This window comes from Cornus florida, unplaced genomic scaffold (genome assembly GCF_030987335.1).
Source record: "Cornus florida cultivar Cherokee Brave unplaced genomic scaffold, ASM3098733v1 CherokeeBrave_3.0.0_Hap2_Chr11, whole genome shotgun sequence".
Taxonomy (NCBI): Eukaryota; Viridiplantae; Streptophyta; class Magnoliopsida; order Cornales; family Cornaceae; genus Cornus; species Cornus florida.
The window spans coordinates 115,107,695-115,167,241 of NW_026775581.1; the positions used below are offsets into that span (position 1 = coordinate 115,107,695).

At 36.4% G+C, this 59,547-nt stretch overlaps 2 protein-coding genes across 4 annotated transcripts; one reads left to right on the plus strand and one right to left on the minus strand.

Moving 5' to 3' along the window:
* Nucleotides 1-6,743: 6,743 nt before the first annotated feature.
* On the plus strand, nucleotides 6,744-25,051 carry LOC132282829 (PX domain-containing protein EREL1). 3 transcript variants are annotated; one of them, XM_059784634.1, is made up of 10 exons: nucleotides 6,744-7,363; nucleotides 10,187-10,297; nucleotides 12,307-12,405; nucleotides 12,741-12,827; nucleotides 16,150-16,258; nucleotides 16,470-17,275; nucleotides 21,422-21,586; nucleotides 21,665-21,907; nucleotides 22,352-22,570; nucleotides 24,601-25,051. In XM_059784634.1, the coding sequence occupies exons 1-10, from the start codon at nucleotides 7,112-7,114 to the stop codon at nucleotides 24,871-24,873; spliced, it is 2,364 nt and encodes a 787-aa protein (XP_059640617.1). In that variant the 5' UTR covers nucleotides 6,744-7,111; the 3' UTR covers nucleotides 24,874-25,051. The 3 variants fall into 3 exon arrangements, with proteins under 3 accessions (XP_059640617.1, XP_059640619.1, XP_059640618.1); XM_059784636.1 differs by lacking the exons at nucleotides 6,744-7,363; nucleotides 10,187-10,297; nucleotides 12,307-12,405 and adding an exon at nucleotides 12,468-12,490; XM_059784635.1 differs by lacking the exons at nucleotides 6,744-7,363; nucleotides 10,187-10,297; nucleotides 12,307-12,405; nucleotides 12,741-12,827 and adding an exon at nucleotides 14,946-15,038.
* A 589-nt stretch (nucleotides 25,052-25,640) lies between these two features.
* LOC132282831 (signal recognition particle subunit SRP54 2) lies at nucleotides 25,641-36,400 on the minus strand. Its single transcript, XM_059784637.1, has 9 exons — nucleotides 35,923-36,400; nucleotides 34,864-34,963; nucleotides 34,075-34,228; nucleotides 31,735-31,885; nucleotides 31,507-31,655; nucleotides 29,867-29,967; nucleotides 29,579-29,736; nucleotides 26,460-26,574; nucleotides 25,641-26,281 (listed from the first exon to the last, which is right to left on the minus strand). Exons 1-9 carry the CDS (start codon nucleotides 36,151-36,153, stop codon nucleotides 25,953-25,955), a joined length of 1,488 nt encoding a protein of 495 aa, XP_059640620.1. The 5' UTR covers nucleotides 36,154-36,400; the 3' UTR covers nucleotides 25,641-25,952.
* Between the last annotated feature and the right edge of the window lie 23,147 nt (nucleotides 36,401-59,547).

Consider the following 59,547-nt stretch of genomic DNA (forward strand, 5'->3'; position numbering starts at 1 on the left):
AAGAAAGTGATTATCATTCCAAAACTACCCTTATGAATCAAAATAATAAATTATTAAATTCAAATATATAATTGTTTATATTTATTTTTATTATTTATATTTAGAATAAGGCTTCATAATATTTTCTAGGTAAAACTAATTATTAGTTTAAGATAAACAAATAAAAAAAAAATTAGAGACTACTGTTTGGGAGAAAAATTAAATATTTCACCATATAAAAGAGAGATATATATATATATATATATATATATATATATATATATATATATCATACCGGTCTATGAGTAGCTAGAATTGCAACATAGAATAGAGGATTAAAAAAAATAAAAAATTCTATTTAGAAGCAAGATCTATTTTACCATGAATTTGGTTAGTATTAAAGTCTCTCGAGAAAGTTATAATAAAATATTTACTTATCAAAAAAAAAAGTTATGATAAAATATGATTTTATTAATTTGGGTAGGATGAAAGTGAAAAAAAATAATTCTACTTACCAAAATTACTTTAATATCAGTTAGAATTTAAAAAAAAAATATTGTTCAATAGATGATAAAAAAAATATTACAATAAAATAAGGCAAACTAATTTTTAAAGGTTGGATTATACATAATTAGAGAGCAGAGGAGGCTCAACTAAATATTAATATTTTTTTCTTTTATTTTTTAACCCTCCCATTAGATACGTGGATTATACTAAAAAAGATGCACTTATCCTATTTTATTGAAAGAAAAAAAAAAAAAAAAATTATTGCTTCATAAGAATAGTTGTTGAAAACTCACAAAGTCACAAAAGAGAGAATTATCCAACAACAAATATAAACAAATTAGTTGGATAAAATAGGAAAGTCAAATAAAAGAGACTTGTGATACCCCTCGGATCCGAGACACGGGTTGATCAGGCCCAGGCCCAAATCCAAGGGATATAAAACAATTAATATTTTAAAACGAACACGGAATACAAAAGTGATTAAAGAGATAAAATTTAAGCTGAAAGAAACTAAAATAAATCCTCAAATATAAGTATTTAAACCTTGACAATCCAAACTCCATAAGTTTAACAACTCGGGAATCCATCTCTAGTGGACCCCTAATAAAATCCCAAACTGCATGGAAGAAAACTGAAGATAAAATCCAAATCTAACATCTGGAAAGAAGTCCTACGTTGTCGGTAGAATAGAAGTCTGTATTTGCTCTGCACGATCAAACTCTAACCCTGGAACTGACGAGTACCTGAAAAATATAAGGGTGGGTCAGGCCCATATGCAAGTCCTGATCTACTACAATCCAAATAGGAATCCGATACGCAGATACATACTAGAAAGACTCAACAATATCTAGAGTAGTCCATATATGTATAAGTACACACTATAGGACGCTCACTAGTCCAAAGAGGTCTGTCTTAGCCTGAATAGAGATACTATGCAAATCGCACATACTGTGGTCATGTGTATCTAGACCTACCAGGAAACAACACCTCTGTCCAGCAATCCATCCTAGGCAATATACGCACCCTAACCATGGTCCTGAGACTCAAGCTCATACCATGGCACATATAATAAATATATAAAGTCCGTATCCTCATATTACAAAATATCAACCATCTGAAAAGTGGTTTGATAAATGTAAAGCAAATCCATCCTGAAACCATATTAAGTCATTCAATTATTTGATTGATATGACACAAGTAGGTGATGGACTTAACTCATAGGGTTAATCCATACCTTAATCCAAATTTGGTAGGATCTAGTGTTTGACTAATCCATACCTAGTATGTCACCGTCCCATACCGGTACATACAAATTCTCCATATAGCATAGTTATTAAAACAACACTATATAATCAACAACCATCCTCCAATATATGCATTGGTATAAATTCATACATATATCAATATTAGGTATTCACTACAGAACCTAAATATCATGCTCCAATCATTTAAACAGCTAGAATAAGACATAGCATTTGAATCCTCCAAAACAGCCAATAAATTGATACATATTAAACAAGTTAAATGTCAATTTAAATCCAACTAAGTATAGATAAATATAATTAATTTACCATACTTATAACACAGTAACAATATAGGGTTATATATAATTGAATTATATATAAAAATTTTGCCAAGTTCCAGTTATATAAACCTAGCAAAAATAGTGCAACGTATAGCCATTATTTGATCTGTTCATTGCTCCTACCCTTAAACCATTATGGTATTAAATGTTTTAAACATTTATTTAAGTCCCTAACATTTAATTACATCTCACGGTAGCTTTTAAACGGCTTCAGAAAACACTGCACAGCCAAATAACCCCTTAAAACCAAATATGTGCGCAATAAAGAGAGCAGGCTCAAATTAAACATTGAGCCTGCTCAATTTTCCACTTGGAGCCGGCTCCATTAGCATTGAGCCGGCTCCAAACAAAGATAGAGCCGGCTCCTTTGCCTTTGAGCCGACTCTAAGGCTTTTTAGAGCCTGCTCAATCCCCTTCAGTAGCCTTTTGCCCGTTCTAACTTCATCTTCTCCAGCTCCGGTGATTACAGAGCCTCTGAGGTGTTTCTAAAACTTTGTTCTAAGTTCAAGCTCAGTCCTAGGCACATATTAAACCACTTATATTCAACTAAAACATGCATGGAACACAAGCTTTAAAGCTACGATTACAAAACCTCTGTTGTCCAATTTTAAGCAAGTTCCAACAGAAATTTATTTCAGTTTAATTTAGTGCAACTAAATCATGTTCTAAGAATTTGTTCTAGAGTTCAAACTCAGTCCCAGATTAGTTACAAGGCATCAAGTCGCATCCCTAATCTCAACCATAAAAGCTTAATCGTAACCCATAAAAGGAAACAAAAACAGAATAGTAAGATCATGCAAAACAATTAATTCACGAGATTAAACATAAATTCCTATATGCACAAAACATATTATTATGTTTATTTACAACCGTTTTAGCATTTATTAAATCCCTGGAGTCCAACTAGTCATGCACAGAACACGAATTAACGAGAGGGAGAAGAACAGAACTTGCCTTTGAATTTCAGATTTGAAATTCTAATTCACCGTCTCTGTAAGCTATGTTCGTGTCCTATACTGCAAGTCTGCTCCTCCAATGCCTTGGTTCAACCCCAAAAACACCTCTCCTTCCTCCTTCTTGGTCCAACCTTGATCTAAACCTCCTCTCTTTTCTCTCTCTGTATCTCACTATTCTTTGTAGAACTCTGTTACGTAAATAGGTTTTATTGAATTTTCTAAAACCCTAAACCCACATGCGATTATATTTATAGACTTAAACATTAACCCTAATCCATAAATAACTTGACCCATTGAATATTCTAGGTTTAAAACAGTGTTGGCTAAACTAGAAACATAAAACCCTAAATTTAGATAAATACAATAAAATAATTAAATTAAAGCAAATAAATAATTAAATGCCCTAAAACAATTTAAAACAATTAAACCACACCAAAGAAATAAACAAATGCAATTTAACCAATTGATTACATAAAATACAATTTAAACAATTAATTAAATAAAAATACTATTTAAACAATTTATTAAATTTCAGGACTGTCCCTTTTAAAATTAGGGGTATTACAGGACTCATTTCACGGGAAAAAACTATTTTCACGTGTTTTGTGCGTGAAATTTTTTTGGGACAAATAGACCGATGCGGAAACTAGATTTTCTCTTTCTTTTCTTTTTCCTTCTATCCAAACTCCAAAAAAATTTAAAATTTTTCTCTTTTCTTTCTTTTCTAGTTGATTCCACCTAACCAAACGAAGCCTATAAAGTCATTAGAGACATTGCCGAACAACAATTATATATTCCTCCAAATAAAAAAAACTTAGAGAATTTATGCACTCAGGAAATATGTGCACGTGTGTATGTATGTGTATGTGTATGTGTTTGTGCTCGGGGTTGCTTTTGGAAAGCGATGTTTTGTTTTGGAAAAAAAAAACCACTAAAGGGAGGAAGTAGAAGATTTTTCAGTGTGTCTACTTAGTGGGATTTGAACCATCAAAAGGAAAATGATTCATAGGCCTAGTAGTTTTAAATGGTCTTCCTTAATTGCTTATAGCTGTAATTAGTTGACATAAATATTATGATTTATTTAAAAATGAAACTTTTTGTGCTTGAAATTTATAAGATTTAAAATAGAATTGGAAATCATATAATTTGAAATTCCAAAATATGATGTCCTGACATCCCATTAAAATTGGTCAAATTTAATGATATTTATAAACTACTTATCCCGTAAGTTATTAACTTACCTAACTTGTTTTTTTATATAATGAAATATAATATTACAATTTCAGTTAATAAGGATACAGTGTTAAAACAAATATTTCCTTTATAATTAAATTTCAGTTTATTACAAACTCCTATATGGAATTTTATTTTTAAAAGCAAATATTTTTTTATAATCGAATTTCAATTTATTACCACAAGAAAAAAAAAAAAAAAAAAAACAGATGGACTTTAATTTCAATATCTATCAAATTTCTTTTCATTTTTTTTTTTTCTCTGGTGCAAAATAAAACAACGAATTCATTTTATTAAAATGAGTGACTATTTAAGATTTGAACTTATATGTAGTTGTACTCATAACAATAAATTTTATTTTATTTTATTAATACTGTTCTTTAATTAAAAGTGTGGTGCTCCATGTAACAACAAGAAATATAAATTCAAATATTGTTATTCAATTAAAAAAAATACAAAAATCTTCCAGCTAAATTCACACAAATAAGTGAATTGCACAAAACTTCCATTCACTTTATGTGGGTATTTTTGGTAATAAGTCAAAAATAACTATTCCATTTGTTGAGATATTTGTTTGGCAAAATTTTTTAAAGGAGTGTTTTACTGCAAAATGTTACAAGTTTATTTTAAAAAAAAAACACAATCTAAAGCTCATACTACATATACATTTTTTAAATAACATTTTCACTTATTAGTCAATCAACCATGAGAAGAAGTTAACATTATTCTCCTCTTCTTTATTTTTTTAAACCCTAGTTCTATTTAGTTAGATAGAAATAGCAAGAAAATATAATAAATGAAAAATGAAAAGAAAAATGAAGTGAATGAAAATTAAATTAAATTTCTAGATGTATTTGGTTAGGATGAAAGTTTATTCAAGAAAATTGTAAAAAATATCATATTATATAGTTTAGATACCTAAATTATTCTTATTTTATAAAAATAATAAAATAAATAAATATGTCGCCCCAATTAAAATGTAATCTCTCCCACCCATCATTGTAACTAAATAAAGAAATATGTCACCCCGATTATTATTTCTACATTATCAATTACTCCGTATAAAAATTTATGATTGAAATTATTGAACTGGTTTAAATAAAATAAAATAAAAAACAAAATAGAAGAGATAAAAGAATAAAAAAGCGAGGAATAATAATAAAAAATAAAATAAAGTCTCTCCCTCCTATCTTTCTAACCGAATAAAGAAATTTGTCATCCCAATAATACAAAGGGATTATTACATATAAATAATGCTATTGGGCATATTTATTATTTGATTGAGTAAAAGTCTAATAGTTTCGAAAAAATAAAGTTGACAAAAATGTAGGCCTGGACATGAACAAACAATGTTCATTTGGTGCCACTTTTGGCACATCGATTGTGCACAAAAAATGGTATCTCTGTGCTCAAAACAAAAGTGGTACTTGCATACAAAAAAATTGTACATCATCAACCTTTTGGCCAAAAAACAACACTTTTTCACAGCTACATTAGCATTTTGGGCAACTTTATTTTTTCGAAACTACGAGACTTTGACTCTATAAAATAGTAAATGTGGGTGTTTAACATCTTTCCACCAAATTTTGGGTTGGTTAGGTTAAACAAAATTTTTTATGAAAAGTGAAAGTGAAGTGAAAGAAAGGAAAATCAAGAATATGCTTGGTTTGTAACTATAAAAACAATTTACTTTTTCAAAAAATTGAAAACAGAAAATTGTACAAAAAAAATTATGCTTAGTTCACATTACTGAAAACTATTTTATGAAAATTTAGTTATAAAAGGCATATTTTTAGAGAACAATCTTTTTATTGTTATCTGAAAACTATTTTCTGTTTTTGGAATTCGTCAGAATTGTTTTCAAAACCCTAAGTTTCCATCACACAGGAATTTTTTTTGAAGAAAGTTGTGAGAAAATTTTATTTTGTTAGTTTGGATAGTATGAAAAGGAAAAGAAAATGATTCTACTTACCAAAAATACCATCTAAACCTCTAAATTACACTATTTTTATTTTTATCAAATTATATATGGAATGGAGAAGAAAATAAGATACCAACGGGCCAGTGCCCTAGCGGTATCACCTCTTACCTCCTAAAGAGAGGCACGAAGACGAGAAAAAATTGATCGGGAATGATGATTCTTATTCTATTCCACTTTCTTTTATTCCATTCCATCATACCAAACTAGCCCTTACCATCATCAACCCTTAATCATTATCAATTATGAAAAAAATATTTTACTAATCTCTTGCTCCCAACCAATAGTTATCTATATATATTATATCAACTCTTAATCATTATCAATTATGAAAAGAAATATTTTACTAATTTTAGATCTCACGGAGGAAAAAAAGTGAAAAAAATAATTTAACAATAAACAAATTAAATTTTGAATGCACACATAAAAATACAAATAATTAAATTAGTAATACATGTATAAACTTTCTTTTCGTTTCTGGCTACTTGAAGGAATTTGGGATAGAATTGGTTAAATTAATAGAATGAAATGTACAGGCTCCATTTAGAAAAAGAAAAAAAAAAAGGTCAAAAAACTTATTTGGTACAGTACTATATCTATGATTAATCATAAACAATTCCCATTTACAAAGCGGTCTCAAATCCATCTATCCATCCATTCCACTTGTTCCACCAAACGGAGAATAATTGTTTGTTCGTCCAAGAAATCAAAGGGAGCCTAATTCCATCGAACATACGCGTCGGATTCCGACAAAACAAAGGTTGTGAGCTGGGGGTTGTGGCCTCGTCGAGGACACACATCATCGATCAACACCGAACACGACAGAGGAAAGAATTCGACGAGTGTAGCTAAAATTTCAGATAAATCCACGAGATGAATCTGTACGCACACGACCTATCTTTCTATGATTTCGGCTTCTCCGATCCCACCATCATCGACTCTCTGTCTCGCACTTCGTCGATGATCTCATCTTCTTCAACAAAACCACCATCAATTGGTGATAATTATGAGGATTATAAGCCCCCAGAAAGGCCGAAGAAGACGACTAGCCCTCCCAAGCACCGTCACGATGGCACTTCGCCTCTGCCTTTAGGCATGGATTGGAGTCATCCTCCTCGCAAATGGGTAATTTTATTTTTTATTTTAATTCAAACCTAAGTGATTTATCATCGCACTTGAATTGTATATCTCTCGATTGTTTGATTTATGGTATTTTTGGGTTTTGTTGAGTTCCAGTTCTGGGTTTTGTTGCTGATGATTTTATTTGACCCCCTGGAATGCACATAGTTGTTGTTGGTTTTGAATTTATTTTCTTAATTTTATTTAATTTAATTTTTTGTAGAGCTTTATTAGACTGAATTTGAGACAAAAGGAAGTATAACTTTCGGTCACTAACAAATTGGAGCATTGTATTTGTTGCCCCTAAAAACTAACTATTGACGGAATTGATTGGAGTCCCATCTTTATCTCCATCTGTTCCAATCTATAATCTACATTGATTCACGGTAGTATGGATGATTGCATTGCAGGATAAGTAAAGCAATATTTAGAAAAAAATTGAAAATGTAATAAATGTCAATATGGTAAACATTGTTTGCAATAAGATTGTTGATTGACCTAAGTCAAATGGGTTTTACTACACCTGAATAATGGTGTTGTAATGGGAAGGATGTCGGGTCTGTTTGGTTCCATTTTCAGGAAATAATTTTCTATCCCTGAAAAACAAAATCGGTTAGAAAACTTGTTTAATTGATTTTTATTTTTTTTAAAATTATTCAACAAAAACAAAGTTTAAATATAACAATTTCATAATAACCGTACTTGTAGTTTTCTGAAACTATTTTTATTTTAGAGAATTAAACCAAACAGACAAGTATTTGTGCAAAAACTGGTGAATAAAAATCTAAAATAATAATACTAAAAAAATCCCTCATTCCAAGAAAACTAATAGCAACAAGAGAATAAGAATTAAAGCACGATAAAACGGCAAATCCTTGGCTTGTTTGGTTCATTTCTCTAAAAACAGTTTCAAGAGTTTTGGCAACAAAAATATTGTTTTTAGAGAACTACAAAGTGCATTTTTTAACTCAATTTTGATCAAATTAAAAAAAAAGTCAACTAAATTGATTTTGAATTATTTTCTATTTTGTTCACTTATCCCTAAAAATAGAAAAGTATTCTTAGAAAAATGAACCGAGCAGGATCCTTGTTTATTAGGAAATTTAGAATCTGATGTAGATTGTTAACCTAAAGCACTTCCATAAGGTTAGCTGTCAGAGGGGTCTTGTCCCACATCGGATCCAGGAGGGGAAGAGTCTGGGTATATACGGGCAGGTGGGTGTTGCACTACCTAACAACAAAAGTTTTTGGGTCAAAGGGTAAGCGTCAAACTCGTTACAGTTGGTATCAAAGTCAGGCTTAGTCCGTGATCCGGTATCATGCCAAGCGCTTGGCCAGGAGTTGTCCGGGTAGGTAGGATGGTCCAATTGCAACTAGGGTGTTGCGATTTGGGGGGAGTCCTACATTGGATCCGGATGGGGAAGAGATTGGGTATATATGGGCAGGTGCTGCATTGCCCAACAACTTAAGCTTTTGGTTAGAGGCAAGCGTCCAACTCGTTACAGTTGATATCAGAGTCCGACCCAATTCTTAATTCGGTATCACACCAAGCGCTCGACCAGGAGTTGTCCGGGTAGGCAGGATGATCCAATTGCAACTAGGGTGTTGCGATTTTGGGGGAGTCCCGCATCGGTTCCGGATGGAGAAGAGATTGGGTATATATAGGCAAGTGCCGCACTACCCAACAACTTAAGCTATGGGTCATAGGGCAAGCGTGGCATGTTACTCTAGTCTAGTACACGATGCTCCCACCAATTCCATTACGGGGTTTGGGGAGGGTCAGATGTATGCAGCCTTATCTCCGCTTGGAGTGGCTGTTTCCGATTTTGAACCTATTAGACTAAAGCATTGGGGTATCCCAAACCCTTCGGTTCAAGCATTGGGGTGCCCTTATTTATTTGTTTTTTTTAAAAGAAGCATTGGGGTGCCCAAAACCCTTATGTTCTGTTGCTCACTGGTATCTCACTTACTAATTTGAATCTATCTCCTTATAGTGTTCAATTAGATCAACCCGAGAAAGAGAGAGGATCTGAGGAGAAAGCTAGTGACCAAAATTGAATTATTTACTAGTGTAATTTCGGGTCAAACTGTAATTTAGAGAGGTAAATGGAGAAGAAGAAAAGTCACAAGAGTGGTAAATGAGGGGGGTAGAGAGAGAGAGAGAGAGAATCAATATAAGAGGGGATGTTAAGAAGGGGTTAGGGATTAATAGTGGAAACATCTAGAAGCAAGAGAACCAGAATGAGATAAAATGGTAAAATATGTTATATTTGAGGGAAGAGAAAGTCACCGAGAGTAGGAGTAGGAAATGGCGGAGAGAGTAAGAATGGAATAAGAAAGTGAGGAAAAATTATGGTTGGATTTTAGATCCCAGGTATTATAAGATAGGAAATTATCACAGAAAAAGCCAGATACAAAAATGTCACTGCTAGAAGAAGAAGGGTTTTAGCAGATTTCATGTGTAATAATGCTTTATTGATTCTGCTATACCATATAGCTGCAATTTTAGTATTCTTCTTTCTAACCTTTTACCATTTTAAACTAGGGGGGAAAAACCCACCTATCCGGTTGTTGCTAATCGTGTCTTCATATGCCAAAGAACCAAGCATATCATTGCGGATATGTTCATTTGTTTTAAAAGTAATTCTTTTACTTGGTGAATATAAGGTCTACAACTATATGAATATTGTGAAGCATGTCTATTGAGTTTATTAACAAGCTCAATACTTGTATTATTGTCTTAATGGTTTGAGTGACATATTCATATACTTGTCAATATGAAAGCTATTCTTTTGTCTTACGTAAAACATTTATTTTCTTTTGATATAGGATGGACGGAACTCTGTGTGGCCACATGATCCTCACACGGGGTGGAGTTATTGTGTCACAATTCCTTCTTGGATTATTCTACCAAAATCAAGAGGTTCAGATCCTGTGGTGGTACGCATTATTGTTTCTTTTTCAACATACTTGGTGGTCTTCTACTTTCACAAATATCCATTCCTGCATCCAGTGTTACTTGACTTTAGACATCTTTATTATTCTTACATTAGGTTCAAAGTCAATTCAAGTTAGTAATTTTTTTTAAATATCTGGTTTTACTCGATTTATATAGCTACATCTTTGGATCTATGCTTGATGTGGTGAACTGCAACTTGAAACAATAATCATTTATCCATAACATGATGTGGTTCTTTCTATCTCGTATGTTCACATACACATGCAAAGAGCACTACTTTCCTTTTGTATGTCGATTATTTATTTGTAATGCACTTGTACACAAGTAACATTAGTGCTTACATTTCTATACTAATATAAAATTAAATGTTTTTCAAAATGCTGTTGTCCCAAAGGAAGGCAACACTACTTGATCGTTTTTGTATTTTAAATGCTTGATCAACGGAGTTGTGTGTAGGGATGACAATTTGTCCCGATTTGTCAGGTTTCTGCTCCTCCCTTCCCCTACTAGGACGGGTATGGGAAGCTTACTAATTGAGATATGGGCGGGATTGGGTAAATGAAGCTGAACTCGACTCAAGAAGGGAAGGGATCAGGTTTAATAGTAATTCATCCCACCCACCTCTCCACTTATATAGCTAAATTACTATGATTTTTTTTTTTTTGATAAGTATATAGCTAAATTACTATGATGTTTTATTTTACTTTTAGAGTATACCTTGCTTTCCTCTACCATCTGGTCCCTGCGTCTCTTAACTACCTGAGCATTTCTCAGCTTCTTCACCATCTAAGCATCTCTACCTTCTCTGTTCCCGCTGCGGTTCCACCACTCAATCGGTTCTGTGTCCTCTGCCTATCCACCATCTCTCTGCCTTAATTTCTTCTGGTTTTTTGCCTCTTCGAAGTGTTTATTTTTCATTATTGTTTGTTTATCTATTGTAGGGTTTTTGTTTCTCTCTCGTAATTTATTATTTTGATTAAATGGACTAGGACAGGCAGGAATGGGGCTATAATCGGTGATGTTAAACGGGCATAGGATTTGGAGTACAAACCCATCCCACGTTCGGGATGAGAACCGGTTGGTGTGTTAGATGTGGGGATGTTTGTTAGAGGGAGAGAGAGAGTGAGAAAAAATTGGGTAGAATTGAATATGCCAGCTTTAAAAGGGCCAATTCGGCCGTTCGTCCCTGATTTGGTCAAGTCCCTCTGAGTCTATTTTGTTTTTGGTAAGTAATAGTTTTATCAAAGAAGAGGAAACATGACGGGTGAAAGAGGGGCAAACCTCTCTATGCATAGAAGCTATAGAACCTCAGAGAGCCTCAGCAAAAGCTATACATGCATTAAGCTCGGTCAAGGATAGATACATGTAAATGAATTTCTAAATGAATCATGTCTAGATATTCATGCAGTAATCTTTTTTAATATCCTTTAATGAATTTATAGACACGATTCATTTCGTGAAATGAAATTTAAGTCGCTGCCAACTAGAAAAGTTTACTGAGTTTTACCTTTCACTACTTCTTTTACCACAAATGCACTAAGATTTTATCATAAAAATCATTAAACAAAGGATGTCAAGCAATAAAATCATTGAAAGATATTTGAGAGAAGTTTTTCAGGGTTCAATTTGAAATCTTAAATGGCAGTAGCAAAAAGTTATGCCTTATTATTCTGAAATGTCTAACTACTGGTGGAGCTTTTTCTTCTATTTTATAAAGTAATAGCAATGTTTTAATTATATAATTTCTATATAGACGGTTTTTGTGATTGAGGTAATAGAGTTGGTCATATTGTTATAGAAATTTGTTTACCACTTATTTTTTTGTGTAATTGTTTGCGATAATATACCTTGCTACTCTTTCTTTGTCGTTTTGAGCTTTTTGGCACTGTCTCTAGTAAAATGAGGTTGAGTGAGGCTTTTCTTTTAGTCTTTGCAATGGTGAAAAAAAAAAAAAAATCTCATTTTCTGTGTTAACATTCATATGGAACAGTTTTACAGATTACAAGTTGCTATACAATCACCAGAAGGGATCACGTCTACTCGAGGAATATTACGAAGATTTAGTGATTTCTTGAAGCTGTTTTCTGAAGTAAGTGTTAATGCCTTCTTCAATATTTCCATGAGGATTGTCCAATGTCTTACATGTTAGTGATTTCTTGAAGCTGTTTTCTGAAGTATGTGTTAATGCCTTCTTCAACATTTCCGTGAGGATTGTCCAATGTCTTACATACGAGTATTATGGATCATTTTCCTTTCTTTTATCTTTTTTTTGAAATAAGTAAACCTAAGTGTGCAGTCCACTTAGAATTTGGTGATTCATTGAATTTAATTAATATTCTGAGAGAATTTTAGTTTTTCATCTGACATGATTGTGTGTGGTTGAAAGAAAAAATGCTCATTTTGGTTTGTGCCTGTATTTTACAGCTCAAAAAGACATTTCCTAAGAAAAATTTGCCCCCAGCTCCACCAAAAAGGCTTTTGAGAATGAAAAACAGAATGCTTTTGGAAGAGGTAGGCAACTTTTTGTTCCTTTGTTTGTCTGGCAGAGTTTTCATATAGTTCTGCATGATAATTACAATGTCAGTCCTTGATTTTTTTAGAATTTATAAATGATCTAGTTGTCCTTACAAAATTAATTGTAATAACCATTAAAAGTGCGACTATTGATTATTTGAGTCGCTTAACTGGTTGTCTCTGTCCAAAATCTTTTATATGTTTATATTGTTACAAGAATAGATATCTCCCATGTCTATGCTTTTTTGTCACACCAGTGTTGGCACTTGAAGGTAATATAGTATCCTAGCCAAAAAAGAACGAATTTTTTTTTTTAATAAGTGCATGTTGTGTGGATATATTTACCTTTTAACCATTGTGGAGGTAAGCAAAGTCAGATTTCTGTAAAAGTTATGTCTTAAAGATGAGCAAGCACCTTCATTCCCAAGCTTGGGAAGCTTGAAAGAAGCTAATAACCAAATGCCTACGGTTTGTCTGGAAGAACCATTTGCATTTAAAATATTGCTAAAATTGATGCACGGTTTAAATTATTTAGGTGAGATCCTTCAAAGTTTTTTTTTTTTTTTTTTTCAAAAGTTGATTAGACACATTGTGCTTGAGGTTTTAATTTTTTATTATTTTTTGACAGGTAATAAATATACACACACACACACACACACACACACACACAGAGTTGAGGTTGAGGTATAATGCTATATGCTGAAGAAAATAGTTTTGATTTATGAAAAAATTAAAGCAAATTAAATGCGAATAAGAGGTTGGGAGGGAAGCTCTACAACTAAGTGTTTAAGATAAGTCTAAAATTGAAAAAATGGAATGTAGTTTCTACAAACTAAGAATAAAAATGAGAAAAGTTTTTTCACAAGGAGGGAGATATTTGAGATAATGTTCTTAAAATCAAAGCATAATAAGTGGAGGCTGTTTTCTGCATATTGTGTGATTGATGTATTCCTCTAAAGCTGAAAGGTAGCTTCTAGAATAGTTACTGTACTAAACATTTCTTGTTAATTGGAATATTGGAAGATTAGGAAACAGTGTGTTTAAATATGACTTTAGTGGAAATGCGGTTGTTGAGATGGATGTGTTGTAAAACTAAAAAGATAAAACTTAATGTGAATACATTTGCAATGGAATTAACATTCCTTGGAAATAAAATGAGACTAATCCAGCTTAAGATGGTTTTAGCATCTGCAATGAAGACTAATTAAAATGTAGGAGAGACAGCTCTACTTTAGGTAATGATAGGAGAAAAATGAAGACCAAAATTAACATGGGATTGAGGCAGTAGCATAGCATGTAGTTTAGCTGAAGTTATAGAGTTGGAGTGGAATAACAAATTAAGATTCATGAACCAACCCTTAATAGTTGGGATAAGGTTCTGTTGAGTTTAATTGACTTGAGATTGTATGCTAACATGAAGTCCACTAGGCTATATTGCATGATTTTCAGTGAATCTTGTCTTGTAGAAATTGTATATGTGTGGTGAATAACAAAGATCTGTTTATGTTACCTGGACTCTTAGTATGCACGAGATAAAGTTTTTGACATGTCTGGCTAAACATGCACGTGTAAAAATTCAAGTTTTACTGTACAATATATGTAAAAGCACCATTTTATCCAAGGAAATAGAGGAAGGGTATTGAACAATATGATCATTAGCCGTGTTCCCATGTCCTTGGCTTTGCATTTTTTAGTATTAAGGACATACCAGACAACCAGGGTGAATCACCTATGTTTTGTGCAAACGTTAAAAATGTTGAACAAATATTACTTCGTATTTAACCATTGTGGAGAAAAAAAAAATTGCATTGCTTATTAAACACGAATGCTATATCTCAATAAGACAAGTATGGAGAGTTGAATTTTAGCTTAATTAACTTTTAGTTGCAGAATTTAATAATGGAAGTTGACACATGGCTATTAGCTTCAAGTATCAATTATCAAATGATACTGATGCATCAGGAAAGGGATATTGGTACAAGCAATCTGGAATTCAGCCTTCCCTTGAATTTTGGAGCCTATCATGGAGTATCGGTCAACACTTAAAGGGGATCAGTTGATTTCTGGTATTTTTTCTTTTCAGTCAGTAATCAGTATCAGCAGGATTGTCAGATGAATTGCTGACTATAAATGTGGTTTGAAACCTTTTTTTTTTTTTTTTTCTCTCTCTCTCTCTCTCCACACAGGTCTCTTCCCATACCTCAAGAGGTATTTCCTTCCTTTGGTTTTGTTATGGTAAAAAAATTGTGGTTGCATTTATTATAATCCTGGAATTTAAAAGTGTGGAAAATACCAACTTAATTCAACTGAAGAAAGTCTTAATTAGATCCAAGTATATGTGATTAGATCTAGAGACTAATAAAAAAGGCAAACCCAGCGCAGGAGGCTCCCGCCTTTGTGTGGTCTGGGAGGTCAGGTGTACGCAGCCTTACCCCTCCGCATGCGGACAGGCTGTTTCCTTGTTTCGAACCTTTGACCTCCCAGTGGGCTCACCCTCTTCTAGAGACTAATTCACTGGGAAAAACAGCCAAGAGATTAGGTTTGTTTTAGTTAACGCTTCCCAATTCCCTGCATTGATAGTCCCAGCACTAGGACTTTATATATAATACAAAAGGAATTGAACTCAACTCAACAAGGTATTTTCTCAACTACTTGGGGTTAGCTACATGTATTTTATTTTTCCATTATTTCGGTTTAAGGAAACAGCCTTAATCAAACCACATGTTACCATATCTTTCCTCACACACCCACTTTGCCCTATGGGGACTTGAACCTCGACCTTCTACTTTGGAAAGTGAGGAAGCACCACTAGACTACAACCCTTGGTTTTCCTTACTAACCCATGCTAATTTTGGTCTTCCCCTTTCCCTAGGATTACCCATAATTTAGAGATATAAATACTCTTATCAAGGCATAACTTAATAGTATTTGATTCTACAGAAATAGAGATTCAGTACTGTATCAATTCATAACTTAATACCGCATCAATAATCATGATGCTTATTTTTGGAAGTCGCAGAGAATTTGTTCTATCTCACTGAGTAAATAGATGCCTGCTTATAACTAACGGTATGTGTAGCTCTATAGAGAGCTGAATGGTGAGATAGAATACGTTCAGCCAAACCTGTCAGTAGGATTTAAGGCAGTGTTTGGTTGGATCAAGTTGAGAATTTTTGCAGTATGTTTACAATGGATGTCAATATTATGTTACTGATGACATTTAATTGGGTCCATTATTTCTAAATAACTGGCAAATCAGCTGTTATTTTATCAATAAAAAATTGTAATAATATCCTTAAAATGGTTAGTTTTATTGCAGCGAAGGTGTTGTTTGGAGAATTGGATGGAGGAACTACTATCTGATATTGATTTGTCAAGAAGTGCTCCAGTGGCGATTTTTCTCGAGCTAGAAGCTTCTGCAAGGTCGTGTACGTGCCTCCTTGCTGCATCTTAGAAATATTATATATTTCCTTTTTGGACTTCCACTTAAGACATGTTCCAAAGCAACCTGTACTACAAATGAATAAATAAATCCGAAGCAACATCATATGAGATTGAAAAAAGAAAAATACAAACACCATATCGAAAATGGTATATTTTGTTAATGCATTCTTTTGGTATTGTGATTCTTTTCTGCAGTTTATGATTCAAATCAGCAGGTTTCAGATGTAAATTCTTCTGCCAGTAATATGGCTCTTGCATATCAATTCCAACCAAGCTCAGATGTTTATTTGTTTGGTGGTAGTTCATCAATCGCATCAGATTTTGGCCACACTTCTACGTATGAAATATCTGAGCTTGGAACACCAAGCCATGGAAGGGATGTATATTCCGAACTTGGCATGGAGAACACAGCATCTGACCAAGAGTTGGCTGGCACAATAGAAGCAACTATTAATGATAAATTGTCTAGTAATGTTAATGGCCAGTTTATGGGAGGATTCATTCAAGCAAACCAAGAAAGGTTTTCTCGGCATAAAATGCATTTCAAAAGAGATAACAGTGCTGTAGACAGGTATAGAGTTAATGAAAATAGTTCTCACACTGAATTTCATAACGAGGATGAAATGGAGCTATTGTATGAGCCAGAGAACCATAAGTTTCGTAGTCATGTTCGGAGATTGTCAACTGGAAGTGTTGGAAGTGATGTAAGTTCTGTAAGAGCTAGTGAAACATCAAATTCGGTGCTGGCAAATTCAGTTTGCGATTACTCCCTTGACCTTCCTGAAGGTGTTGAAGCTTCAAGAACCGTGAATCTTCTTGGTGTTTCAGATTTACAGTTTCCAAGTGACTTATTAGTTGCACTTCCATCAGATGAACGGCATAAAATGAATAGGGTTCTTATCACCATGCAGCGGAGACTAGCTACAGCAAAAACAGACATGGAAGACCTTATAGCAAGATTAAATCAAGAGGTTGCTGTGAGACAATTCCTTACAACAAAGGTATAGTCCAACACTAATCTATTTTTTCGTATATAATTTTAGAATCTATCTGTTTGATTTCTAAGTGGAGAACATACTTTCTATTCTTCCTCAGTTAGTAGGGTCAGAATTGGATTCTTCAATAGTTTGGTGGACTCATTTGGTAAAATAGGTGTCACATCACCTTCATTTTATTGAGTTCTATTTTGGTGGAAAATTGATTTTTCCAGAATATTGGTTGATCCATACCAATAATTTACATCAGTTGTCTTCTTTGGTAGAAGAATTGTACTGGTCAAGTTGAAAATATGTTCTTTTGATAGGTACTTTGTCATTTACAATGGCAGTGATAAAAATTTTTAAAAAAATTATCAATTATTTTTGTTTTGATGTTTTTTTTTTTTCCTCTGCATTTTTGGTACTTTCTCATGAAGTATTATTGTTGTTGACAAAGGGATAAGATAGGGTTGTCAAGTTCAATTTTTTGCCATTCGCGACCATCTTTCTGGTTAAAGTAATAAAGATTAGACTGGTTTTAATTTTGAAAGTGCAACCACTTTTGGTGATTTAATGTCTTCAACTTGGTCTACGTTATATTAGTGAGGCAGCTTTAGACTTGAAAACATATGTACCACATCCACATATTGGCACATAGTGTTCTGTATAGAAACTTAACAGTTGAAATGGGTGTAAATCATATGTTCCGGGACCTTAATATTTCCTTACATTCAGGTTGCTTTTACTGAGCATTTTTAACCACTTAATGTCTATGAGTTTTAACTGTCCGAGGAATGATTGCAAACATATGGCTGTGGAAAAACAATTGGAATATAGTTAGGCTTATTAGGGTTTTGTATCTGGTACAACTCTTCCTAAGAACTTGAATCCCCCTCTCTCTAAATAGAAATTTAAAATAAGCGATTTGTTCACATTGGACCATATGTGAATATAGTAACTTGTGTTCCGGGAGGCACGCAGCTCATTGTAGCTTTCTCAACACATCAATTCCAAGTCCCTTGAATATAGTAACTGGTGTTCCGGGAGGCACACAGCTCATTGGAATGAACTGTTGCTCCTATGACACTATTCATGAAAATCATGATTTCCAAAGTGACATTGCATGGCTGACCTTTACTTAATTTTACATTTGGACTTTCTTACTAGATGGTTTAGATCTTCACTCATGTCCCTACATGTACTAGCTGCAATGTGTTATTTTTTTAATAGTCCAACAAGATTCTCTTGTAGAAATCTGTAAGTTTGTAGTAGCTGTAGACTTTGCTGGACAACTCGCAATAAGTACTTCTCTATCCAAAAGGCATTTTGCTTAAATAGGGTAGACCTTGAACATGTTGCTAGCAAATTCCATATATGACAAGTCTTGTGTTGTAACTCCCTATTTTGATGTCAATGTGTGTTATTGTGATTCAAGCTGAGTATCTAGATCATTGAAAGCTGCAATGCAAAAGCAAGAAAGATAAAAAAAAAAAAAAAAAAAAAATGTATATAATGAAATTTAGTTTGCAAACACTTGGATTTGTTTAGATGTTTTTGTATGGTATTCTTTTGGAAAGTTTTAAGTGTTCTAAAAAAAGTGCAGAAAAGTTGCACTGCTACATTTTTTATCTGGGAATCTTCTACCTGGTACAAAATTTACTTCCACCGGTGCAATTTTAGTCCAACAAGGTGTAAAAGTGATTTACTGGAAAAGTTGCACTGGTGCATTTTTAAATTTTTATTTTTATTTTTTTTAAAGCAATTGCAACTCACTCCATTATGTTCTGTACTGGTACAACTATTTTTCTACCGGTACAACCTGTTCAGAATTTAAAATTTTCAAGAAACTGCTTCTTTTTCATTGGTTAATTCATGCAAGAATTCCCAACCAGTTTCTATGGCTTTTAGTCCAAATCCTAAGGACTTTGTTATGTAAATACATATTTTAACACATAATTACATGACTGCACAAGTATTCACAAGCGAGAGGGTTCTTGAAGCAATTTTCAAAAAGTTCTATGTTTCTTTGAGATTTTTTTTGGGTGAGCTAATTTGCTTTGGATCTTCTAAAGCAGTACGTAGTATGTGAGTTATACTTTGTTGTTCTACATGGTGAATCTCAGAATTGCGAAAATGATAAAGCAGCAGATTTTCATGACCTGTGGAGACTTCACTTTGAGAAATTTGGCATACAATTACTGAAGAAAAGAAGTGGATTGCTAGATGGTGATCTTGTTGACATGGAGAGCAGTGGACTGATGATTATGGGAGTAGGAATTTGGACTGCTTGGGCATATTTTACGTCAGGGGTGGTGATTTTTGGGTAGAGTTCGCATTTGCAAGGATAGTTGTACTCTTTTATCTAGAGTTCGCATTTGTGAGGATAGTTGTACTCTTTTATCTTCTAGTGACTGGTTTGCTTGGGATGGATTTTGTTTATCCCATTTGGGTTTTCACATACAAAATCTGTTATTCTTCTTTTACTTGGGTTTTTATACTGTTTGTCTGGTTATCATTGTGTGATTGATTAGTTTGAAATTAAGATTGATTTATGTTCAATCAAAGTAAGTCGAAGACCTATTTACCTCCTCTCTGGGCTTGCTTTAAGGTTTTGAATCACACTTTTGGGATTTCTGACTGCATAATTTTTACACGTGGGACATGATCATGTGCTCTAGTAGGACTTGCAGCAAATCTACAATGGTGTAGCATGGAAATAGATTTTCCTTTATGAAAAATTTATGTCGGCCAAGAATTAAACTGATTTGGTAATTTTAGATCATTAGATATGTATATCTTGTTTTCCACTACACCTAATTGATTTGAATTGCCCGATGCAATCAACTTCTAAGCATCTTAACTTTGTGATACGTGTGGATTTCTTAGGTAGCACCAGTTTATTTTTGGATCTTCAGGAAGAGCTTGATTTCATTATATGAGGGGGCATTGCTTTTTGCATTAGGAAAAGTTTGGGATTATGGGCATGAGGATTGCAGGTTTTGGTTTGAGAACAACCCCTTTGTGCAAAATAATACTCTCTGTCCCACAAAAAGTGTCCACCTTTCCATTTTTGGCTGTCCCAAAATAATTTTCCCAATTCAAAATCCAATGTACTATTTTTTTAATGTTCCTAATTTACTGTCCTTGCCTTGAAGTTATAAAAGCAATTAAAGTTTTAAATAATACCTCATGTGGACCCACCATAGAAGGGTATATTTGAAAATTCATTCCCTACCGCTATAATAAAAAACATTAAAAACTACACCCTTAAAAAGTTAGGTTCCCCAAAAGGGACACTTTTTATGGGACGGAGGGAGTATCAATTATTAGGTCTCTTCCCAGTCTCCCTCTTTTAGCCCCCATATAAGCAAGACCAGCAATTGGCAATGCCATTTTTTATACATGATTTCACTATGTTAGTTAATGAGATGCTTTAACTTTTCAAATACAAGAAGAAGAAGAGTAAAAATGAATGTACGTTTTAAAGATCTTATGGCTATTGCAGTAAATTGTCAGAACAAAGATGCTTCACTATATGCTTTTACTTGCGTTTGACAATTTATGGTTACAAATATTGAAATAAAGTTTTGCAATCCATTTTTTCTCTATCATACTCTGTGTTCTATGTTTTCTGCTTGCTACAAGAGTTGATGTGGATAAGCAGTGCAAGGCCCAGAAATTTGAGATATTTTACATGTACACAAAGTACTCCTGAATGTGAATGTTCTGATTGATGAAGAATAAATTAAACTTGTTGTCTTGGTTGGGTTAGCCATTATTGAGGCGGCTCGGTCACTTAGCCAAAGTCTAGATGCTTTGTCTATGCTGGACCTGGATTGCATTTGTACAATGAGGAATCTGTCAAGTAATCTGGATTAATTTACGACATGATTGGAAGATAAAGCTGAAGTTTATTCTTTATTTTGTTCCTTTGCAGTTACTCATCTGTGCAGTTAACTCAAGTGCTTAGGATGTTTGGGCAATGCCGCAGTTACTATAATATTGATTGAAGTTTTGAAATTCGTAGAGCATGTTTTCAGCAATAAATTAATGAATTCTTGGTCTCTAAATAAGCTAGTTGTTTCATATTGTTATTAGCCATGCAATTTCAGTTTTTTGATATTATCGTGCAGTGGATATAATTGACTTACGAGGATCTTCTCTTTACAGGTCAAAGATTTGGAAGTGGAACTTGAAACTACCAAACAGTCTGGTAAAGAAAATCTGCAGCAAGCTGTTCTAATTGAAAGGGAGAGATTTACTAGGATGCAGTGGGATATGGAGGAACTTCGGAGAAAATGTATGGAGATGGAGCTGAATTTGAAGTCTGAACAGGTTCTAATTTTTCTGATTCTCATCTAGATACTATATTAGATTTTTTGGGTGGCCAAATGATGTGCTGGAATATTTCAGGATGAAAAGGTCCGGATAGAGTCCACAAAAGTATCCATCATTCAGGAGAATGATGTGCTCCAGAAGGACTTAGATGTTGCGAGGGAGCAGCTGGAGAATTTGCAGAAATATTTTGAAGAGTTGGAATTGAAGTCAAAGGCAGATCTTAAACTCCTTGTCAAAGAAGTTAAATCTCTTCGGAGTTCTCAGACGGATTTGAAGCAAGAGCTTAACAGATTGTTGAAAGAAAAATTAGAAGTAGAGGTATTTCATTTCTTAACTAATCCACCTGCTGAATTTGTTAATTTATTGAGTCCCGTTGTTGATCTTAAAGTTTAGATCCTAGAGCTCTCAAATTGCTTTTCTTTTGTAAATGTCTATCTAGATAAGAACAAAAGAAAACCTAAGAATTTTTTTCTCATGATGAAGTACCGTTTAGTTTGTTAGTTATATTTGCCTGGATATATTTGTTTTGCCGAGTATTGTGTTTAGCTTCTCTATTCTATGTAAGATATGATTTTTCGATTAACTAACTTTTTTATTATTTTGTCTTAATATATTTTGAGTATTGTCATAGCCAACCCCAAGTAGTTGGGAAAAAGGCTTAGTTGTTGTTGTCAATTGCTTCTTATTTTTCGTGTCTGTAATTTGTTTCTCTGACGAGTTAAATGAGTATTAATATATCCCGCTGCAACTTTCATATATCAGAGGGTTATGCAGAAGGAAAAGCAAATAGGGGAACATGCAAATGCTGCTAATGCAAAATTGCTGCATGAATGTGAAATTCTTCGCAATCGACTTGAAGAATGCAGTGTTAATTTCCTTATTGAGGAAGAAGATAAATTGATCATGGATACTTCATCACCATCTGATGCTATAGATCTCTTGATAACATCTGATAATCGAATCGGTCTTCTCCTTGCAGAGGTATGTTTTATGACTTCTTTTTTCTTTCTTTTTTAAATCCTTTTTATCATACTTAATTTTGGTTTACCCGTGTCATGTTCTTCGTTTCTAGATTGATTCATTAAAAGATTGAACTTTTGAATTAGGAGAAAGAAGAAAAAAAATTGAACTTATGGTTTTGCATTATTTGTTTTGTTTCTTTCTGATGATCAGTTTCAGTTGTAGGATGTTCTCTACATTTGCTTTCTATCAGTGGGCCAACAGTTTAAACTGTGATGCCATAGATGAATGAGTTGCTCTAGAGAGACTGAAAATTATAGGTTGACTGAATTATCTTTAACTGATTGGCTAAATGGCATCACAATCCGTGCAAAGAGGTGCCCACTCTTAAGCTCCACATATGAATTGGCTCATTGCTGCTTTATTTGCTAAATGTTATATGCAAAAGTGAGAGTAACAAAGTTGAGCCCATAAGCACCTAATGCAAGGAAGCTTAGGACCCATTTGGCATTGTTCCACCTTGTGATGGGCACTTTTTACACTCAATTCCGGTAATTACCTAATGCTTGTGGGACAGTGGGACTGCATGTGCCCAGTGTTGGACCATGGGGACTAAGAAGTCTGACTCCACCATTGTCGGCAATATATATATATATATATATATATATATATATATATATATATATATATATATATATATATTCTTTTTCAATAAATAGATTCTTTCTATAATTACCTCTACTTGCAAAAGTTCCAAATTTGAGCTTTAGCTAAAAGCTATGCTAAACCAAAATCTCTACCACCAAAAAGTACTAAGTTTTTGTTGTCCAACACATCTAAAAGAGTGTTCAAATTAAAATCACTTTTAATTTGTCCAACAGCAATGCCCAACGGGCACTTGGACCTTTTGGCCAATTCTTTTCTTTGGGAAGAGTACACAGAATTAATCTATTATTCACCCACTGAATGCATGGAAGCTTAGAGTTCTTACCTGAGTGAGGAGTAACTCAAAATTAATCTATTATTCAACTGTTATGATATCCAATTACATTGGTAAATACATGTGTGCAACAGAAAGGGGAAGGGATGGGAATCCATTTTTTCAGGTGTAGCTATACTAGAGTAGTCGGCCTTGTTATGATATCCAATTACATTAGTAAATAAATTTTGCACACATGTATTACAAAGGAATTTATATACTAATTGAATAAAAGTTGGCAAAAAATTAAGATGATCATATATTATACGCGAAAAAGTGTATTGGATACATTAAAATTAAAAGCATTGAGAAATACATAAAAATCGAAAGGTCTAAAAATTAGTAGGACTAAAATAGTATTTATTAGATGTAGATTTAATAGTGCTTTGGAAAATGATAATATAACAATTCAAGACCAAATGATTAGTCAAACTAACTGTTTCGGATGTTAGGACCAATAATACAAGAGTGTACAAAGATAGATGATGATGTTATGTGTAAGATTGGAATAGATCTGACAAAATGGGGGCAAGTTTAGTAGTGTCTTGTCAATTGTGTGATAGAAGAATATCAGTAAGTTAAAAACGAAAATTCTATAGGATTAATATTAGCCCAGTTATCTTAATATGAAGCAATTGTGCTGGGCATTTGAATGGAAAAAAAAAATGCATTAATGTTAGCTAAAATTAAATTGTTGAGATGGATGATAGAAGTGATTAGAAGATATATGATTAATAATCGTTGTGTGAGGGAAAAATTAGTTGTTGTGTATCTATTAGTGATAAAATAAAATAAAGGAGATTGAATGGTTTATACATTGTAGACCTATGTATGCACCAATAAAGAGAAGGAAGATAAGGTTTATAAAAAGTATTATAAATGAATTAAAAATTAAATATAATTGGAGAATTGGCTTACACAAATAGAAAAGAAAATTTCACATGCATGACATACAAATTATACAATACTAGTGCTCTAAAGATGTTCTAGCTCAAAAAAAAATTATGTCTCGACATTCATGCTCATTCATTCAGTCCCTTTTTTTTTGACTTGTGTACGTAATGATGAACAGGCACAGCTACTTGCTCAAGATGTTGAGAGTGCTGCTGCTGCTGCAGCTGCAGCTGCTGCTGCCAATTCTAATATCAATGGTGGCAGCGTGAGGACAAGAGATGATGATTTGAGAAAGATGCTAGCGGATGTTTTCGTAGACAATGCTAGACTGAGGAAACAGGTCAATTCTATTGTCCGTTGTGCTCTCAATACGCCTGACAGATCCGAAAAAGATGATGAGGAAGAAACCCCTCCAAGAAAAACTGTTCTAAGCAAATTTTTGGAAAGATAATGGGGACTAATATGTATCTATTGTTAGAAATACTCCATAATCTTATAAAATAATGAAAGCAGTTGCCCGTGATATATATTTGGCAGGTATATCTATACTATACCGCCTTAACTATATTTGTATGTATATTAATTTCTAATAAAAATATAAAAAGTTATTGAAGACCGTCTTGTATTTACTTCGTTTAATGGTTGGAAGTTATTACATATCAGGAGGCTGCACTTCAACGGATGGGATGAAAATTGTTTATACATGTAAGCAGGAGTTATATTTTTCTCTTTTGTTTTTTCACAGTCCAACGGTGATAATTTTTTCATCGAGATGATTAATAGTTCTAATGGAAAAATGCATGAAAAACCTGTGTAAACAGCATTTTGAATATTTTTTTTCATCAAATGCACACCAATTCAATGATGACATAAAAATGTGAGTTAATACTTGATGTGTGCGTATATGTATGTGTGTGTGTGTGTATATATATATATATATATTACATATATTTCAATTCACAAAATTCAACTAGTTCAGCTCATGCAATCGATTGTGCTCGCTTAAAAAAGGATCATTATCGTTATCAAACAATTCAATCTATGAGACACAAGTCTTTCCCAACAGTGCATATTAGGCTGGTGCTCGCTCGAAAATAGGCTCGGGATTGGCGAAACTGGTTTACGTCATTTGTGCCACCTTTACTACAAACAGGTCACACTTTCTGACCGCTTATATACACTCTTTTTTTATACACTCTTTTTTTGGCAAGTTCAAACTGTGATCTGAAACTTCATTTCAATTCTTATGAACAATTTGGCCGCTTGCCCTGAATACATACAATGGTAAATTTTGGCTGCTTGCTTCAATTTTACAAAAAATAAAACAAGTCTTTCATTCTATATGAGGTAAAAAAAATAAAAATTGTCCTGAAAAAAAATTAAAAATAATAAAACTACTACAGAAAAGCAAAGCAGCGGGCATTAATGACCTGACTTTTGGAAGTCCAGACGCTTTCTCCTCCTGCCAAATAATGTTTATAGTCGGTATTTGGCAATGGCTTGAGCTCGATGTTGGGTTGTGGAAAGATTCTATTTGTCACCACCTCCAAACATCCCCATCATGTCTTTAGCAGACCCCATTTGTTTCATCAAGTTTTGTAAGCCACCCATGCCACCAATCTGCTTCAACATCTGTGGAGGAAGGACTTTGCTCATATGTTGTGCATTCATGTTTCGGGACAAGGCACTCATTTCTCCCTTCTTAGGAATCTTGAGTCCCTTCATCTTGCTCCAGATCTTAGCAAGACGCTTGTATTCCTCCATCATTTCCATTACTTCTCTAACTTGACGACCTGATCCTCTCGCTATCCGCATTATTCGTGAATCATTCATGAGTTTTGGGTTAGAACTGTCCAATTCTGCAAACATTATCAGCAACTAGAATCAGAACTTTGGATACCGGAAACCTGGAAGTGAAAGTGATCCCCCTAAGAGACCAAATGAAATTGGCTGGAACTATCCATTGACCGCAACCCACAACAGATTAGCAATTAGAATCAAACACCAAAAAAACCACAGAAATTAGAATTAACTTGCCTTCATTAGTCATTGAATCCATCATAGTCATATAACGTTTTATTTTTGCCTGGCTTTCTTTCTCACGGCCTTTTGGCATTAACTCTGCACTAAATCCCGGAAGCATCGAAAAAACCTGAATATAGCAAACAGATGAATTGATAACATAAAACAAAATCCACTAAATTCAAATTCATCAGTGACATACACAGACTCAACAAAAAGGAGAAAAGCCAGGGTACTACAAAATTCAAATTATTCTTGTCTTGGAACTTCTTAAATCTTGACAATAACAAAGAAACACCTACCCTTTCTCCAAGGTACTACAAGAGATCTATATTTCTCTCCTACTCAAGAAGACTCCAGAATGTAGGTTCCCTGGTTTAAGCAGCCAATATAATATTTCCAGACTACTTCAAGAGAGAAGAAATCCTTAACCTATGTCATCCTCTATGTGCTTCACAAGCAAAGTGGTAAGCCGCTGCCTCCAGATGTGTGCCCAAATGAGAAGAAATTAGGGGTGCAACTTGGGTTGGGAAACCCGAACGCAACTCGATTTTTTGCGGGCTTGGGCAATTATTTTTATAATTAGGGTTGGGCTTGGGTTGAAGTGCTAGCAACCTGAGCCAACCCGAACCCGAATTATAATATTATTTTCATATATATTTTTACTTTAAAATACATTATATATAATATTTAAACTATGATTACCTTTTTTTCTTTTCACCTTCCTTTGTTAAATCTTAACTTATTGTATGTTAACATTTAGGAGACTTAACTTTCTAAGAATTTGTTTGTAATTTATTAAAAATCTACAAAAAAAGTTTTTGAACTTTTTCCTTTTTAAGAGTAATTTAATCTAAAACTAATTCAAGATGATATTAAATTTTCGGTGTGAAGATTAGCCACATGAATAACCCGAATTAACCCGAAGTTTTAACATGAAATCTAAGCCCGAGTTGCAAGCCCTAGAAGAAATCATAAAGCTAGGTCAACTAATACATGCTTCATATGCAACGCAGCAAGCAAAGCAGTCTTCAAATATGTTCACATTAAAAGTAGCAAAGAAGACAGTCAACCTTCTTCCTTGAACTATATATTTGCCTTTCGAAAGGTTCAAAATAGGGCTGTTAATTTACTTGAATTTCAGATTTGACATTTTAGGTCCAGTGGAGGATCTCCTGGGAATATTTCTCATCTTCCTCTTGGTTCATTTGCAAGGATAACAATTGATTGTTTAAACTAAATCTGTATCCATAAAGCCAGTTACCAGGCTTGTGACTCTATATTCAAATGCACAGCTATTGGAAATTCATGACATCCTCATATCTAGCTCAAATGTTTACAAATTCACTCCGTGCTGCCCAAATGGGATAGCATGAAGCCAAATGTTAATGCTCACACCCTAGGAATTCATGTCAGCTAGCCACTAGGAGCCTTCATGGAGAGATTATTTCAGTACACTTTTTTATTTTATTTTCTGTCTCTCATTTCTAAAGCAGCCGACTTGGGAGATACAACTAAAAGCTAAACTCCTTAAAGCTCCTATAGAGTCTCTTCAAGATTCTTTAATAACTAGAGGGGGAGAAGGCGTATCCTGTTAATATTTAAAGGTAAGTTCTGTAAAACAGCTATTAGACCAGTAGTGCTTTATGGGACAGAATGTTTGGCAGCTAAGAAACAACATACATATAAAGTGTGTTTGGCAGAAATGGAATGTTGCGATAGATGTGCAGCTAGACAAGAAAGAACAGAATTAGAACTGAGAACATTTACGAAATCGTTGGGGTAACACTTGTCTTCCTGCCTCTCCAACCAGCATTTCTGGATCAAACACTATTGTAACTAATCAAAGTCGAGATAAATTGAGGAGAATTGGATTAAGATGGTTTGGTCATGTAGAAAGAAGACCACTAAGTACTCCAGTTAGGAAGAGTGACATAACCCACGTAAAGGGTACTGTTAGGGGAAGGGGAAGGCCAAATTTACAGTGGGTAGAGTTAGTAAGGAATGATATGTTAACATGTGGTTTGAATGATGATAGAGCGGAATGAAAAATTAGGATTCATCTAACTGACCCCAAGTAGTCGGGAAAACGCTTTGTTGAGTCAAGTTTACCCCTCTGCATCTGTTATCCCACAATCCCTTTAGTTAATTTACTTTGAGAACTATTATTAATGCAAGTGCCAGAAAATTAAATAAAATATAAAAGTACGCCAACTAAGACTAAAAGAAGTCCTCCCTTTAATGATTAAAAGAGATGAGACGAGACAAACAATCCAAGATATAAGAGAACATTTCCCTAGCCAACGTTTAGATCCAGCTCAAGCCAAACCTTTTTGGTTCACCACAACATTTCCCACTTGTCTGACTATTGTTGAGTAGTTCTTAGATATCAAACCCACCATTATAGGTCCGAAAAATTATGTCCATTTGTTCTTGTATCATTTGATTTGTGGACCTAATTTAGTATGTGCTGCCTCTAATGTCACAAAATCCACTTAAATCTTAAGCAGACTACCTTGCTTAAAGCAGTGCCTCACTAGAAACAGTTTACTTGAGAAGCTCTATCTTTCCCCTTCTCTACCCCTCTATTAGAAAGCCATCAAAATGTAAATCCTTTTTACCCAATAGAAATTATGTTTATCATCAAAAAGAAAAAGAAAAAATAATAAATAAAAAAATAAGAAGAGAAGAAAGAAGAAGAAATTAATTAGGTCACATACAACCAGGTTGTTTATTCCGGCTACTTTTATGGCAATTATTTGTTGGAAATACTCCAGCAGTACTGTAATTTGAATATATTAAGCCTTTGTAAAATTTTCATTCACTACGTCTTTTTTTCCTCAAATTGATTAACTACATCTTTTATTCCTCAAATTGATTAGTAGTCAGAATTCAGAATTCCTTTCCAAACAACAGTGGCACATATTTAAATCCCAGCAACTCTTACTAAACTGTCTGAAAGGAATTTCGAGAATGATAAAGAACTTGCAATATTGATAAATAATTACTAGCATTTTCAAAAAAAAAAAAACATTTTGGATATCAAATAGACACCCTTTTCTCAAGCTTTAACAGAACAATGTTAAATATATACCCACTTACCAGGAAAATAAATAAATAAGTTAAATACAAACCTGGCCAATAGGACCCATTTTGAGTATGTTTTGAAACTGCTCATACATAATCCTCAAGGTAAAGTTCCCTTCGGAAAGCTTTTGCAGAAGCTCAGGCTGTTGATCCATAGGAACAACTTCATGAATTTTGTCCATGAACCCAGACCAGTCACCCATGCCTAGTTCAAATTGAATTTTGCAGGTAAATAAAACATTAATTCTAAAGTATTTCTAAAAAATAGTTAACTGAAATGGCCAGATAATGGTACCCAACTCGAGGCATTAATATTGGAGAAAGGAAATGCAAACCTAAAAGACGGCTGACAAATGGTTTAACATCAAAAACTTCAAACTCATCCATATGCTCTCCAGTTCCAATAAATATGACAGGACTTTTTGTTGCTGCAACTCTGGTATTGAAAGTGAAAATCAAAATGTCAAAGCTAACAAAAGCAAAGGCATGATATTTACCTTCTTATATTGTCATAAGTTCAAATAGCATCCAATAAAAAACAAGTTAAAAAAAACAACTTCAAGGGTACGTTCTTCCACCATATGATCCTTCATGGAAATTTATCATTCTTCCTTGAACAACGCCTTGCAAATTCAATCAATGGAGTTGCAAAACTAAAGACTATCCAACTGCCAACCATTTACTACAAGCCTCCTTATGGTTCTGGGTCAGGTCTTGTTTCAGCATCAAGAGGTCGGCACAAACACACCAAAGTCTACTGCTCAAATAAAGACGGCCAAATTTTTAGAAGTAGGAAGTTGTTCACTCATTAAGCTCCTCACTGCTTGCACTCCATCTTAGAGACATCTCAATGGAGGGGAGTACAAGACCATGCTAAATAGCATATGCAGCAACATCAAAAGAAGTTACTTTTTATTTCATACACCACGTGTGTTACGTTATCGTAAATCTATAGTTGGTAGTGAGATGTCAACAGAAATATACAAGAGTTCGAAGTTCCAAAGCACATGTACTAATATTACTGGACCAGTCATAGCAACCAATTAGAAGTTTCACATAATTAGAAAGTCATGATTTTCTATCCAAATGCACAATTATGATTGTACCGTCAAGAAAACAATACAAATTACAATCAGAAAAGGAACTATTGAAGTCTTTACTACAAGAAAATGATAGCTATGAGAAAAGGCTACACCAAGTGGAACAATAAAAGCCCTGTATTAATAACAACTACTAGGAATACTAAGAAAATTGCATTGCATTTCGAGAGTTTTGATAGCACTCAAATAAATCCCCACCAAGGACAGTCACGTTCTTACTGATTTAAATTCAATATTGTCAGATAAAGCAAAAGGTTCAATAACACAATCAAACGATATACAGGAAGATCAACAGCTGTGTATAATTTAACAGGTAATTAAGTGTCTGACAGAACCTCTAATATACAGGAAATGGAGAAAAACAAAAGAAAAACAAAGGTGATCTGGAAATCAGACTACAGACTAATTGGATCAGGGATAATGACTGGTTTTGCTGGCCAAAAATCATTGGCATAATGTGCTACAGACTAATTCGATCAGGGAAAATGACTGGTGTTGCTGACCACAAATTGTTGGCACAATGTACTTTTGAGTTAAAAAAGTTCTGCAACTTCTTCCTCCTTCCATTTAGGAAGGTTAAGTTTATGCAACTTTACACTGTATAAATGCTAATACATAGTTTAGTTACTCTAGATTGCACATACATTTATCTAAAAATAAAAATTAAGTGATGTAGACTCTCTTCACTGAATCAAAACAAAATATTAACCATATATATATATATATATATATATATATCACACATACACTGATAATATACAGTATATAAAAATTCTATAAAGCAGATGGAGAACATTAGTAAAAACCAACTAGAATGCTATACAAGTGCATTTAACATGTGGCAAATGTTAAGTGAGTGAATCATTAACACTTACGCACTAAGAGCGCCACCTCCCTTTGCATGACCATCCATTTTAGTAACAATCACAGCTCCAACTGCAACACTCTGTTTGAATGCTTGAGCTTGATCAAATGCAGCTTGACCAATACTGCTATCCATAACAAATATAACAAGATCCGGTTTCTAAAAGATTCCAAGAAAAGAGATTAGAAGCTGTAATCAGCAGATAATAGATAAGTAGAGCAGTGTATGAGAAAAGTACCGTTGCTTCAGAAACTTGACGCATTTCTTCAAAGAGCGCAGCTTCCTGTTTATGGCGTCCACTGGTATCTACAATTATCAGATCACAATTTTCCTTGTTGAATCTTTCAACACCTTCTACTGCAATTTTAACAGGATCTGACTCCATGTAGCTGTTGTAAAAAACCAATAAGTTATTCCATGATGAGCTCTAAGAGTAAAATGCATTACCAAATAATTAGGAGATACATTGATGTCAGAAGTTCAGAGGCATATAACTTAAATGGGAACTCTTAGAAGGGAAAAAAAAAAAAAATGAATGATCAAATTTCAAAGGTCATATGGCAAGTCCAAATTAATGAATAGTCTTGCAACTTTTCTTCAAATACACCTTAGTCACAAGACTCGCAAGTCATCTGAACTCGTCCATAAAAAATTTATTATTTAAGCAGCTTGGCACTAAAAATATGCATCCAACTTCTGCACTCTTCCAAAACTAGGCTACTCTTTTAGAAGACCATTAAAATTGTCATCTGCCAAACAGATAGAATCGAATGGAGAAGCATTTGTTGTCAATTAATAAACTGGCAATTAGATGCATGACAACATGATAAAATGAGTTGAAAGAACGATGATGGCTAGGTTTGGTGCAGAATTGCAAGTTTAGCACACAAAGTATTAATATTGCTCCTCCATATACTCCAGACTGGGATTTCAAATACATCCAATAAGTATGTACCGATCAAATCTGTCATTGTCACTGTATCTCCATGCATGTCCTAATAAAGATAAGCATATGGATACTGATGATCTTATTGTTGCTTTATTAAGATAGACATGGTATGAGATAGACAATAACCCCATGTTAACTGAATAAAAATAATTATTATTTGCAGTCGCCTCACTGGTGGGCTCTCGCAAACACTTTTTTTGTTTTTTGTTTTTGGGGACTTGTGCAAGCTAGCCTTGATTGGTCATCTGTCATATAATCCCACTTTGCAGTGATTGTTGTTAGAGGCATTTTTCTAGTTCCTATTCTACTCGACTCAACTCAGCAAAACCTTTTTCATTTGGTATCGGCTACATTTCATTTTGCTTTATATCAGACAATTTTGTCAGTTTACACACATGCTATCACAGCTTTCCTATCCAAGGTCTTAAAACGTGGTCATGTCGTTACGGTCTCAGGCTGTAACGGGAATTGGCTTACGCAAATGTGAAACTTTTTATCACTAAGAAACGTGATCAAAATGAACTGATACACAGAATTCAATAAAATCATATTTTTAATGACTTTTAGTAAATTTTAGTGAATATTCAAAGGAAATTCTATATAGTTAATGGCTTATAAATTCAATAATTCATACTTTGCTGCAAATTTACGGTCACAAATGAATATTTAAACAAAAATCAATATGTCACATTCACAAAAATTGTACACACTAATAACTTCGAAATTGAAAATGAGTATACCTACAGTTAGCACTTGGAAATCATATACTCTCATTTATTTTGTTAGATTCTATGCCTAAATAATTCTTCATTGTTTTACAATGAATTTTAGGGTAAATTACCCCAACCTCTGATATTTGCCTTTATTACCTTTGGATTAAACTTTTAAAAAAATAACTGTGACAACCTTGTCAGAGTTAAGATCCGTTAGGTTGGCTAACAGTAACAATAAATTACCATTGTCCATATTTTTTATACACCAATTCTACACATCAAGCTAACCTAACCAACCCAAAATTCTAAAAGACAAAATTGTCTTTATCATCTCTCTGCACTCAACCGCCGCCGCCACTCTCCACCCTCATTAAGGACCACATCACTTTTCCTGACCGGTGTAGCTACTGGCTGTTGGTGCACGTGATCAAACCATCTTAATCAGTACTCTCTAATTTTATCTGCAGTGTAATACAGTTTGCATCCTGTATTTTCAATTTTTCTAATTTTATCTATACTCACTTAGTTTCTTGTAAGCACATTATATTGACTCTCCTCCTAGACATAATGTCAACTAGCTCCATCCCTTTACATACTGAAACTACCGACGATGAAGTTAATGTCCGTGGTTATCATAATAATAGTTACTTCTGACTTGTGGAGTCAACAAAAAACTACAAACGAGTTTTCCTTTTTCACACTCACCACCCCATTGGCCCTTTCTGATCTTCTTCTCACTTCACTTTCTTGCTCTTTTTCTGCTAAACTAGTTTTAAAACCAACATTTCCAACTACTTCCTTTCCATACCAACACTCAACTATTCAGTGAAAAATGAATCATTATAACAGCACAACATATCAAGCTTCCAAAATCACACTTGACAGCATGAGAACCAATAAATTGTGAAAAGAGTACCTTCCATAAAAAGGAATTTTAGCTTTAGTAGCATTCTGCTTCAACTGGTCAAAAGCACCAGCTCTGAATGTATCTGCACACACCAGAGCTGGTTTCCAGCCCTTCTTCTGGTGGTAATATGCATATTTTGAACATGTTGTTGTTTTCCCAGACCCTGGAATTATTTTCATACAGAAAATCATTCATAAATATGCAAAGGAAAAAAAATTCATAAATCACTTTATGGAGGAAAGAGAAGGTAAACCACACACAGGAAAATAAATACAACATACAAAATGATTAATTACTTAAAAAATAATCCCTTCATACACCCCCCACACACCCCCCCCCCCCCCCCCCCCAACAAAAAAATAATAATAATAAAAACACCCACCAAAAAAAATCCCCTCATATTTGTCCAGTTTGAGAAGTCTATAAAAAAAACTTCTCTAGGGTTATCATTTGAACAAGTACTTCTGGAAGCTTCCTGAACAATCTAACTTTTGAAGGAGTAGTTTTGGAATCTTGTACTTTGTACCATAAGGATAGACACATAAATGCGCCTTAAAATTAGGAACTTCTTGCATGGACAAGCAATTTGGACGCAGGAGTATATATAAAGTTATTAACATGTGAAAATATTGTGGATCCATTATTCAATCAAACTACATGTAACACTCAGACAAACAAGTACATATGATGAAGGCCATGACCATAACAGCTTTTTCCAATGTCAAAAGCATTATTTAGACATTACATAATACAGAATAGAATAATCCAATCCAGAATCAGCTGAGAAAATAAACATACCTTGCAAACCTACAAACATGACTACACTTGCTTTCCCTTTCTTTGGAGTAAAAGACGGCTTCCCAGGATCCAACATTTTGCAAAGCTCATTGAATATGGCCTAGAAATAAATTTAAAGCAGGATCCACATTAGTCTAGGTCTAGCAGTGACAAAAATTAACAATAACAAAGCAATGTTATGCTAAAAGAACAAAAAAATTAATTCAATTATTTGAATACAACTTAGAAGTAACGTAAATTTAGACAGACTCAATTATTTGGATAAGTATTTAAATTCAATTCTCACCGATTGAACAAACTTCCTAAGATCCAATAAAAATAAACAGGACCAATACAAGACCATTCTCAAACTTCACTCTAGGTAGGCATGACTGCAATGTCAATATGAAATTGAAATTTTTTAGTCTTCTCAAGTATAGTTACAGACATAGGCTATGGTGAACCATGAAATGGGGGATAATCATAAAATAAGAATTGAAAATTTATCAGAAATTCAACCCCAAAAATATATATTAATAGTGCAAATGAACTCTGCATCAAAAGCCAATTCATTGGAATTTTAAGTACAAATGTCAAAATTCAAAATTTAAAACAATACATTATATAAAAACTAACACCTGAAATTTCTTAGCTGGTTCAATTGGACATTCACATTCAAGGTGTAAATCATTAATTCCACAAATCCCTATATCCCAAAACAACTCAACAATCACAATATCATAAACCCTCATTCAATAATGAACCAATTATTGAACGAACCTTAAAAAATGCCATCAAACAAACCTTTTCTTGCAATTGAATAAACAATTTTATTTGTATCAACCAACCCCTAAAATTTACATTATTTAACACCCTCCACTTAATTGGAGGGTAACTCGACCATTTGGGTTAGTTTAGGTTATATTCATATCTTTGGGAACAAGAGCAACGCAGAAGACTAGTTTAAATAATAATAATAATAATCATTATTACAATAAAATCCATTGTCATATTGCTTTATATTCATCAACACCACCAGAAATTCAGAACCTACCTGTTGGATGAAAATCCAGAACCTACCTGTTGGATGATCTTACGCTTGTTGTGGCCAGCAGCGAGATCGTCCAAATTCACTATCTTTTTTATATTTGTAGACATGTCTCTGACCAGCTTGAATTGAACATCCGCCTGAAGGAGAGCGCGCGTGATCTCATTGAGGCATTCATTCAGAACTTTTTCATCGATGATGGTGGCATTGCTCATCTGCTGAAGAGCACGCGAAATACTCCCTCCTAGCTGTGCTAACACCATTTTGATTGATTGTCTGTCTGAATAACGCGATCTGTTTTGAGATTCAGACTGAAGGAAGAAGGTAGAGAAAGAATATTTGATCAATCGATTGATTGATTGTCTGTTGTCACGATTGTTTCAAATAATTAGGGTTAGGGTTTTGGATCGGGTAGGAAGGTTGGAACCTATGCAAATAAAGGTCAAGTTTAGGAAGCCAGGCACGTGAGTAGCGATAATACAATGCGGGGAGTACAAAAAACTCGAACCAATGTTTTTTTATCGACATACTCTTATAATATTAGGATTGAGTAGAGATAATCGAATCCTATACTAAAATAGTTACCGAATCGTGACGTGATTTAGTTATCTCATACTTTTTAAAAAATAAGACTCTGATAATAAACTTAAAAATAAGAATTTAAAAGACGAAATGTTTAAATAGGAATTTTTTTTTTTTTCTTAAAAATTTGACGTGACTAATTCACCTTACGATTAAGTGATTATTTCGATAATATTTTTTTATATCATTAAATCAATAATCCAACTAATAGTTTGCATTAGACTAATTCAAGCAATGACTCCAATAAAATGGAGCCCTAGCGGTTTTTCAAGAGAGTAGTGACAGAATCCGATTGAGGTGTGGCGTGCCCGTTTAAAGGGCTAATTATAGCCAAATTTTATGGTGTTCTAACATTGCTCATCGCAGCAAAATAAAAAAATAAAAAGTGCTCGAGTGCATGTTCGAGCTCGGTCAAGCTTTGACTCCTGATCGAGCTTGGCTCACCTACTCAGTTAGGCATACAAATAAATCATTATATTTAATCTAAATTTTCAAAAAATAAGAAATAAAATAATCATTTTGCATACATGAATTTACTAGAAAACATACCTACTGACTTATACATCAATATTAGCCTAATATTTTATCTTCAAAGATTAATACTCCATCACACTTAACTGTGAAATTCTGAGCACACTTAACTGATAAGATCCATTGTATTATTGTTGGTTTGGTACGATGTGTGTAATATTAATGATAAAAACTACTCGCAATAGAATGAATTATTGTATGATAGGATTATGTTGAGAGTGTTGAACCTCAAGAATGCATAGTTAAGCATAAAATTAGTCTTTATTTTATTCAAAAGAAAGAAAAAAAAAATTTTGTTTTAGCTAGGTCTAAGTTGCAATAAAACTGAAAATAAATTAAATTAATAAGGGATGATATCAAGGTGAGGAAAACTTTGGTCTATTGCTTCAACTATAAAGAAATTCACACACATGTATATATACGGGAATCAAGTGACTACAAGGGCGGAGCCAGTATATGCCCGGGGGCACGTGCCCCCTCTGGCCTGGCCCCACTTACTATAATATATATACTATTTTACATGTATATATGAAAATTTTCATATAATGCCCCCCTAATTTTTTTAAAAAAAATTATTTCTTAAATTTTTTATTTTTTCTCTTTTTTACTCTTTAAACAGGTTTAATTCCCTTCTAACAAAGTCAAAATTTCCTTTTTGAATAAAACTCTAATTTTTTTCCCTTCCAAAATTCTCTCATTTTTCTTTCCTTTTTTAAATTTTTGTTAACTATTTATCATTCTTAAACTATTCATTGATTGATATATTATTTTGAGTAATTTTTCTTCTTTATATTTTAATTTATAGAATATATATTTATTGTCGTCATTATTGAAATATATTTTTTACACTATGCCCCCCCTAAATTTAATTTATGGCTCCGCCCCTGGCTACAAGCACACTTTAATTCAATTAAGAATGTATGTATAAATAAATACTAAGCCATAACTCATTTTTGGTTGACATGAATTATCTATCAACTACTCTAATCTACCATGCAGTACAACTCGTCTTCCCTAAGCATGAGTTATCAAAATATTTATTCATATTGATAACCAGTTCTATCATTAAGATAAGCCCTTAGACGCCAATCTCTCGCAATAGAAAGGTTTGAATTCAATTAAAACAATATTAATTCTACAACAAGAGATTAATTTTATTAAAACTAATTTTATTCATTAAAACCCAATTACTTAATACAACTAAGTCAATTGCTCAAAACTATTAAATCAATATACATATAAAAATCTCCAAAATTAAAGAATAATCAAACCATGTTACTCGGACTAGGGTTTCATAAATTTCCTAAGAAATGTTTTAGCTACTCATGGAGAGGAAAAATATCATCATTGTTGGTGTATAAAGCCATCTCCATAGACCGCCAATTGGAATCTTCAATCTTCAAAACCCTAAAAGACGTCACAAAGTAATTGAAGAAGAACAGCTTGAGAACCCCCAAAAAATGTGTCTTTTCATCTTCTTTTATAGTGATGAACACGTCCTAAGCCCTCTTGGATGGGTTTTACCACTTTTGGGGATAGTTGGGCCATATGAAAACAAATAAGAGTAATTCTACATCAATCCTGCAAGTATTTATGACTTCCAGGGTGTTAGTTTTCAAGCCCTAACATCAATGTTCAAGCCCTGGGTTTAGTGCTCGAACCTTGAGTGCTTGTGCTCGAGCACTGTGTCTAAGTGCTCGAGCACTACTTCCATACTTAGTCAAATTTTGATTAAAAAAATTAGCGTATTTTCTTTCATACTTAGTTTTTTCTTGAATTTCTTTTGTTAGTGCTCGAGTCCTGGAACCTGAATTTTATAAAATCTTCCCCGGTTGAGTCTTGAATCGACTCGGAAGGGCCCGGACATTTTCCTAAGTATCGGGAACATCGCCATAAGCTTTGAATACATGGAATTACCCGTCTTTTGGGGTAAAAACCTACAAATAGCAAATGAACGAAAACAAACATAATAATCGAAATAAAGACATTACTAAGACATTAACATATGTCACGTTTAAAGGCTTGAATATGTAATATTCAACACTTATCATGGTCCCGCCTAACTCTTGCCTCCATTTCCTTATAAAATCATTGTGTTGCGCTGATGCACTCCTTAGGAAGCAAATAAATTTAATAAAAAAAAAATTTTTGAGCCGTGGAGTATTTGAGATTGGCTCGTTATTAATCATACATATAAAATTATTTGGCTTAGTTCGTTTATTAAACAAATGAACATGAATCGAGTTCGAGCTATTCGTTGAAAATTTTACTCGCAGCTGAAGATACAAGATTTAGTTTCATTTTTCTCTCTCTCTCTCTCTCTTTCTCTTTCTAGCTCTTTCACTTTCCACCCGTCATGGTCTATTTATAGGCCATGACCTTTTTTTTGCAGTTAACCAATTACATTGGGCTTATATCCGAAAGCTCTCTTCCTTCTGGGCTGGGTCTTGTAATGGGCTTGACCTTCCTCGGTGGCCCCCCCACGTTCGGCCCATTCCAGGGTGCTTTGGCATGGATCCTACTTCAATTATTCGACCCGATCTCGTTTCCGCGATCCATATTCGGCCCATGCCACTTGCCGCATCCTCAACTGCCCCCATAATTACCCCTTATTGATTAGGGGGTAATTATTAGAGGCTGCTAATGATGACCTGACGGCTCGAGGAGATCGTGTGGGAGAATGGACGGTTAGATCTAGGGGTCGGCGCTTCGAGATTTAAAAAGACAACCCATCGCTTTCCTGACTCCTCGGCTCTTGGGCTCATCTCGTCTTTATAAGCTCCATTGATTCTCCATCGATCCTCTTTACCGTCTCCATCTCACCTTTTGCTGCTTGAATCCTCTCCGGCGATCTCTTGCGAAAGATCTTCCTTCCAGTGGCTTTGCAATACTCTCTGCCGTTTTCACTCTCTAAGATTAGTTTCATTTGTATTTTTCTTTTGGAAGACTTCTTTCTTCTCCCCGGAATCCTCATCCACTCTCACCATGTGTAATACCCCTAATTTTAAAATGATAGTCTCGGCATTTATTTATTATTTTTATTGTATTTTTCGTGATTATTTGGTTTAATTATTTTTATTTATTGATTTGGTTTAATTGTTTACCTATGTGTCATGTGTTTTAAATTGAATTAAGTTATCTTTTATTATTTAATTGGCATTTTATTGTTTAAGTGTTTTTAATTATTTAATTGGGTTTTTAATTGGAATTAATTAGTTAAGTGGATTAAGTGTTTTTAATTATTTAATTGGGTTTTTAATTGGAATTAATTAGTTAAGTGGATTTAATTATTTAATTGTTTTCTTTCATTTAATTCTGTTTTAAGTTACAGTTAACTTTGGGGTTGGAATTTCACGTATAGGTAAGCCGTAACAGAGGTAGTTTCATTGGCCGACTAGGTTTAGAATTAGGGCTCTGTCTCTGATTAAACACGGATTAGGGTTATGAGTTTTACGCCTATATATATATACGGTGATAATCTGTATCAAGGGTTAGAAAAACCCTATTCACGTACCAAAGATACAGAGAGAGAAACAAAGAGCAGTTGTGGGAAAACTTAGAGACGACACGGGGATTTCAAAATTGAAATCACAGGCAAGTTCTTATCTTCCTCCTTCTCTTTGGCTCGTGTTCTGTGCACCTAGATAGTCTCTAGGGATTAACTAATTAGTAAATGAAACTTATGTGTTTAATGTATGCTTGTTGATGATTTGTTTGCATTGGATCCAAATCTGTTTACAGTTCGTGTATTGTTGCTCCCAGTTCTGTTCATTAAAGCATATTAAAATCTGTTGAGATTTTAGTTACGATTCTTGCCTCTATCTTCTGTAAACAAACCCTGGGGATGTTAATGGGATGATATAAGACTCCTAAGATCAGTTTGTGAAGAGAAACAGAGAGGTTGGAATAGAATTATAGTTTCAGTTTTGTTCCTAACGTGGGTTAGTTCGGTAGCAAATTTAACCTCTGTAATTGATTTTAATTGTTGTTACCAAGCCATTGGGATGCTACTGGGTATTAATATGACACCTAAGTTTGGTTTTAAAAACTAACAGAGTGTTAGGAATAAGCCGGAAAAGGAGCACAAGGGCTGAAACGACGCACCGGGGACGAAGGCTCTCAAAGGAGGTGAGAGCCGGCTCCATAGAAGTGGGAGCCGGCTCCCACAACAAAGTAGAGCCGGCTCTAAGGAGTCCTAGAGCCGGCTCTAGGCTGGAAAAAGAGCCTGCTCCAAATTGTGGAGCAGGCTCCCTTGTTATTTTTGATTTATTTTAAGTTTTTTTTTTTATTTTCCACGTACTATGTTCACTGTTGGAGCATGGAGACTATTTGAGTGAATTTGGAACTTTACAGAGGGATTAAGAAATGAATTTTGAGTGTTATTAAGACCCTAAATTGATTAAAGTTTAATTCTAAATTGTCGGGACAAACAGTGTAAAAAAAATTAAGGCACTTCCTATGTTGTTAACAATTGGAAGTTGAATTAATTGTTGAATTCAATTTCTGCAATTTAATGGAATATAATGTGTTTATAAAACTTGTTTTAGAATGCATTCAAGTGCATGATAAGGTCATTTAATTATTAATTTTGATCTATGCATGCTTAGGAGGCTAGTTGCTGAATTATTAAATCGTTTCCTGCAACTATATAGTTAATGCTTGGATTTAAATTGCCGAAATATTAAACAATCTTCTGAAATTGTTTTAGCAATTTATTGGATAATAATAGGATTATTTAAACTATTCACATGCATGATGGAGTCCCTGACATATTAAATTTGGTCTATGCATGCTTTGAATGTTAGTTGTGGATTTGTTAAATCGTCTCCTGCAACTATATGGTTAAATGCTTGGATTTAAATTGCTGAAGCTTTAAATATTTTTCTGCAATTGTTTGGATGGTGGTTTTTGGTCTGTAAATTATTGAACTGTTATATATGTTGTAATTTACATGGATATGGAGGATTGTATGTACCGGTATGGGACGGTGACATACTAGGGACGGTTTAGCTCAAAACACATAAACCTAACCTAATGGATTAATGGAATGGATTGAAAGATATCGAATCCTAATTGTGACTAAGTCAGATCAGCTGTAACCAAGTTGGATGACTTCCTAGATTAACGGATGGTAGTTAAGTCATATCAACTAAATAAGTTGAGTGACTAACTAGTTGGTTTATTGTATGTCAGTTTAATAAATAGTTGAACTGCATACCCTGGATTTGGATGGACTTTATATATATGTTTATGGTACCATGAGTTGAGCTTAAGTCTCAGACTCGTTGGTTAGGGTGCGTATATGCAGTGGATGCGTAGCTGGTTATAATAGGTTGAGGTGTACCCTGTTAGGTCTAGGTACTCATGCCCACCTTTGGGTGCGTATTCGCATGTTGCCTTCTATTCAGGTTGAGACCCCTATTATAGACTAGTGAATGTCCCTTAGTGTGGATATATTTATACGTATGGACTAGATAAATATTGTGAGGTGTCTACGGTGTATCTGCGTATCGGGTCACTGTATGGATTGCAGTTAGATTAGAACTTGCTCGTGGGTCTGACCCACTCCTTTATTATTCTTTTCAGGTACAGGATGGTTCCAGCCTTAGAGCTCGATCGTGCTTGTCAAGGATAGTCTCACTTTCATCGGATTACGTAGGACTTTCCCCGATGTTTCTAGTATTATCTATTTTCAGTTTCAGTCTCAGTTGAATTTTTAGTTAGGGGTCCATCAGTGGATTCCCAAGTTGTAACTTTGAAGTTTTGGAGGATTGGAGTTTTAAATTTTCAGTTACACATGGAGGATTTTATTATTATTATTTCTTTCAGTTTTATTCTATCTTTATTGGTTTTGTCATCTGTGTTCGTTTTAAAATACTTTAATTGTTTTATATTCCCTCGGGTTTGGGCCTGGGCCTGATCAACCCGTGTCTCGGATCCAAGGGGTATCACAGTTGGTATCAGAGCACTCCAGGTTCAAGTGTCTCTAGGACGTTTTGTATTAAGACTTCCGCGTAGCGTTTTGTTTATATAGAGCTCATGTTTAGGATTCGTTGAATTCTTTCACGGTTCGTTTAAACTCGTACCGATGTCTGTCTTTCTATGTTAACAGCATGGTTAACACTGGAAGAGGACAGAACATGAATAGTCGACAAAGGAGAGCGGCACGTAGACAGCAGGAACGTCTACAACGTCGGCAAATTGAATAAAAGCAGCAAATGCCAGGGTTTCAGGAGGAGCAGGAGGAAGTTCAACAGACTCAGGGTCGGGTCAGAGATCCAGAGATTCCTCCATACCTCAATGACCTTGTTGCTCGGGCTATAGAGGCAGGGGTAACAGCTGCACTCCGGAACCAACCACAGGTTCAGCAGGCACCTGTACCAGCACCAGTGGTTCAGACGGATTCTTGGGGAAAGGCTAGGAGCTCTTTCACAAAGGGGAGTCCACCTGTGTTCTCAGGCTCAACCGATGCGAGAGCAGCTCACCAGTGGAAACAGGACATTGAGCGTCATCTTCGTTTGGTTCAGTGCACGGAGGTTCAGAAGCAGATGCTTACTACTTTCAAGCTAGTTGGGGATGCACTACAGTGGTGGGAGTCAGTTACCACCTCAGAGGAGAGGATGACATTGACTTATGATGAGTTCAGTGCTCGCTTTGAGGAGAAATATTTTCCCTATGCAGTCAGGGCAGTTATGAAGACTGAGTTTCTAAATCTGCAGCAAGGAAACATGACAGTGGCGGAGTATGAGCAACAATTCACACGCTTGTCTCTCTTTGCACCGGAGGAGGTGGATACAGAGGAGAAGAAGCGTAACAATTTCGTTAAGGGACTGATGTGGTCTATCAAAAGAGCTATTACAGGTAGTCCAGCCTATACTACCTATACTCAGGTGGTAGACGTCGCTCTACAACAGTATCAGTTGACTGTGGACATCAGACAGGCTCGTGGTGAGAAGCGGGGTGATAAAGACTCTACTAACCAGTCAGCTGAAAAGGGGAACGGCAATGGTCACCAGCAGAATGACAAAGGCAAGTTCCAGGGGCAACAGCCTTGGAAGAAGCACAAGGGTGGTTCAGATGCTCACCGGAATGGGGCACCTATTTAGAGGCAACAGAATGGGGGACCACAGGCAGGACAGGGTTAGCCACAGGCTAACCGACAGAGGAGGCCATTTGGTACTTTCCAAGGTAGTTGTTACATTTGTGGGGAGTATGGTCATACCACCAGGCAGTGTCCTAAAGCAGGACAGGGACAGGAACAGTATGTGCAGCAGGGACTGAGGGCACCAGTGCCTCTACCAGCTCCACAGGTTCCACGGATTCAGGGACAGACACATCTGGCTTTACCGGTACCGCCGCAGACTCAGGGACAGGCACCACAGCAGTTGCATTATGGCAGGGTGTATAACCCCATGCCACAGGATGTTTAGGCACCTCAGACTATTGAGGGTAAGTTTCCTATTTATGGTTTACATGGACGTGTTTTATTTGATACTGGTGCTACACACTCATTTGTAGCTAGGACTTTTGTTGCTTTATCTGGGATGAGGACGAGGGTATGCACTAGACCTCAGGGTATTTCTACACCATTGGGTGATACAGCTATTATACATGAGAGTGATGGGCCTGTGACACTAGATTTTGGCAGACTCAGATTTCTAGCCAATCTACTGGTCCTGGACATGCACACTTATGATGTGATACTTGGGATGAATTGGTTGTCTCACTACCATGCTGAGATACCCCTCGGATCTGAGACACGGGTTGATCAGGCCCAGGCCCAAACCCGAGGGAATATCAAACAATTAATATTTTATAATGAACACGGAATACAAAATAAATTAAGAAATGAAATTAAAGCTGGAAGGAACTAAAAATAGAATCCGCAAAATATTATAATTATTAAAATCCATCAAACCCAAACTCCAAAACTCCATCAGTTTACAACTTGGGAATCCATCTCTAGTGGACCCCTATTAAACATCCAAACGGAAGATAGAACAAATGTAATAAACGTCCAGAAATAAAACTATAGATCCCTACATCGTCGGAAGAGTGAATAGAGACCTCTGCTCAACACGAACACGTCCAAGCCTGGAACTGTCGTGTACCTGAAAAATAGAAGTGGGTCAGGCCCACGCGCAAGTTCTATACTACTACAATCCAAACAGAGGCCCGATACGCATGTACATCCTAAACAATTCAACAATAGCTAATAGTCCGTAAATATATATATAGTCACACTAAAGGACTCTCACTGGACTACAGGCCGGTCTCAACCTGAATAGAGGTAACATGCTAAAACGCACACGAAGTGGGCATATGTACCTATACCTAAACAGGGCACACCTCCAACCATCGTAGCCAGCTACACATCATGATGCATATAGTTCCCTAGCCATCGGTCCTGAGGCTCAAGCTCATACCGAGGCACCATAACAGTACATATATAAAATCCATCCAAAATCCCTGGTATTGCCGCTCAACAAGTAGTTGCCATGACAATACAAATCCACGGGACTTAACTTTTAGTTAATCCCATCCTTATTCCAAGTAGGTGGGTAATGGTATTGTTTTAAAAACCAAATCCATCCTTAGTATGCCACCGTCCCATACCGGTGCCTACTTTCCAATCCTCCAGTAGTCAATAATACCAATAAATCAAGTATATATCAACTAAATTCCAACATCCAACATTCAATGCTAGCAGTGATAAAATAAGCATTGATAAACAGGGTCACAACAACAACATATACATGCCCAATTTAAGTTATTCCCATTAGTCTGATATAAAGACAGAATTAATTAAAACTTCCATTTAACACCTTACAAATGACATACAGATATGTAGGGTATGTATCACAAAATCCTAACCTCCACAGTTGATACTAACTGTGATAATGTAAGCATCAAAACAATTCACAGTATGTATGTAGACATGCTCAAATTATAGTGTTCCACAAAACCGATCTAGTGTTAAACTCAAATCCTCCTAGTATTTAAGTTCCAACAGTTGCTATTACAGAAGTTAAGATAGCTATCATCTAGACCCATCCTTCCAATAATTTATACTAGCAGTGGTAAGGAAAAACGTGAACCACAGAACCACAATGCATCTACAAACATGCTTAGTCTAGGTTGAACAAGTATACAACACTACTGTAACTACCAGTTTCATAGCAAAACAGATATCATTTTAGTTTGGTTTAATCTTCATTAATCCTGGAATCATTTAAGAGTGCAAAGAGTATGAAGCCTAAGGGAAAGAGTAAGGATAGAATCTTGCCTCAGAAACTTTTGTTCAAAGTTTCAACGTCGTCTTCTTAAAAAATCCCGGCGAGTTCCAAAACCCGGTTACTGTTTAAGGGTACGAAACACTATTCCTGAACTCAAAATCTGATCTCACCTTTCAGATTGTGTGACACTGAGTCATGAACCTATCCTCCAAATTTCAGCTCGATCGGACCACGGACGAAGCAGGATCGGATGTTTGATGAAATCTGGGCAGAATGGAAAAAAAACCTATGCGACCCGGTTACTGTTCATGAGTACGAATCACTGTTCCCGAGGTCAAACTCTGATCTCCATCGTGCAGATTATGCGTCATTGAGTCGTGAACCTCTCCTCCAAATTTCAGCTCGATCGGACCACGGACGAAGCAGGATCGGATGTTTGATGAAATCTGGGCAGAATGGAAAAAAACCTGTGCGACCCGGTTACTGTTCACGAGTACGAATCACTGTTCCCGAGGTCAAACTCTGATCTTTACCGTTCAGATTGTGTGTCACTGAGTCGTGAACCTCTCTTCCAAATTTCAGCTCGATCGGACCACGGACGAAGCGGGATCGGATGTTTGATGAAATCTGGGCAGAATGGAAAAAAACCTGTGCGACCCGGTTACTGTTCACGAGTACGAATCACTGTTCCCGAGGTCAAACTCTGATCTTCACCGTTCATATTGTGCATCACTGAGTCTTAAACCTCTCCTTCAAAATTCAGCTCGATCGGACCACGGACGAAGCGGGATCGGAGCTTTGATCAAACCTTGGCAGAATGTGAAAAACTGCGTTTTTCCTTCTCCACTTCCACAAAACGTGTGCTTTGTTTAAAAAAAACCATACACAGACATCTACCTTATACTTATAGAGTTTTCCTAAACCCTAGGTTCATTTAAGTCTAACTCACAATCCTAACCGGCCCATCCAATTAACGTAGAAACCTACGACGGCTATAATATAAAACCCTAATTTATACTGTAATTAAAACCCTAGTTAGATGTATTTACCTATTTACCCTATTCACCATTAAATACTTAACAAATAATCTAATTGAACAAAATAATAATTAGTAAACCCAATTAAACCAAATAAGACACACGTAAAATAAGACACACATAGAATAATTAAACCAATTATACTTAAACCATTAATGCCAACTAAATAATTAAAACACTAACATGTAATTCCAATCAAATAACTAAACCAATTACACTTAAACCATTAATGCCAATTAAATAATTAAAACACTAACAAGTAATTCCAATCAAATAACTAAAAATAAATATCATTTAAATAAATTAAATCACCACAAAAGAAAACAATTAAGCACCTAATAAAAAAAATAATGACACATAAGCAAATAAAATGCACTTAAATAATAAATTAAATACCATTAAATACCAGGAATATCCTTTTTAAAATTAGGGGTATTACACATGCCCAAGTTGAATGTTTTGATAGATCTATTATTTTTACCATACCTGGTCAGGATATATATGTAGTAGCTATGCCACGTTCTAAAGGGGGCGGTAACACCTATTTGTTCCATGTGGAGGAGAAAAAGGATGAGGGGATTACTGTGTCATTGGATAACATACCAATTGTACATGATTTCCCGGATGTATTTCAGGAGATTCCAGGATTGCCACCTAGTCGCGAAATCGATTTTGTGATAGACTTAGCTCCAGGCATTGGGCCTATTGCCAGAGCACCCTATAGGATGGCACCGGTAGAGATGAGAGAGCTGAGGGATCAGATTCAGCAGTTACTCAGCCAGGGTTTTATTCGTAGGAGTACATCACCTTGGGGAACACCGATTCTATTTGTGAAGAAGAAGGATGGTTCGCTTCGTCTGTGTATAGATTACAGGGAGTTGAACAAGGTTACGATTCGTAACAAGTATCCTTTGCCCAGGATTGATGACTTGTTTGATCAGTTAAGGGGAGCCATATATTTCTCCAAGATTGATCTGCGTTCTGGGTATCATCAGCTGAGGGTTAGGGAGCAGGATATTCCTAAGACAGCATTTCTCACGAGATATGGTTCTTATGAGTTTCGTGTTATGCCGTTTGGGACAACTAATGCACCTGCAGTATTCATGGACTTAATGAATAGAGTCTTCCGGGTTTATTTGGATCAGTTTGTTATTATCTTTATTGATGACATCTTGATCTATTCTCGGTCGAAGGATGATCATACTAGACATCTTCGCATGGTCTTGCAAATGCTTCGTGAGCACCAGTTATATGCAAAGTTCGAGAAGTGTGAATTTTGGCAGTGGGAGGTGAAATTTCTGGGTCACGTGGTGTCAGAAAAGGGGATAGCAGTGGATCCGGCCAAAGTTTCAGCGGTGGTTGAGTGGGGACAGCCTACATCACCTACTGAGATTCGGAGTTTTCTCGGTCTGGCAGGATATTATAGGAGATTCATCCAGGGGTTCTCCAAGATAACAGGACCACTCACTCGTCTGACCAAGAAGGGTGTACAGTTCGCGTGGGATGAACACTGTCAGCGAGCTTTTGATGAGTTGAAAAGGAAGCTGACTTCTGCACCGGTTCTGGCTACTCCGCAGAGCGGGATAGAGTATCTTGTTTACACGGATGCTTCGTTGCAGGGTCTTGGATGTGTATTGATGCAGGAGGAGCGACCGATTTCTTATGGATCTCGGAAACTTAAGCCTCATGAGCTTAATTATCCAACACATGATTTGGAGTTGGCAGCAGTGGTCTTTGCCTTGCGTATTTGGAGGCATTATCTGTTGGGTGAGTCCTTCAGATTATTCAGTGATCACAAGAGTCTGCAGTACTTGTTCACTCAGCGGGAGCTGAATATGAGACAGCGCAAATGGTTGGAGTTTATAAAAGACTATCATTTTTCTATACAGTACCATCCAGGGAAAGCGAATGTGGTGGCGGATGCACTCAGTCGCCGACCTGTTGGTAGTCTTTCTGCTCTATTCACTACTGAGTGAAATGTTTTGAAGGGTGTGGATGAGTTATCGGATGCTTTTATAGCTTGCATGGTGGTTACACCTTCCATCATTCGCAAGGTTTTACAAGCACAACTCACCGATCAGCAGTGTGTCGACAAGGTCGCAGAGATAGCTTCCGGAGAGGTTCCATTCTACTATGTTGGGGCTGATGGAGGTTTAAGGTACAAGGGACGGTTAGTGGTACCTTTTGCTGATAATTTGAGGAAGGATGTGATGACTGAGACTCACCACTCTGAGTTCTCTGTTCATCCAGGAGGCGATAAGATGTATCAAGATATGAAGCGGCAGTTTTGGTGGGCAGGTATGAAGAGGGACATTGCTCTTTTTGTTTCTCAGTGTAGTACTTGTCAGATGGTTAAGATCGATCATCAGAAGCCGCCAGGAGCTCTACAGTCACTACCAATTCCGGAGTGGAAATGGGAGAGCATATCTATGGATTTTGTGGAAGGGTTGCCAAATTCTTTCAAGGGGCATAATTCCATATGGGTAATTGTGGATAGGTTGACCAAGTCAGCTCATTTCTTGCCTATTTGCACTGACTACACTTCAGAGCAGTTGGCGAGGCTTTACATTTCAGAGATTGTGAAGCTACATGGCATTCCATTGTCTATTATATCGGACAGGGATTCGAGCTTTGTATCTGGATTTTGGAAGAGTTTTCAGCAGGCTTTAGGTACGGAGTTACACCTTAGTACTACTTATCATCCTCAGACTGACGGACAGACTGAGAGGGTGAATCAGATTATGGAAGATATGCTTCGGTCGTGTGTGTTGGATTTCAAGGGCCACTGGGAGGAATATTTGCCACTTGTGGAGTTTGCTTATAACAATAGTTTCCAGAAAACTATTGGGATGGCACCTTTTGAGGTGTTATACGGTCGACCGTGTCGATCACCTGTTTGTTGGATGGAGGTTGGAGAGAATCGATTCTTGGGTCCTGAGTTCATCGAGGATACCTCTGAAAAGATTGCTCTTATTCGAGATCGCATGCGTACTGCCCAAAGTAGGCAGAAGAGCTATGCTGATCGTCGCACTCGTGCTTTGGAGTTTCGGGTTAGGGATCAGGTTCTTCTCAAAGTATCTCCTATGAAGGGTGTTATGCGCTTTGGGAAGAAAGGGAAGTTGTCTCTGCGGTTTGTCGGTCCATTCATGATTACGGATCGAGTGGGAGCTGTGGCTTATCGGTTGGCATTTCTGGATAACTTGGATCGCGTTCACAACGTGTTTCATGTTTTCATGTTGCGAAAATTTCTGCGCGATGAGGATCGGTATCAGCATATCGATGTTGGGGAGATTGAGTTGCAGCCGGATGCAACTTATTTGGAGCCACCATGTCGTATTGTTGACCGTCGGGATCAAATCCTTCGCAATAAGGTTATCCCTTTAGTCCGTGTGCAGTGGAGTCATCACAATGAGGCTGAGTCCACTTGGGAACGGGAGGATGTCATTCGCTCGCAATTTCCTGAAATATTGGAAGAAGGTAAGGGTGAATTCCGAGGACGGAATTCCTTTTGTTAGGGGGGAAGAATGTAATACCCCTAATTTTAAAAAGATAGTCTCGGCATTTATTTATTATTTTTATTGTATTTTTCGTGATTATTTGGTTTAATTATTTTTATTTATTGATTTGGTTTAATTGTTTACCTATGTGTCATGTGTTTTAAATTGAATTAAGTTATCTTTTATTATTTAATTGGCATTTTATTGTTTAAGTGTTTTTAATTATTTAATTGGGTTTTTAATTGGAATTAATTAGTTAAGTGGATTAAGTGTTTTTAATTATTTAATTGGGTTTTTAATTGGAATTAATTAGTTAAGTGGATTTAATTATTTAATTGTTTTTTTTCATTTAATTCTGTTTTAAGTTACAGTTAACTTTGGGGTTGGAATTTCACGTATAGGTAAGCCGTAACAGAGGTAGTTTCATGGGCCGACTAGGTTTAGAATTAAGGCTCTGTCTCTGATTAAACACGGATTAGGGTTTATGAGTTTTACGCCTATATATATATACAGTGATAATCTGTATCAAGGGTTAGAAAAACCCTATTCACGTACCAAAGATACAGAGAGAGAAACAGAGAGCAGTTGTGGGAAAACTTAGAGACGACACGGGGATTTCAAAATTGAAATCACAGGCAAGTTCTTATCTTCCTCCTTCTCTTTGGCTCGTGTTCTGTGCACCTAGATAGTCTCTAGGGATTAACTAATTAGTAAATGAAACTTATGTGTTTAATGTATGCTTGTTGATGATTTGTTTGCATTGGATCCAAATCTGTTTACAGTTCGTGTATTGTTGCTCTCAGTTCTGTTCATTAAAGCATATTAAAATCTGTTGAGATTTTAGTTACGATTCTTGCCTCTATCTTCTGTAAACAAACCCTGGGGATGTTAATGGGATGATATAAGACTCCTAAGATCAGTTTGTGAAGAGAAACAGAGAGGTTGGAATAGAATTATAGTTTCAGTTTTATTCCTAACGCGGGTTAGTTCGGTAGTAAATTTAACCTCTGTAATTGATTTTAATTGTTGTTACCAAGCCATTGGGATGCTACTGGGTATTAATACGACACCTAAGTTTGGTTTTAAAAACTAACAGAGTGTTAGGAATAAGCCGGAGAAGGAGCACAAGGGCTGAAACGACGCACCGGGGACGAAGGCTCTCAAAGGAGGTGAGAGCCGTCTCCATAAAAGTGGGAGCCGGCTCCCACAACAAAGTAGAGCTGGCTCTAAGGAGTCCTAGAGCCGGCTCTAGGCTGGAAAAAGAGCCTGCTCCAAATTGTGGAGCAGGCTCCCTTGTTATTTTTGATTTATTTTAAGTTTTTTTTTTAATTTTCCACGTACTATGTTCACTGTTGGAGCATGGAGACTATTTGAGTGAATTTGGAACTTTACAGAGGGATTAAGAAATGAATTTTGAGTGTTATTAAGACCCTAAATTGATTAAAGTTTAATTCTAAATTGTCGGGACAAACAGTGTAAAAAAAATTAAGGCACTTCCTATGTTGTTAACAATTGGAAGTTGAATTAATTGTTGAATTCAATTTCTGCAATTTGATGGAATATAATGTGTTTATAAAACTTGTTTTAGAATGCATTCAAGTGCATGATAAGGTCATTTGATTATTAAATTTGATCTATGCATGCTTAGGAGGCTAGTTGCTGAATTATTAAATCGTTTCCTGCAACTATATGGTTAATGTTTGGATTTAAATTGGCGAAATATTAAACAATCTTCTGAAATTATTTTAGCAATTTATTGGATAATAATAGGATTATTTAACCTATTCACATGCATGATGGAGTCACTGACATATTAAATTTGGTCTATGCATGCTCTGAATGTTAGTTGTGGATTTGTTAAATCGTCTCCTGCAACTATATGGTTAAATCCTTGGATTTAAATTGCTGAAGCTTTAAATATTTTTCTGTAATTGTTTGGATGGTGGTTTTTGGTCTGTAAATTATTGAACTATTATATATGTTGTAATTTACATGGATATGGAGGATTGTATGTACCGGTATGGGACGGTGACATACTACGGACGGTTTAGCTCAAAACGCATAAACATAACCTAATGGATTAATGGAATGCATTAAAAGATATCGAATCCTAATTGTGACTAAGTCAGATCAGCTGTAACCAAGTTGGATGACTTCCTGGATTAACGGATGGTAGTTAAGTCATATCAACTGAATAAGTTGAGTGACTAACTAGTTGGTTTATTGTATGTCAGTTTAATAAATAGTTGAACTGCATACCCTGGATTTGGACGGACTTTATATATATGTTTATGGTACCACAAGTTGAGCTTAAGTCTCAGACTCGTTGCTTAGGGTGCGTATATGCAGTGGATGCGTAGCTGGTTATAATAGGTTAAGGTGTACCCTGTTAGGTCTAGGTACTCATGCCCACCTTTGGGTGCGTATTCGCATGTTGCCTTCTATTCAAGTTGAGACCCCTATTATAGACTAGTGAATGTCCCTTAGTGTGGATATATTTATACGTATGGACTAGATAGATATTGTGAGGTGTATACGGTGTATCTGCATATCGGGTCACTGTATGGATTGCAGTTAGATTAGAACTTGCTCGTGGGTCTGACCCACTCCTTTATTATTCTTTTCAGGTACCGGATGGTTCTAGCCTTAGAGCTCGATTGTGCTTGTCAAGGACAGTCTTACTTTCATCGGATTACGTAGGACTTTCCCTGATGTTTCTAGTATTATCTATTTTCAGTATCAGTTTGAGTTGAATTTTTAGTTAGGGGTCCATCAGTGGATTCCCAAGTTGTAACTTTGAAGTTTTGGAGGATTGGAGTTTTAAATTTTCAGTTACACATGGAGGATTTTATTATTATTATTTCTTTCAGTTTTATTTTATCTTTATTGGTTTTGTCATCTGTGTTCGTTTTAAAATACTTTAATTGTTTGATATTCCCTCGGGTTTGGGCCTTGGCCTGATCAACCCGTGTCTCGGATCCGAGGGGTATCACACCATGACAGTAGATCTAGACGTTCTTCGCATGAAACTTCAACTTCCTGACAATGTAGAAATTAGAAACTGCCCCCGGGAAGTGAATATTAGAACTGGTGCTGGCCTTCTTCCCGGCGAGGCCTTGTTTTCACTCCTCCAACTCAATCTCCTTAGATTTCCTCTACATCCTATCTTTTGCTATGTTTTTAACAAGCTTAATCTTTCCCCTTTACAAGTAAACCCCAATTTCCTTAGGATTTTATCCGTTATGCTACTCCTGATTCGTGACAGAGGTCTGGATCTGGACCTCGTAGATCTCCTCCTCTGTTACAAGGTCAGCAAGATCAGAACTGATGAACCGTTTTACCACTTTTCCCCATTGAGAAGAGGTCTATCTGCACGGATAAGATCAAATCTGAGATGGGTTGAAGGAAAAACATTATTGGGGTTAGGGGAGCCTGGTTCTCTCCAGCTGCGGAGGATTTCCCTATCCCGAGCGCTTTCGGAGAGTGCTCTGTCTCTTTTTACAAGAAATATAAAAACCATAAGAGTGACTGTCCTTGCGAGATTTGTATTCCTCGTTTTTGTTCTTTTTTGTGCCATTCCTTAGGCATTCCTTGTGATGACTTGAGCTACAGTGTGTGCAGGGATAGGGATAACTACTTGAAGTGGTACGTTCTGACCAACGTTCCCTCTTGCTCGGACCTTCTCACCTCAGATAATCTCCTCGATATCTCAGTCCTCGGCAAGACAATGAGCCAACTCCAGATCCCTTCCTTCGGCAGGAAGAAAACTGGCCCCAGGCCTGTTACCACCCCCGCATCAAATTCCTCACTGGCTTCAGCATCTTCCTCCGCTACCCTTTCTGATACCACTCCTTCCACCGATCCATCCGTGACGGCTAATGACCCGGTCGCCAACACGGCGACTGCCAGTCCGAACGTTGCCCCCTCTGTCAACAATCCTCCTGGTTCCACTGCTGCTTCCGCACGGGAAAAGGCCAGAGAAAAGAGGCATCAACCTGACAGTGCCCTCAGCATTGATGATATTCCCTTGTCTCAGAGGGTTAGGCCCTCTGGGCCAAACGTAATATCCCTGGCGAGACCTCCCCAAGCTAGGCCCCCCACCCCTTCTGGGCATGCCTCCGCTTCAGGAACGGCGCCATGGAGCCCTCGCTTCATTCGAACAGACGAATCGTCTGTGAAACCGACGGAGACCATGTTCAAAGATGGTCAGACCGCAATGGCTTACTACAGGAGTATGTGTCCCAAGGACATCGAGGTAGCCAAAGGTCTGTCTCTGAGGGCGGTGTTCAGCCGATTCCCCTTGTCCGCCATGGAGGTAACTTCTACCCCTTAGTCAGTAAATCTTTACATACTCTTGACACTTATTTTTTTCTAACCATCTGCTCAGCTTAACCAATTGTCCTGTATATCTCTGCAGACCTTGTATGGGATAATGGATATGCAGAAGCAAGTTGAGCAAGTGAATGCCAAGGTCCGTGCGCTTTCTAACAGCCTTAGCGCAACGAACAAGGAGAACGATAACTTAGCTGCTCAGAAGACCGGGTTGATGGTTCAACTTGGTAAAACTGAAAAAGAGTGGGATTCGCTGAGGAGGGAGACTGACTCTCTTCAGGATGAGAGGAATGCTCTGCAACTTGAAAGGAGCGTCTGACAGACCGAACGGGAATCCCTTAGGGCCGAGAAGGAAGAACTGTTACGCCTTCTGAATGATGAGCAACCAGCTCGGATGGCCTTTGAGAAGAAGGCCCTGGACGAGCGCAACGCTTTACTCGATACCATCAGCAGGGTAAATGGTGGTATGCTAGCTCTGCATGCTCGATTCTCTAGAGTTGGAGCCCTCAGATATGCTCAGGGGTTCCGAGAGGGTTACGCCGATCGCATCCCGGATGAGGGTCAGACTGGCTCTACCCCTGATGATGTTGATAAGGATTTGGATATTAACCCTCTTGGTGTTTATATCGATCTAGACTCCACCGCTGCCGTAGGGGATATTTGATGAATGTCAGGAGATTGCGTCTTCTCGGATCACTCTTACTCCTCCTGCCGCTCTGACTTTGGACATTCTTCCTGTGTCCACTTTGACTCCATCTGCCGTTACTGCTGAAGATAACCCTCAGCAGAATGACTCTTCCAACGCTGTTGAGGGTAGGATTCAACAAAACGATTCTGTCATTCACCTCGACTCTCCACCTTGTGAGGATGGCGACACCACCAACAATGAGGAGGTAGCCCAACATCATCAAGAGGCCGACGAGGCAAACGCCTCTTAGTTAGAACCTCTTTTTTTTTTTTTTTTTTAAATGTACTGACTTTGGCATATGTGCCATCTTTACACCTCATTTTTTTTTGTAACCCTCTGAAGCTTATTAATGAGATGGCCGACTCCTAATCAAATTTTTTGTGTCAACTTTTTTTTTTTTTGGCAAGTGTTTGGTGTTCGGCTCATTGTGCCAACTGCCACTTACTTTGCTCAGGTGCCTAGCGTTCAACTAGAATGCCACTTGCCACTTAGCCCTCCAATTTTCTTTAACAAGTGTTTGGCGTTCGGCTCATAGTGTCAGCTGCCACTTACTTTGCTTAGGTGCCTGGCGCTCGGCTGGAATGCCTCTTGCCACTTGGCCTTTTATTTTTCATAGCAAGTGTTTGGCATTCGGCTCATAGTGCCAGCTGCCACTTACTTTGCTTAGGTGCCTGGCGCTCGGCTGGAATGCCTCTTGCCACTTGGCCTTTTATTTTTCTTAGCAAGTGTTTGGCGTTCGGCTCATAGTGCCAGCTGCCACTTACTTTGCTTAGGTGCCTGGCGTTCGGCTAGAATGCCACTTGCCACTTCGTCCTCTAATTTTTTTTAGCAAGTGTTTGGCGTTCGGCTCATAGTGCCAGCTGCCACTTACTTTGCTTAGGTGCCTGGCGCTCGGCTGGAATGCCTCTTGCCACTTGGCCTTTTATTTTTCTTAGCAAGTGTTTGGCGTTCGGCTCATAGTGCCAGCTACCACTTACTTTGCTTAGGATTTTAAAGAGGAGTGCAATCTTTATAAATCTCAGAAACTCATACATTCAACTGTTTTCAATTTAAAATAAATAGAATTCAGTACTGAATCTTAACTTTTTATTGATAATACCTCTTTAGAGAAGTAGCATTCCAAGGCTTGTTAACCAGCCTTCATGCCATGATTTCTAAGGTATATGCACCTTTTCCTATGGCCTCTGCAATTCTGTATGGGCCTTCCCATGGTGGCATCATCTTTTTGACTATCCCCACCTTCTTTTTCAGAACCAGGTCACCTGGCCTAAAGTCTCTGTGCTTTACTTTCCTGTTATGGTTGTTCGCAAGCGTCTGCTGGTAAGAGGCGAGCCTTACCGCTGCTGTGTCTCTTTTTTCTTCCAGCAAATCGAGGTTAAACCTTAGCATATTGTCATTATGCTCACGGTTCCATGCCAAGCTTCGAACAGTCGGAGCTAAGTGCTCGACTGGTATAACTGCCTCGGTTCCATACGTCATGGTGAATGGACTTTCTCCGGTCGGTCTTCTAGGGGTCATTCTGTAGGCCCATAGGACGTTCGGCAGTTCATCTAACCACCTTCCTTTCCTTTCTTCTAGTTTCTTCTTGATACAAGTAAAGATTGTTCTGTTTGTAATTTCCGCTTGTCCATTGGCCTGTGGGTGACTTACTGCTGCCAGCTTTTGATTAATTCCATACTCCTCCAACAGCTCTCTTACTTGCTTACTATCAAGGTTGGTACCATTATCCATGACGATTGACCTCGGAACACCAAACCGGCAAATAATATTACTCCAAATGAATCATCTCACATGAGTTTGAGTAACGCTCGGGTACGGCTTTGCTTCCACCCACTTAGTAAAGTAGTCTGTAACCAGTAACACATACTTGTTCTGAGCTCTGGCAGTTGGTAGAGGACCAACTACATCTATCCCCCATTGTGCAAAAGGCCATGGTGTGGCCATTACATGCAAGTCTTCAGGCGGTTGGTGAATCAATGGTCCGGAACCTTTGGCACTTATCGCACCTTCTGGACAATTCTTCCGAATCTCGCGACATGTTTGGCCAGAAGTACCCTTGAGCCATTGCTTTGTGTGCTAATGATCTCCCCCCTGAGTGGTTTCCACATACACCTTCATGAATAGCTCGTAATATTTGCCGAGCCTCTGTGGGGGTAACGCACTTTAAATACGGTCCGGAAAAGGATCTTCTGTATAACTGGTTATGCACTACGGCGTACTTTGCAGCATTCGCTTTGATTTTCCTAGCCTCATTTCTTTGTTCAGGCAGAGTACCATCTCGGATGTAAGTTATGATCGGATCAATCCAACTTGGCTCATATGGAATAACATTCACTTGCCAAGGATCCGAGCCTGAAGGTTCTTCGAAAATAGATGGCTGGTTTAATATTCCCACTAGAACCACCCTTGCCAATGTTTTTCCAGAACCCGAGGCACTACATGCTAGCCTGTCGGCATCTTCGTTATACTCCCTCGGAATTTGAATGAATTCAATTTTTTCAAAGTTCTGTGCCTCCCGCATAACAGCAGAACGTTATGCTTCCATCGTTTCATCCTTGGTTTCATACTCACCCCTCACCTGCCGAACGACTAACTGTGAGTCACTGAAAACATTCAAATTCCTGGCCTTAAGTTCTTTGGCAAGCTTTATTCCTGCCAGCAACACTTCATATTCTGCCTTATTATTCGTGGCTACGAATTCAAGCCGAAGCGTTTGGCTTAAGGCTGTACCGTCTGGCGTTTGCAGTTTGATCCCAATGCCTGTACCCATCTGATTTGAGGATCCATCAACGAAGAGTTTCCATAAGCACTTACAAAGATCCTCCTTCACGTCTTCTGAATCACATTCTAGTAAAAAATTTGCCACCGCCTGCCCTTTGACTGCTGTTCTAGGTTCGTATGTGATATCAAATGAGCTTAACTCTATGGCCCACTTTGTCATTCTTCCGGAGAGATCTGGTTTGTGCAGGATTATTCTGATAGGGAAAGTGGTTAGAACGATAATAGGATGGGATTCAAAATAATGCCTGAGCTTTCTTTTTGCATGCACTCACGAGAGTATCACCCGCTCTGTCTTTGAATAATGTCTTTCGGCCTCAGTTATTGTTTTGCTAACATAGAACACTGGATATTGCTTCCCTTCTGCGTAGCGGATCAGAACGCCACTTGTCGCGATGCTGGATACTCCGAGATACAAAAACAGCTTTTCGCCTGACTTTGGAGCTGACAGTACCGGAAGGTTCTGCATATATTTTTTTAGAGCAGTTAACGCTAGGCGTTGTTCATCTCCCCAAACCTGCCTGTCGTGGCTCCGGATTGTGTCAAGGTTTGCATCGATCTGACAATTTGGAAATGAAACGGCTCAGTGCAGCAATCCGTCCCGTAAGTGTTTGCACCTCTTTGATTGTCGTCGGCTCGGCATTCTTAGTCAGAGCATCCGCTTGGGCAGGGCTTGCCTCGATGCCTCTGAGATTAACCACGTACCCTAGGAATTGGCCTGAACTTACACCGAACGAGCACTTGGTCGGATTGAGCTTCATTCTATATCGCCACAAAATATCAAACACGCCTCGAAGATGCTGCACATGATCTGCTTTCTTCTTACTCTTGACCACCATATCATCAATGTAAGCCTCCACTGTCTTCCCTATTTGTTCCTTAAAAATCTTGCTAATAAGTCTTTGGTAAGTTGCCCCGGCGTTCTTCAGTCCGAACGGCATAACTTTGTAGCAATACGTTCCGCGTTCAGTAACGA

Bases quoted from the DNA above. Each gene is read 5' to 3' on its own strand.
- LOC132282829 (XM_059784634.1), top strand. From the start codon at position 7,112: ATGAATCTGTACGCACACGACCTATCTTTCTATGATTTCGGCTTCTCC. The intron at 10,298-12,306 runs GTACGCATTATT...CATATGGAACAG, and splicing joins GAGGTTCAGATCCTGTGGTG to TTTTACAGATTACAAGTTGC. The intron at 12,828-16,149 runs GTAGGCAACTTT...GTTTTATTGCAG, and splicing joins ACAGAATGCTTTTGGAAGAG to CGAAGGTGTTGTTTGGAGAA.
- LOC132282831 (XM_059784637.1), bottom strand. From the start codon at position 36,153: ATGGTGTTAGCACAGCTAGGAGGGAGTATTTCGCGTGCTCTTCAGCAG. The intron at 29,968-31,506 runs GTAAGTGTTAAT...TTTCAATACCAG, and splicing joins GGAGGTGGCGCTCTTAGTGC to AGTTGCAGCAACAAAAAGTC. The intron at 26,575-29,578 runs GTTTGTATTTAA...TGCTATATTCAG, and splicing joins AAATGGGTCCTATTGGCCAG to GTTTTTTCGATGCTTCCGGG.